The sequence below is a fragment of the Rana temporaria genome, chromosome 1, assembly GCF_905171775.1.
Source record: "Rana temporaria chromosome 1, aRanTem1.1, whole genome shotgun sequence".
NCBI lineage: Eukaryota > Metazoa > Chordata > Amphibia > Anura > Ranidae > Rana > Rana temporaria.
Genome location: NC_053489.1, coordinates 245881099 through 245953187, shown reverse-complemented (window position 1 = coordinate 245953187; position 72089 = coordinate 245881099). Strand labels below are relative to the sequence as shown.

The 72089-nt window shown below is 42.6% G+C and overlaps 2 protein-coding genes across 2 annotated transcripts; both read right to left on the bottom strand.

The window, feature by feature from the left end:
* Window positions 1–28779: 28779 nt before the first annotated feature.
* Window positions 28780–29703, bottom strand: LOC120946916 (olfactory receptor 6B1-like). The gene has a single exon (XM_040361782.1). It carries the CDS (start codon window positions 29701–29703, stop codon window positions 28780–28782), a length of 924 nt encoding a protein of 307 aa, XP_040217716.1.
* Window positions 29704–46918: 17215 nt separating this feature from the next.
* On the bottom strand, window positions 46919–47719 carry LOC120946838 (olfactory receptor 6C75-like). Its single transcript, XM_040361664.1, has one exon. The coding sequence runs from the start codon at window positions 47717–47719 to the stop codon at window positions 46919–46921; it is 801 nt and encodes a 266-aa protein (XP_040217598.1).
* Window positions 47720–72089: the final 24370 nt, after the last annotated feature.

Genomic DNA, 72089 nt, shown 5'->3' with positions numbered 1-72089 from the left:
GCTAAAGATCTAATGAAGCAAAAGGTCAACTTAGAGTAAATCTTAGTGCCGGTTCACACTGGGGCGACCTGTCAGGCGACTTAGCCTGACAAGTCGCGCTCCATGCATTGCAATGGAACCATTCTAATAGGAGCGACTTTGGGGCGACTTCGGAGCAGCTTGCATTGACTTCTACACAGAAGTAATTTTGAATTGAGTTTGCGTGGTATGGGGCAGCTTCAGAGTTAGACGACTTTGAAGCCGCCCCTGTGTGAACCGTCACTTACAGTCCAATCAGCTGATTAATTTGGTGCTGGAGGTTGGATTACTTGCAAAGTGCATTCCTGAGAACTGAGTGAGAAGGGTGTTGTATTGTATTTGAGCATAGTTGAAGAGTTGCCATTGTGTGTTTTAACCTCCCTAGTGGTTATCCCAAGTGTGGGTGAATTTTTATTACCAAAAGCGGTAACCCTGAGCCACACTCGGGTTTGCTTCCCAGGATCCAGGCAAAGTTAGTTACCTTGTGCCCAGGAACTGACGCTTGCGCTCGGCCTTGCACGTGGGCGCAGGGGGACAGGTGTGCTTTTTATAATAATTTACTTTTCTTTTTTTAAACTGTTCCTTTAATTTTTATTAATTTTTTATAATTTTTATTGTTATCTCAGGGAATGTAAATTGGTAGTGACTCTTTTTTCCAATGGCGCATTTATATCCAACGAAACCTAACTCATGAAATACTAGTAGCTTCCGGGTTCTTAGGCCATATAGATGATTGGAGCTGTTCTCCAATCAGCTCTATGGGTCAGCTGGTGGAACCACCGTGTGCATTCTCGAGTTCCCTGTTGTGACAGGAGAGCCGAGAAAACAATGGAAGATGGTGGGGGGCTTGTAAAAGCAGTCTAGAGGCTAATTAGCCACTAGGAGTGCTTTTACATGAAAGTCGACCGCTGGCTGAAAAGAATGAGACCAAGATGATACCTAAACCTGCAGGCATCATTATGGTATAACCACTCAAAGTCCAGTATGTTGCTGGTCCTTGTTGGGCATATATTGTAATCTTTTTTCCATGCAGCCTGTGGGCTGAACGAAAAAAAGAGATTGATCAGTGGGTATGCACACCATTAGAATACAGGAATTCATCCACCAACTTCTAATGGTGGGATACATGCACCATTTTTTTCAACTGTGGTGGTGAAATCACCTCCTACAGCACTGGAGTCGTTGATTTTTGTATCGTGGGAGCAACCACTGTTGTTGTCAAGATAAATAAATCAGTGCTGCAGCTGAATGGCGTACCTGCTAAGGTACGCCATTGTGCCTAAAAAATATATGCTGAAGCATGGGGGCAATCCACCCCTAAAGTTAAAGCGGGGGTTCACCCAAAAATCAACTTTCTGCCATTAGATCCAGCATACTGCTGATATCTGCAGTATGCTGTTTTTTTTGTACTTATCGTTTTATCAGCCATTGTTATCCGACTCCGAGCGGGGATTCCTTCCCTGTATAGGCGTTCCTAAGCCAAGCAGAGTTAATTGATGGGCTGCTAAAGCGCGTCACGCCTTCTGAAAATATCCCAAAGTGAAACTCGGGTGTTTACGGCGCCTGCGCAGTCAGCTCTACGCGGCTGGCGCAGGCGCCGTATAGCACTGTAAACACCCGAGTGTCACTAAGGGTATTTTTGGAAGGCGTGACGCGCTTTAGCAGCCCGTCATTTAAATCTGCTTGGCTTAGGAACGCCTATTCCCCGCAGAAATCCCCGCTCGGAGCCGGATAACAACGGCTGATAAAACGATAAGTACAAAAAAAAAAACAGCATACTGCAGATGTCAGCAGTATGCTGGATCTAATGGCAGAAAGTTGATTTTTGGGTGAACCTCTGCTTTAACAGCAAATCGCCCCTCCACCCCTGCCCCCATGCTTCAGCATATATGCTCTTTTTTTTTAACTGTGATGGTAAAATCACCTCTTACAGCGCTTGAGTCGCTGATTTATGTATCATGGGAGCAAACGCTGTTGCTGTCACGATGAATAAATCAGTGCTGCAGCTGAATGGCGTACCTGAAAACAAAAAAAATAGTTAACAATAAAACACAGTAAACAGTAAAGTATGAAACAATTACATACCTGAAAAGCAAACATGATAAAACATAGTAACAATAAAACATTTCAGTTAAGCATAGAATATAGTAAAAAAGAGCAGAACAATAGAGAGAGATTAGAGAGAGGGAGAACAATAAAATGACAACTATTTTTTTTTTTTTATAATTTTTTTACACTTTTATTTGCAACTGTAATGCCGTGTACACACGACCATTTTTAATGCTCTAGCAAAGCGTGGTGACGTACAACACATACGACGGCACTATAAAGGGGAAGTTCCATTCGGATGGCGCCACCCTTGGGGCTGCTTTTACTGATTTTGTGTTAGTAAAAGACGATTCACGCTTTTCAGTCTGTTACAGTCGTTAAAGCCCACACACGACAATTTTTTACAACGTTAAAAACGACGTGAAAATTTAGAGCATGTTCTAAATTTTTAATGGCCATTTTTTACGTTGTGAAAAATGCTCTGGAGCCCACACACGATCACTTTTAATGACATTAAAAAAAAACTTCATTTATTACACTCCGAAAAACAGTCGTGTGTACGCAGCATAAGGCTACTTTCACACTGAGAAACTTTGCAGACGCTATAGTGCTAAAAATAGCACCTGCAAAGCGCCCTGAAAGAGCCTTTCCTCTCACTCCAATGTGAGGACTTTCACACTGGAGCGGTGCGCTGGCAGGATGGTAAAAAAAGTCCTGCTAGCTGCATCTTTGAGGCGCTGTAGGAGCGGTAAATACACCACTCCTAAAGTGCCCCTGCCCATTGAAATCAATGGGCAGTGCTGCTAAACCGCCGGTAAAGCGCCGCTGCATCGGCGCTTTGCGGGCGGTTTTAAGCCTTTTTTCAGCTGCTGGCGGGGGTTAAAAGAGCCCTGCTAGTGGCCCAAATAGCTCTGCAAAAACAACGGTAAAGCACCGCTAAAAAGCGGCACCCACCGCCCCAGTGTGAAAGTAGCCCTGTAATGGTTGCGCAAGTTGTAACGGTTCCAGGTTTGGGTCTCTAAATATGCAATGGCATCTTTGGAGGCCATGTGAAAGTGTGTCCAGGTCTGTGGAGTTCTGTACCCTATGCTAATACTCCACTAGTGTATGGTAGCGTTCAAAACATTCACCAATGCAAAGACCAGGATGGTCAGGACAGGAGGAACAATAATAGCGTGTGTCACTCCTATATCCGTGCTTTCTACAGACACAACGGGCCAGATTCACGTAGGTCACCGCATCTTTGAGGCGGGGTAGCGTATCCTTTTTACGCTACGCCGCCTTAAGTCAGAGAGGCAAGTGCTGTATTCTCAAAGCACTTGCCTCCTAAGTTACGGCGGCGTAGCAAAAATGGGTCCGGCGTAAGCGCGCGTAATTCAAATGAGGATGAGGGGGGCGTGTTTTATTTAAATGAATGGTGACCCAAAGTGATTGACGTTTTTTACGAACGGCGCATGCGCCGTCCGTGTACATATCCCAGTGTGCATTGCGGCAAAGTACGCCGCAAGGACGTATTGGTTTCGACGTGAACGTAAAATTACGTCCAGCCCCATTCAGGGACGACTTACGCAAACGACGTAAAATTTCAAAATTTCGACGCGGGAATGACGGCCATACTTAACATTGGCTACGCCACCTAGGGGGCAGCTTTATCTTTACGCCTCTTATGGAAATGGCGTATCTTTACTGCGACGGGCAAGCGTACGTTCGTGAATCGGCATATCTACTCATTTGCATATTCTACGCCGAACTCAATAGAAGCGCCACCTAGCGGCCAGCGGAAATATTGCACCCTAAGATACGACAGCGCAGGCCGTCGTATCTTAGGTAGGTTTAAGTGTATCTCAGTTTGAGCATACACTTAAACATACGACGGGCTTAGATTCCGAGTTACGTCGGCGTATCTACTGATACGCCGGCGTAACTCTTTGTCAATCTGGCCCGTCATTTTCTTTGGGGGGATCGTTGGGTAGGAGTACCAGATAGGACAAATACGGAAAATGCCTCCCATGCAGCCGGCTTACTGCATTTGCATTGGGAAGGTGGGGCACAGCACCATCTGGAAACAGAAGGGCTGTGACTATCTCTTCCTGCAATTTAAGGAAGGATGCAGTGCATCCTGACGCTTTGTATAGCACATAAGCCTTCAGCAGAGCCAATTGGAATAAGTATACAGACACTTTTTTGTACCAGCATCTGGCCTTACGGGCAATTAGGTATGGTGCCAACAACTGGTTGTTGAGGTACACCCCTCCCATATTAAGGGTATATTTGCAACACCAGTCCCCGTAGGAATTTGGACCGTCGTGTCTGCATGAAGGGAGGACAGAATGAAAACATTCTTATTATCCCTCCACTTCACAGCGAGCAAATTATTACACTTTAACCACTTCCATACAGGGCACTTACGCACCTTCCCGCCCAAGCCAATTTTCAGCTTTCAGCACTGTCGCACTTTGAATGACAATTGCGTGGTCATGCTACACTGTACCCAAACAAAATTGGCGTCCTTTTTTCCCCACAAATAGAGCTTTCTTTTGGTGGTATTTGATCACCTCTGCGATTTTTTTTGCGCAACAACTAAAAAAAGACTGTAAATTTTGAAAAAAAATAAAGTTGTTATTTATTTCTGTTAATTTTTTGTAAATAAGTACGTTTTCTCTTTCAATTACGGGCACTGATGTGGCGGCACTGATGGGCACCGATGAGGTGGCACTGATGGGCACCAATAAGGTAGTACTGATGGGCACCGATGAGGTGGCACTGATAGGCGGCGCTGGTATGCGGCACTGATGGGCGCTGGTATGCGGCACTGATGGGCACTCATAGGCGGCACTGATGGGCACTCATAGGCGGCACTGATGGGCACTCATAGGCGACACTGAAGGGCACTCATAGGCGGCACTGGGCACTCATAGGCGGCACATATGGGCACTCATGGGCGGCACATAAGGGTGGAACTGATGGGTACTTATGGGTGCCACTGATGGGTACTTATGGGTGGCACAGATGGGCACTGATAGGTGGGCACTGGGCATGGATTGGCACTGTGGGGTGGCACTGATGGACACTGAGGGGTGGCACTGATGGATCCATGTTGCCAATCAGTGCCCATTTGTGGGCACTGATTGGCATCTTTTTTTTTCTGTCTTTTTTTTATTTATATTTTTTTTACTATTTTTTTTTTTTTGCCCATTTTTTTTTTTTAATTCCCTGGTGGTCCAGTGTGGCGATCCGAGGGGGGGCTGCGCTGATAAACAATCAGCGCGAACCCCCCTGTCAGGAGAGCCGCCGATCGGCTCTCGTCTACTCGCGTCTGTCAGACGCGAGTGAGGAAGAGCCATCAACGGCTCTTCCTGTTTACATCAGGATCAGCCGTGATTGGACACGTCTGATCACGTGGTAAAGTGTCTCCGTGAGCGACACTTTACCTAGATCGGTGTTGCGGAGTGTCAGACTGACACCCCGCAACAACGATCGCCGCGATGCACGCCCCCAGGGGCGCGCAGCGGCTCAATATCCTGAGGACGTCATATGACATCCAGTCAGGATTAGGCAACCACTTTGCCGCCGTCAATCTGTCATTGGCGGGCGGCAAGTGGTTAAGCAGGCTCTCTCCCGCAACCTAAGACAGGAATCTACAAGCTGCTGGGGTAAGCCCTGGCGATTAGATCGCACGGTGCCACATGCGCCAATTCCATGATCAAACAAGTGACTAAAAAGTGGCACGCTCGTGTAATAATTGTCCACATACAAGTGGTACCTCTTTCCAAATAAGGGTGACACCAAGTCCCACACAATCTTACCAGCTCTCCCTAAGTAGTCCGGGCAGTTCTCCGGCTCTATGTAACTATCTCTTCCCCCGCAAGCCTTAAAATTATATATATAGCCTGTTGCCCTGTCACAGAGCTTATGCATCTTGATCCCATATCTGGCACGCTTGCTGGGAAGATACTGTTTGAAAGACAAGCAACCAGAAAACATAATCAGGAACTCATCAACACAGACAACTTGATCGGGAGTAAACAAGGCTACAAACTGTTGGTTGAAGTGGTTTACGAGGGGCTGAATTTTGTAGGGCCGATCGTATTCATGGTCACCCCAAGGACGACAGAGTTCATTATCATTGAAGTGCATGAACCGCAAGATCTGCTCGTATCGTGCCCTGGCCATGGAGGCAGAGAACACGGGCATATGGTGAAATGGGTCAATGGACCAATATGACCGCAACTCACTCTTTTTAGTTATAACTGTTTCCACCTGAAATCCGGGTTGGCCAGTGAATGGGGGAAGTACGAGTGCTGCAGAAGTGGTGGGCTCCAAATTAAGATTGGCAAATGCAGCAGGAAGGGCACTATGGGCTCGACAGGCCTGTCTTTGTATTCTTGGTGGCTCTACTCATGCTAGCCACCTCACCAGCTTGAACTGCACTTATGGGACTCGCCACGTCACCAAGTGTTACTGCAGTGCTGGATATACAACCAGGGAGTACTAGGCCGCTGGTGCTTGCCAGTTCATCAGAAGGATGAGCGGCACTAGTACTCTGCTCCATACGTGAGCCATGCAGTTCTTGCACCTCAACAACAGCAGAAGAACAGGGTCGGGTACGCCTGACCTTGGCAGGGACCACCACTCTGTCGTCAGAGCTATCTGTCAGGTTGCCGCTGCTGTCTACTGGATCATATTCTGAGTCTGAATCTGACAGATGGGTGACTTCCTCTTCACTATCTGTCATGCTCAGAAACGTGTAGGCCTCTTCACTAGTGTACTTTCAACTTGACATTTTGGTCTCTAAATTTACTGGTACACTAGTGAGACTCACAGGAAAAAGAGCTCCTGACTGTCAGTGACTGATTCAAACGCTACCAAAAAAACTGTAATGCTACGTACACACGATCGGTTCATCCGATGAAAACGGACCGATGGATTTTTTCATCAGATATCCGATGAAGCTGATTTTCACCAGTCTTGCCTACACACCATCAGTTAAAAATCTGATTGTGTCCAACGCGGTGACGTAAAACACAACGACGTGCAGAGAAAAATAAAGTTCAATGCTTCCGAGCATGCGTCGACTTGATTCTGAGCATGCGTGGATATTTGACCGATGGATTTCCCCACAGACAATCGTTTTTTTCTATCGTTTTTTTAACCATCAGAAAATTTTAAAACAGGTTCTATTTTTTTTCACCGATGGGAAAAAAACGATGGGGCCCACACACGATCGGTTCGTCCGATGAAAATGGTCCATCGGACCGTTTTCATCAGACGAACCGATCGTGTGTACAGGGCATTAGTGTTTGCAGGGATCACGCCTGACTCTGCAAATGCTGCAGTTATGTGTTTTGTGTTTTTGTAAGTGACAGTGATCGACTGATACGGAAGTTGGATGGGCTGGGCTGAGCTGAGCAAAGGGGCTAAACGCAGGTGCTAGAAGGAATCTGGGCTGATCCCACTAACGCTGCATTTTTGGGAACCCTAAACTGCTGGGGATGCTAGTATAGATCTGATCAGATCAGATATTGATCCGTTCAGACACTATGGGCCAAATCCTCAAAGATCCTGCCTAACTTATCTTTTCCCATTTAAGTTACACTGCCTTAAAATTTCTACCTAAGTGCCCGATCCACAAAGCACTTACCTAGAAATTTTCGGCCGTGTAACTTAAATGTCTCCGGCGCAAGGCGGTCCTCTTCTGCAGGGGGCGATGACAATTTAAATGAGGCGCGCTCCCGATGGGCAGCGCGCACAATTACGTTACGCCAGGCTTTGTGGATTGCGACGGGACAATAAAGTTGGGTCGGGTAAAAAAAAAGTTACGCGCCGAAAAAAAAAAACAATTTTTAAAAAAAATAGCGGCGATCGAAAAAAAGGTCTGTTTTTACAAGGTGTAACTAGTTTACACTTTGTAAAAGCATCCCTAATTTTACGTATGCAAACGTAAACTTACGCAGAAAAAACAAAGCTGAAAAGTTTTGTGGATCTCCGTAAGTCCTCATTTGCATACGCAAAGCGGCATTTCGACACGAAATGCCCCCAGCGGCGGATGCGGTACTGCATCCTAAGATCCGACAGTGTAAGTCTCTTACAGATGTCGGATCTTCTGCCTATCTTTGGAAAACTGCTTCTGAGGATCAGTTCCAAAGATAGGCACAGGGATACGCAGGCTGAACAGCAGTTCCGCCTGCGTATCCCTTTTGAGGATTTGGCCCTATACTACTAAGGGAGGTGTATGGTGCATGCGTGGATGTTAGTGCTACTGGCACTAATCTGACGCTGCCTGGGGCGACGCAGAACTGATATTGAGCGATCAGGGGGTTAAGCCTTTATTGGGTAATATACAGTGTGTGTCCTGACGCTATAATAAATAAACAAACTAACCAGTGTCACCCATAACACTAATACAGTGATCACTGGTGACAGGGGGTGAAAGGGTTAACTAGGGGGCAATCAGGGGGTTTGAACTTTTATTAGGTAGTATATGGGGGTACCTGACACTATAAAAACCTGACGGTGAAACTGATCAACTAACTGGCTAACTAGTGTCACCTGTGACACAAATACAGAGATCAGATAAAAGATCTATTAGTGACACTGGCGACAGGGGGTTAAAGGGTTAACTGGGGGGATCAAGGGGTTAAACCTTTATTAGGGGGTTAGGGGGTGCCCTAGACCTAACGGGGCCTACCACTAACTGCCCTAACAATTATTACAGTCACAAATGACACCAATGCAGTGATCAGTGAAAAATATGAAAGCTGCTATTGGTGAGACTGTGACAGGGAGTGAAGGGGTTCACTGGGGGTGATTGGGGGGGGGGGTAGACCAGGGGGTGAAATGTGTACCTATGTGTACTGGTGTTAGTGTAGTGTTCTGCAACTCACATTTAGACGTCTCTTTCACTGGAATCTAATAGACTCCACGAGGAGAGATGACATCACTTCCCCTGTCTGTGCTTACACTTACAGACAGGGAAAGCATATTCATTCGTTAGGACCAATCAGCAGGTCCAGGCCATAAATTATTGGCCTGGACTTGAAGTCTGATCGGTTCTCTAATGAATCCGACTGCCGCAGGCACGGGGGGTGCGATCGCGCCCCCGGGGAGGAAGGACGTACAGGTACGCCCATTTGTCTGCCCGTGCCATTCTGCCAATGTATATTGGTGTGCCGCAGTTGGCAAGTGGTTAAGGGGTGTCCAACCTGTGGCCCAAGATGACCATAAATGCAGCCCAACGCTAAATTTGAAATATGCTTAAAATTTTTGATTTTTTTATTTATTTTTTGTTTACACTTTGCATACACATGTGGCTGAAGAAAGATTTGACAGTATAGATTTTATACAGGTATAGATTTTATTTCATAACTACAATGGACCAGCTTGGTCCAATGTAAGCATGCATATACCATACCTTTGGGGTCGTAGTTGAAGTAGAGAACGTCTGTAGTAGAATCCAGTACTCTACTCTGTGTAGAGTCCTCTGCAAGTCTTTATACTGGACTTTTATAAGTTTTATCTTCCCAAAGAAATATCTCCCACTCTTCACAATCATGCCTTATTCATGTCAACAGTTTTCAGCAGCACCTATATTTGTGAGCAACTATAAAAAAAAAAAAAAAAAAAATTAGAACCAAAATAAACTCATGAGCGCCTTGAGAATCCATTGAGAATTGCAATTGCTTCTACATCCATTGAACCAGATATTGATACGTTTGTTTGTCCAACACAGTCAAATATTGCATTCGTTTTATGTTGCCCTCTTTTACTTTTATAATAAAAAAAATGATTTATATATATATATATATATATATATATATATATATATATATATATATATATATATATATATATATATATAAATACGTTTTATTACTCGGATAGATACATTTTCTATATCAATGATTGTTAACTTGTGATCTGGCTGACTTTTTCTGCTCCTCCTCTATTCTTATGCCGCGTACACACCATCACTTTATGTGATGAAAAAAAACGACATTTTCTGTGAAGTAAAAAATGACGTTTTTGAAACTTCAATTTTCAAAGACGAAGTTGCCTACACACCATCGTTTTTCTCACAATGTTCTAGCAAAGCGAGGTTACGTTCACCACGTTTTTCCATTGAAGCTCGCTTCATAAGTAGCTTCTGGGCATGCGCGGGTGAAAAAACGTCGTTTTAAACGACGTTTTTGCTACACACAGTCAATTTCTGTGAAGTAAAAGTTGACGTTTTGAAAAACGACACATAAAATTGAAGCATGCTTCAATTTTTTTTTGTCGTTTTTTAGAAGACATAAACAACGTTTTCCCCCACACACGGTCAATTAAAGTGACGTTTATAAAAACTTCATTTTTTTTCATCACATAAAGTGATGGTGTGTACGGGGCATTATTGTTAGTGGGCTAGATTCAGGTAGCTGTTACGGCAGCGTATCTCCAGATACGCCGCCGTAATTTCAAATCTGCGCCGTCGTATCTGTACGCCGATTCTCAAAGGCAGATACGTTAAAAAAATAGGCTTCCTCCGCCGACGTAACTTGAATACGGCGGCGTATAATTGTCTGCAATATTACGCTGGCCGCTAGGGGTGCTTCCGTTGTTTTCGGCGTAGAATATGTAAATGACCTAGATACGCCGATTCACAAACATACGTACGCCCGGTGCAATTTATTTACGTCGTTTACGTTAGGCTTTTTCGACGTAAGGTTGCTCCTGCTATTAGGAGGCGCAGCCAATGTTAAGTATGGACGTCGTTCCCACTTCGAAATTTGAATTTTTACGTTGTTTGCGTAAGTCGTTCGCGAATAGGGCTGGACGTAATTTACGTTCACGTCAAAAGCAATGACGATTTGCAACGGAATTTCGAGCATGCGCACTGGGATTCTTTCACGAATGGCGCATGCGCCGTTTGTAAAAAACGTAAAATACGCGGGGTCACCATAATTTAAATAAAACACGCCCCTCTCATTATCATTTTAATTCGGCGCGCTTACGCCGGCCCCATTTACGCTACGCTGCGTAAGTTAAGAGGCAAGTGCTTTGTGAATACAGCACTTGCCTCTCAAACTTACGGCGGCGCAGCGTAAATACGATACGCTGCACCGCCGTAAGAATGGGCGCAGCTACATGAATCTAGCCCAGTGTATTTTATGTGTGACCCAAGACAATTCCTCTTCTTCCAATGTGGCCCAGGAAGGTGTAAAGATTGGACACCCCTGCTTTACAAGCAACGGTCAAATGAAATGCGGAGAGTACCTCCGTTGGTGTTAGCCATATAGCACTATGGGGGAGATTTACTAAGACTGGTGCACTCAGAATCTGGTGCAGTTGTGCATGGTTGCAAAGCAGCTTCCAACTTCAGCTTGTTCAGGTAAGCTTTGGCAATAAAACCTGGAAGCTGATTGGTATTTCTCTGCAGAGCTTCACCAGATTTTGCACGCTCCAGTTTTAGTAAAAAAAAAAACTATTGCCCGGATTCACATACGGCGGCGCATATTTATGCCGCCATAGCGTATCTCCTTTACGCTACGCCGACGCAGCGCAGAGAGGCAAGCACTGGATTCACAAAGCCAGTGCTGCCAAAACTGTGCTGGGTTTCCTAGGCCGGCGTAGGTGGAAGTGGGCGTGAGCCATGCAAATGAGGCGTGACCCCATGCAAATTATGGGCCGAGTGCCAGACAGATACGTATAACCCAGTGCGCATGCTCACAATCACGTTGGAACTACTCCCTTAGATATGCCGGATCACTGCCTACGGCGTGAACGTAACCTATGCCTAGTCATATTCACGTCCTACGTAAACTACGTAAAATACGTCAGCTTGTGTTCCCTTTGCATTGGTGCTGCTGAGTTACACCTCCTTTATGGGGCATAACTTTGCGCCGGACGTATGACTTTACACGCACTGCGTCGGACGGACGTACGTTCGTAAATCGGCGTATCTCCCTCATTTGCATATGTGAATAGAAAATCAATGGGAGTGCCAAATACGACCAGCGTAAATATGCGCCCACTCTATGCCGGCGTAGGCAAGTTACGTCGGTCGGATGAAGCCTATTTTCAGGCGTATCTTAGTTTCTGAGTCAGGCGCACAGATACATATTTGCACTTACGCGGCGTATCTCAAGATACGTCGGCGCAAGTGCTTTGTGAATCCGGGCCTATGTCTACAGGTCACTTGTGAGGCTGATAGCCTTGAATCATAGACCCATCAAGAGTGATTGCTCTCTGGCTTTTCAGTGCTTCACTACTAACTAAGCAATTTACAGCATTTACTTTAACCCTTCATGATCAAGGTAAAACAAATCTTAATGCTCAAACCCAGATTTGCAATTTTCACATGTGTTAGGAAAGCCATGCATATCATTGCGTCTACTCAGGCCTCGTACACACCACTGGATCTATCCGCTGGAATTGATCCGCGGATCAGTTCCAGCGGATAAATCCGGTCGTCTGTACGGCCTAGTGGATATTTATCCGCAGAGATTTCTCGGCCGGATCGATTTCAAGCGAATATAAATTTCTTAGCATGCTAAGAAATTTATCCGCTTGAATCGATTCCAGCGGATTGATCCGGTGGTCTGTACAGACTCACCGGATCAATCCGTCCGCTCCCCTCCCTCGCATGCGTCATAATGATTCGACGCATGCGTGGAAGTACTTACCTTCCAGCGTCGCGCACGTCGCCGCATCATCATCGCGGCGACGGCGCGACACATCACCATGGATGAATTCCGCGCAGATTTTGATCCGATGGTGAGTACAAGCCATCGGATCCAAATCTGGAGGATGTGTACGGGGCCTCAGTGTGTCTAGATTTTTTTTTTTTATTTCTTCAGGACAAATTGGGCTTTCATTTTTTAGTAAATGGTAATGGATATTGCCTGATTTTGAATCACATCAATGAAAAACTAGCCCAAATAGTAAAAAAATAATATATATATATATATATATATATATATATATATATATATATATATGGATTTTAGCTGCACGATTCATGTTATTACCATAAACTATTACCAAGGAACAACCTAAAATAAATTCTCCCTTTCCATACGATTGCAGCGATACCAGATATGTGTATTTTATTTGTTGTTTGCATAGTAGGGTCCAGAAACAATAGTTTCCAGTTCACTTTGTTATCCCTGGGCTGGGCTGTACAATGACAGGCTATCTCAGTGATCATGTGATTGTGAACCGGCCCTTTGGGTTCCCGACCATTCATACGAAACCCAAAGCTGTCAGTTATAGCTCGAGCTGTGTGATGAGAGTGTACTATGCAGCACGCTCCCAGCAAAAACAGAGTAGCACATACATGCAGCCCCATGGAAGAAGACACGCTTCTTCCATATGTCATTACTAACTTATAATTAAATTATAAATTATTTAATTATGTTAGCAAATAAATAGTATGGCAAAGAAAGTAGTGTAATGAAATTTAAAATGTGGTTAATTAGACTTTCTACTAAAAGATATACCTTATATTATTTTTCTCTATGTTTTTGTAATAAAGGAAAACACGTTGTGCTTACTAGTATACATAAACTGTGTTAGTTTATTATAAGAATGCATATTTTGATATAAATTATTATGATCAGCTTTATGTATATCTATTAATTCTATTAATTCTATCAATAGGCTTTAATGTTTAATTTATTTTCCTGCAGTATCTTTTGCAATTGTATGTTCACAAAAGGGGCATCTCCTTTTCTTCAATATATGCAGGTTGTACTTCTTGCTTAACAGGGCTTCATACTGATTGTGTACCTCTGTCAATGGAAATATATTTAGTCTACATAGACAAACATAATTAATTGTCTATGTTGTGTATCCTGGTTTCTCAAAAACTGTTCAGCAAATATGTTTTAAGCACAGTCTAAAAACAGATACCGTAGATACTACAATGATAATATACAAATCCATATGTATGTAATATCCTGAAAAAAAATAAAAGACAAGTGAGCAAAATGAGAAAACCACAAAATTACAATCATATAATACAATAATAACTCTAAAAAATTCTCAGAGGAAATGCAATACAGAATCCCTTTTTTATTTGTTATAAAATTAATACACATTATAAAACAGTAGAAAAACAAATAATACAATTAACAAAAGTATTTTTTTTTTAAATATGATGAATATAGTAAAAAAATGTACATCTTATTAGCATCCAGTTTATAACCTCAAGTTCATACCTTTAGAACTGCCTACCCTACAAGGCTCACAGATGATACAATGAATCCTCCAGTTTAAGTGTGGAAGATGTAAAATCCTGTTACAAGCAAGCAGTAAAAATAGGAAGACATTATTATTGGTACATTGGGCACAGATATAAGATGTTCTCACCACTAATGCTTCTTCCTTGCTGATTCTTTTGAATTCTCATGGGCCACTCTAAGAATAAAGTTTAGACTAAAAATGTTACTTGTGGGATTTCTTTTACTTATCCTGTTAAATTCATATAATATCAAGGGGTTTGTGTAAAAGCTAAAATAAAAAAAGAAACAAAATTACTTGTATGAGGAAATGTAAACAATACAACTTATTATATTCTTCTACCTGTATAACTTAACTTAAAATGTAATATATACTTATAATATGATAAATATTAGAACGTGAAAATATTGTGGACATTTGATTACAAACTTAAGAATGACCTTCATAATTAATGCCCAAATTAGTGCTAAAAGCTGAAGGTGTTTAAATTTGGGGTTAGTTCCCAAACATATCAAAAGCTCTGATGTTGAATCTGAACCTCACTAAAGTACCCAAATGACTGATCTTTTTACTGTGCTTGAGATACCCAAAGATACTGCCAATGGCTAAGGTGTAGTTCGTAGCACGAGCTGCACCTGGATGACATCCTGCCTTGCTGATGTTGTATGTCTCCCTGACTTTCTGCCTTCACTATATTTGGCACCCATGCATGGTCACAGACCTAAGCAACATTATCCCCTCTCCTCTTTGTTGGAGCCAACTTGTCAATACACAGATACAAACACGAAACACTCCTCTTTCGCACGTCAAAAACAGAAAAGGGGAGCACATTAGCAGAAAACAGTCCACAGTTAGTATATAAGCTATCAGTATCAGGGGGCCTGTGAAAATTCAAATTTGACCAGGTGCTACCGCTGATTGAAGAGCTAGAAGGATCTCTGTATGTGGATAAATGAGAAGAGTGCCTTCTAAGTTCAGCATAAAAGTACTGGCTTTATTAAACAACAAAGTGGCAGCCCATAACAGTATGTAGGAAAAGCGCTTATCTAAGTAACATCACTGTGGTGAGTCAGTCTGATTCCTCTGGACCTGCTGTGGTGGATTTGGAGCAAAGCCCTTGGCTGTGCTGGTGGCTCCCAGCACTTTCTGGTAGGTCTGGGTCCCCTGGGAAGGCATAAGTGGCGTCAGCACCAAAAGAGGAAATGATGGGCGTGGCACGCTTTCGGGGGATGCATACTCCTTTATCAGGCCATGACAATGGCCTTCTTGAAGATGGTATGTAAGGGCAAGTGCAGGCCGGTGGACTAGAAAGCCAAGCAAGCCTAGTGTAGTGCATAAACAACTACTAATACACATGGACACTGGCCTAAAAGTACAAGACAGCCTTTCTCTAATGCAAAAAACTAAGATGAGCTTATATAATAACTTTTGGGGAAAAACGATTTAAAAAAACAATGGGGCAGATTCAGGTAGATCGGCGCATTCCTCCGTCCGGCGTAGCGTATCTATGACTTTTTTTGGTATCCTGAAAGAATTTCCGCCGTAAGTTACGGCGGCGTAGCGTAACTTAGGCGGCGTAAGGGCGCGCAATTCAAATGTATGTGATGGGGGCGTGTTTTATGTAAATACGTCTTGACCCGACGTAAATGACGTTTTATTTCAACTGCACATGCGCCGTCCTTGGAGGGTATCCCAGCGCGAATGCTCGAAATTAAACCGAAACAGGCCAATGCTTTAGACGGTGACGTCATTCTACGCAAAGCCCTATTTGCGAATGACTTGCGCAAACGACGTAACATTTTCAAAATTCGACGAGGGAACGACGGCCATACTTAACATAGGATACGCCTCATATAGCAGGGGTAACTATACGCCAGAAAAAGCCGAACGCAAACGACGTAAAAAAAATGCGCCGGCCGGACGTACGTTCGTGAATCGCCGTATCTAGCTAATTTGCATACTCGACACGGAATTCGACGAAAACGCCACCTAGCGGCCAGCGTAAATATGCACCTACGATCCGACGGCGTACTAAGACGTACGCCTGTCGGATCGATCCCTCATTCAGTCGTATCTTGTTTTGTGGATACAAAACAAAGATACGACGCGGGAACTTTGAAATTTCGTTTGTGGATCTGGCCCAATGAGTTTTTAAGAATTGTGTTCAGACACCTTTCTATCAGAACCAGCATTAACTTTCTAATCAATTTGAGATACAGTAGCACTTTTATTTTTACTGGACTACAGGGGTCAACCTTCGCCCCCTACGTGCATCAAAAAGCCTTGGCCGCTTAGAACCCTGTCGCCAGTTCCCTGGTTTTCCTTCTTTGGACCACTTTTGGTAGGTCCTGATTATTGCAGACTAGGAAAATCCCACAAGCACTTTTTTTTGAGATTCTGGCCCTTGTCAAAGTTGCTCAAATCCCTTCTCCCTTCTGCTTTAAACACATCGGGCCGGATTCAGAAAAGAGATACGACGGCGTATCTCCTGATATGCCGTCGTATCTCTGAGTGTGGTCGGTCATATCAATGCGCCTGATTCAGAGATATCTTACACCGTCGTATCTTAGGCTGCATAATCACGCTGGCCGCTAGGTGGCGCTTTCGTATAGTTAAGCAAGGAATATGCAAATGAGCTAGATACTCAAATTCAGAAACGTACGTCCCGCCGGCGCATTTTTTTACATCGTTTATGTTCGGCTTTTTTCGGCGTATAGTTACCCCTGCTATATGAGGCGTAGCTAATGTTAAGTATAGCCGTCGTTCCCGCGCCAAGTTTTGAAATTTTTACGTCGCTTGCGTAAGTCGTTCGCGAATAGGGCTGGACGTCATTTACGTTCACGTCGATTCCAATGCGTCCTTGCGGCGTACTTTAGCACAATGCACACTGGGATATTTTACGGACGGCGCATGCACCGCTTAAAAAAAACGTAAAAAACGCGGGGTCAAGACAAATTTAAATACTACACGCCCCCAACATCCCCATTTGAATTACGCGGCCTTACGCCGCAACACATACGTTACGCCACCGTAAATAAGGGCGCAAGTTCTTTCTGGATACAGAACTTGCGCCCAAAGTTACAGCGGCGTAACGTATCGGAGATACGTTACGCCGGAGGAAAGATACGCTCAGGTATCTGAATCCGGCTCATCAACTTTAAGCACAACGGGGCATATTCTTATAGATCTGAGGCGGCGGAACGTATGTCCTTTACGTTACGCCGCCGCAAGTTTAAGTGGCAAGTGCCTGATTCCCAAACCACTTACCTGTAAACTTGCGGCGGCGTCGCGTAAAGTCCACCCGCGCAAGCCCTCCTAATTCAAATGATCCTGGTAGGGGGCGTGGATTATTTAAATTAGGCACGCTCCCGCGCCGATCGTAATGCGCATGCTCCGTCGGGTAAATTACCCGACGTGCATTGCGCTAAATGACGTCTCACGGACGTCATTTGTTTTGACTGTAACGTAAATGGCGTCCAGCGCCATTCACGGACGACTTACGCAAACGACGTTAAATTTTCAAATTTCGACGCGGGATCGACGGCCATACTTAACATTGAGTACGCCACCTAGGGGGCATCTTTATCTTTACGCCGCGTATCGCTTACGGAAACGACGTTAAAACACTACGGCGGGCAAGCGTAGGTTAGAGAATCGGCATGACTAGTCATTTGCATATTCTACGCTGACCGCAGCGTAAATATTGCAGCCTAAGATACAACGGCGCAGGCCGTCGTATCTTAGGCATGTTTAAGTGTATCTCATTTTGAGAATACACTTAAACATAGGATCGGACTTACGTGGGCGTATCTGCTGATACGCCTGCGTAAATTATTTGAGAATATGGCCCAACATGTTCACTTGCTGCTTACTTTATCCCACCTATTTCCAGGTGCCATTGTAATTAACCAATGTTGTTCACTTTACCTGTCAGTGGTCATAATGTTAGGGCTGATCTGTGTGTCTTTAGGTGCATGCATACAAATAGTTTGTGGCATAATCACTATTTAAGGTATGTTTTCATAGCAGGTGTGCAGATGTGCCCTGATATTTTACCAAAGCTCTCCAATGGGGCTCCTAAAAAACTGTAAAAAAAAAAAACAATTGTAAACATTGAAAAAAAATTAATTGTAAAAAGTAATAAAAAATAAACTACTAACACCAATCTCTGCTCTACTGACACTGCCCATTACCCTACTGCTATATTATGTATATATATATACGCAAACATGTGTGTTTGAGCTTTGGGGTGCACACCCTAGTGTAATAGGCTGAGCACACCTATGTATGTTTTTATAAATTCACATTATAGTGAAAGCACATAAAAATATGTATTAGATTATAACTTTTTTTCTGCTTGAGATCTCTTTAAATGTCAATAGTAGTGCTTACATAAATCTAATAAATTAAATTATACTAAAGACCAGCCTTTATTGGCTTTTGTTTGCTTCAAGCAGGTTGCTTCCCCATACAAGTCTATAAAAACGCAAACCTGCTTGAAAAATTTCAACTGCAGTTCAGAAGGAGGTCAACTGCAAATAAAATGTGCCTTCAGTGAATTCTAAATGACCTCAGAGGCATCTCAAACTGATTTCAGACTGATGACATTGACACAAGACCCTTATAGGCCAATCCCTACTTGGTAATTCCCCTGTTAATGCATGATATATCTTTAGTGTCCAAAATATTAGATCATCTTAATCCATTCATGCCTAATGCCGCATACACACTATCGGTTTTCTCAGATGTCAGATGTGAGCTTTTGGACGGGAATTCCGACCGTGTGTATGCTCCATCAGACTTTTTCTGTCTGAATTTCCGCCAGCAAAAGTTTGAGATCAGGTTCTCTATTTTCCCAAAGGAAAAAAATTTCTAGCGGAAAAATCGTTCATCTGTATGGAATTCCGACGTGTACACATTATTTTGGATTTATGGATTCTAAAAAAAAGTCTGGTTTCTCATTGTGAAAAAAGCGGCCCTGTAAAATTGGCAAAATTTTGCATGGATTTGGTATAATTTTTTGGATGGAGGCAGTTTACAAAGGATTCTGCTGTCCTCTTCCTCCTGGTGCTTTGCCTACAGTGCACTGTCTATTACCATAGAGCATGTGCTCAAAAATGCTCCAAAAGATTTTGTAAACATCCCAAATCAGGAGTCACTGAGGTGGTGAAAAGAACCCCAGCTTCTCACACAGGTACTCAATGATGATCCGCTGCTGCTGGAGATTGGTGTCATTGTTGCACATGACCTTGTCTGACACAAGATAATGTGGGATCACCTTTTGGCCTACCCCTGAAGAGCTGCCAGAATTTCTAGTCCAGTGTAGCTCCTGTTCCTCAGGAAGAGACACCTACCTGGTCAAAGATTTTGCCGGAGATGGCAAAGAGGTGTTGAGAGATTTGCAGTGAAATTCAATCCTACACATGTGTTGCTATTGATGTTTTAGTGATTTTAAAGCTTAGATACGTGGATTGTTAGATTTTAGTTACATATGTTGTTTTTGGAGACTAGGCCTCCCCCATTGATATGCAAATGAAATGGTTTGTTAAGCTCAGCACAGGAAGTTCTGTAGGCAGGAAATAGGGGGGAGGGTAAAAGACTTGGAAAACCATGTTATGGGAGACAAAAAAACAGTGGTGCTGGAAGACAAAGGAGACTTCGGAGGAGAAACAGTCTGGAGGATCCTGGGAGAAGACTCCATCACAAGGAAGACCCAAGTTAGGTAGATGTAGATGTTTGGTATAATTATTGCATACAGTGTACATATTATTTGTTAGGAAGGATAGATAGCTTGTACATTGTAGGTATATTTTATAATATCTGTCAGTTGTGAATTGTTTTCCTAAAAATGTAATAGTTTGTATGTGCAGCATTTTTGTTTAGTAAAGGCACTTTAATACACTACAGAGGTCTAAGCTTCCATGGGTTTTACTGCAAGAACCCCAATAGAGTAAAAAAACGTGGCACTACTCATTGTGGCCCCAGGCTGACCTTTGTTTCTCATGATGTGTTAAAAGTTAAGCCTCTGAAACCCATTGTGAGATTTCCTTCCCTATAGATTGAGGCCACAGATGTTGCAGTGGATGCAGAATCTTGTAGAGAGGAAGCGGCGAAAAGTGAGGAATACGGAGGTGTACAGTCCTTTTGATGCCGATCTGTGTCATTGAGGTGCTGCTCCCACAAATACAATAAAAAATGGCCCACACTGCAGAGCTCTTTCAATTTGCAGCCTATTCCAGTGCTTGTATTGTAAGCCCATTTCTACCAAACACCTGAAGTCTGTATTTAGAATGTTTTGGGAACAACTGAGGACACAGGAATAGAAAGGGAAATGTGGGATTTGTTGAGTTTTTGTGCACACGTTTGACATTTTATTAACTTTTAAACCAATGCAGCATGTTACTTTGAAAGCTAAAGCTCACAAACTATACTATCAAACTGTTGCACCACTGCCCAATTTTTATGAAATTGGGTGCTTTTTTTTAACTTTCACTTTCTATTTAAGCCTTTTTGCACATACCTGACAGGAAACTCAAATGGTGAGGATGGTCTCTCGCGTATCTTCTGCCCAAGGCCACCTGAAGGTGAGACAGATGGTGCTATAGGGACAAGAGGAACACAAATGCTGAAAGATGTGGTTGGCAAAACCTCAGACTGGAGATACTAATAAGGAAGATCAAGCAGAATGTGCAGGCAGGTATTTCAGGGGAAAAGTATGCAGGAGAACCAGCAGAAGTTAAAAGCATAAAGCAGAATGAGGAGCAGTAGGGAATACACTGAGAAAGCCGAGGTCAGCAACAGGCGAGAGATGCAGTACAAAATCAGAAGCCAAATCAAGGTTAGTAACAAAACCAAGGCCTGAAATTGGTTACACAGATCAGAATGTTGAGAACAAACTGAAAATCAGTCAGTACTGATCATCCCTTAAATAGGCTATTTGAAATCAACCCTGACCATAGGCATGCACACATCTATGCATACACTGGGAAGCATTGACACTCCATGCACTCACCTAGCCAGAGTGATAAGTAGAGACCAGGGATGAGCTTTGTATTCTGTTTGTAATTTTGAACTGGTACTTTTTTAAAGTGTAGCTCCAGCCCAAAAATCTATTTTTTAAGATACGCAACTCGAATTTGGCGCAAACGGCCCAAAACGTTCGTAATTCGACGAACGATCGAACATACGATGTTCGAGTCCAACGTGAGTTCGACTCGAACATCGTATGTTCGATCGTTCGTCGAATTACGAACGTTTTGGGCCGTTTGCGCCAAATTCGAGTTGCGTGTCTTAAAAAATAGATTTTTGGGCTGGAGCTACACTTTAAAAAAGTACCAGTTCAAAATTACAAACAGATTCTACTTAACAACAAACCTACAGTCCCTGTCTTGTTTGCACCGCCTGTATACTGCTGTTCAAAGTATATAGGGCCAAAGGGGCTGGTAATGACCTGGGGGGAGGGGGGAGGGACCCATGCTATTTTTCTCAATGATTTTCATCCATATTGCAGGGACCAGACATTACATTAAAGCCGCAACCAGTTTTAAATGACTTATAGTAACACCCAGCAGGTACGATATTTAAAGGAATTTTTCAATTTTTTTTGCACTTTAACCATCATTAAAATCACTGCTCCAGAAAAAACGACCGTTTTTAAACCTTTTTTTTCCATTGATACATGTTCCCTGGGGCAAGACCCGGGTTCTCAAACCCTCTTTACGACAATAACTTGCATATTAGCTTTTAAAATGAGCACTTTTGAATTTGAACGTTCGAGTCCCTTAGACTTTAATGGGGTTCTAAACGTTCAGTTGAACGTTCGGTCCGTTCGACGGTTCTGGTGCGAACCGAACGGGGGGGGGGGTGTCCGGCTCATCCCTAGTAGAGACACATGCACATGCAGGTGTCTGAGCCAGCTGGCTAACAAGTATTCCCTGATAATACCACTAATAGCTGCAAGGCATTATTTAAAACAGATTTCCTTATGGCCATTACAGTGGGGTATGCCTGTGTAAAATGCACATGAAATTCCCTCTTATAGTAGCTATTAGAAGCCTATGTGACAGTTGCCAATGTAAAAGCACAATTGGGGGATGGATGGAAATGTAGTCACTCTTTTAACAGTATGTGCCTAAATAGGGACCTTCATGGTAGGATATTATTTTAGTGAAATGTAAACGTTTGTTTGAAATGTAGTCTTTGGGTTGCCAATTGCTTTAAAAAGTATGTGAGGCTTTCATCTATTTTCAGTATATTTGGTATGTTGTATACAGTTTTCTTAAAATATTTTTTTCTGAACTTGTCTCAAAGTAACTTCACTACAGGTTCCACACTGACTACACTTAGCTGCTGCCTTGTGGCAGCATTGGCAGCCTACTGTGCACAATTCTTCAGCTGGCTGTTGGATTGCCTTCCTAGTCCTCAGGATAAGAAGCCTGACAGCCAACTGAGGAAGTGAACATGATAGGTTGACAATGCTACAAGGCAGCAACCAAGTGTAGTCAGCCTGAAGTGATGTTACTTTGCAACATAATAACAACAAATTATTTGCTTAATAAAACTATATAGTGAGTCATGATGCCAGGCACACTGAAAAATATATTTGGGGTTTGTATTTTATATAGTATTATTATTGTGTGTGTTTTTATCATTGTTTCACTGTGTGAACATTATTTTATTATGTAAACAATTTTATAATGTATAACATGAAAAGTTATTTGGCTGATTGACTAAAGATGTTTAAAATTTTCAAGAAACAATACTTAAAAGGGATAACCCGAAAACCCTGCATCGGTTCAAACCGGAAAATGCGAAAAGGCAAACAGTTTGAGCGATGCAAACCCTTATTAGAGTCTATGGGACACAAACATGAAAAATCAAATCAGCTAATTTTAAAGGCTTATATGCAAGTTTTCCCTAAAAAAAATTTGGGGATCCAGGTACTGCCCCAGGGGACATGTATCAATGCAACAAAAGTTTTTAAAACTACAGTTTTTTCAGGAGCAGTGATTTTAATAATACTTAAAAATGAAATTATTCCTTTAAATATCGTGCCTGGGGGTCTCCTTTGTCTTTCTCAAAAGTGGCGCATCTGTGATATGTGTTGAACGGTGGTGCAGCAAATATACATTTCTAAAGGAAGACAGTTGTCGGGGTCTGCGGGTGGGAGGCTTATTGGAATCTGTAAGCCCCCCCCCAGATCCCTACCCCCTATGTGAATCGTTATCAGTATATTGTACCCCTACCCATTTACCAAAACAAGTGTCAAAAAGTAAAAACAACAATAGACAGTTTTTGACAATCCCTTTATTAAAAAAGAAAAAAAAAAGTGTCACACGATGTCCATTCATCTTCAATAACGCCGTCTGATGGACCCGGGAATATAAAAAAAGAGAAACTTCTCTTTTCATGGGAAGCCTCCCGGAGACTACTGTCTTTTCCCTTTGACAGCTCTTATAGAGGCAAGGGTGGGGCCACCCACTGATGTAACCCGATGACCACGCCCCATCTGACGTCACATGATGTCACATGATGTCAGAAGGGGTGGGGTCACTCAGTTACGTCACTGGGTAGCCCCGCCCTTGCCTATATAACAGATGTCACAGCCAAGAGACAGAAGGTCTCCCATCGAGGCAGAGCTTTTTTCTTTCTTCTTTTTATCGGGTCCGTCAGGCGGCGTGATTGAAGATGGATGGAAATCGCAGGACACTTTTTTGTTTTTTCTTTTTTAATAAAGGAATTGTCAAAAACTGTCTATTGTGGTTTTTAATTTTTAAAACTTTTTGTTGGTGAATGGGCAGGGGTACAATGTACCCAATACCCATTAAAATAGGTGGGACAGGATCTGGAGCCCCCTTGTTAAAGGGGGCTTCTAAATTCTGATAAGCCCCCTGCCAGCAGACCCCAACAACCAATGGCAGGGGCTGTCAGGAAGAGGCCCTTGTCCCCATCAACAAAACACAAGGTTTTTCACCTTAATGCATAGAATGCATTAACCACTTCAGCCCCGGACCATTTTGCTGGTCAATGACCGGGCCACTTTTTGCGATTCGGCACTGCGTCGTTTTAACTGACAATTGCGCGGTCGTGCGATGTGGCTTCCAAACAAAATTGGCGTCCTTTTTTTCCCCACAAATAGAGCTTTCTTTTGGTGGTATTTGATCACCTCTGCGGTTTTTATTTTTTGCGCTATAAACAAAAATATAGCGACAATTTTGAAAAAAAAAAAATATTTTTTACTTTTTTGCTGTAATAAATATCCCCCAAAAATATATATAAAAAAAGTTTTCCTCAGTTTAGGCCGATACGTATTCCTCTACATATTTTTCGTAAAAAAATCGCAATAAGCGTTTATTGATTGGTTTGCGCAAAAGTTATAGCGTCTACAAATTAGGGGATAGTTTTATGGCATTTTTATTAATATTTTTTTTTTTTACTAGTAATGGCGCCAATCTGCAAATTTTTATTGGTACTGCGACCTTATGGCGGACACTTCGAACACTTTTGACACATTTTTGGGACCATTGGTATTTTTATAGCGATCAGTGCTATAAAAATGCATTGATTACTGTAAAAATGTCACTGGCAGGGAAGGGGTTAACACTAGGGGGTGAGGAAGGGGTTAATTATGTTCCCTAGGTGTGTTCTAACTGAAGGGGGTGGGACTGACTAGGGGAAATGACAGATCGCTGTTCATACATTGTATGAACATGCGATCAGTCATTTCTCCCCCAGAAAGCTGTGTGTTTACACCAGGGTCACCAGGGCCGAGCAGGGGGCGTGCGCACGCGTGCCCTTAGTGGCTGAAATGCAAAATCACGTAATATTACATGATTTTGCGTAGCCGAGCCGACCTGCCACCGTAAAACTACGGTGGGTGGTCGGCAAGCGGTTAAGGTGAAAAACCACAAGGGTTTACAAGCCATTTAATATTACTTGACTTCAGTTATTCAATTATGCGAACAGCTTCTGCAAATTATTGGGTATTTAATGTGAACAGAATTTTTTTTTCCGCATGATTGGTTAATTGAAGTAAATGTGCACACATTAACCACTTGCCGCCCGCCAATGACAGATTGACGTCGGCAAAGTGTTTGTAGAATCCTGACTGTTCGTCATATGATGTCCTCAGGATTATGAGCCGATGCGCGCCCCCGGGGGCGCGCATCGCGGCAATCGTTGTTGCAGGGTGGCAGTCTGACACCCCGCAACACTGATCAAGGTAAAGAGTCTCTCACAGAGACTCTTTACCACGTGATCAGCCGTGTCCAATCACGGCTGATCACGATTTAAATAGGAAAAGCCGGTAATCGGCTTTTCCTCACTCGTGTCTGTCAGACGCGAGTAGAGGAGAGCAGATCGGCTGCTCCTGTGACAGGGGGGGTTTGTGCTGATCGATTATCAGCATAGCCCCCCCGAGGATGCCCACTGGACCACCAGGGATGCCCACTGGACCACCAGGGATGGCCACTAGACCACCAGGGATTACAAAAAATAAAGTATGCCACCCTAGACCACCAGGGATGAGGAGGACACAAAAAATGGATGCCAATCAGTGCCCACAATGGGCATCACTGATTGGCAGGCATTGTTTGGCACTGATTGGCATCCATTAGTACAACACATACGATAGTGCCCATCTATGCCCATCCGTGCCACCTATCAGTGCCCATCCATGCCGCCTATCAGTGCCATCCGTGCCGCCTATCCGTGCCCATCCGTGCCGCCTATCCGTGCCCATCCGTGCCGCCTATCTGTGCCCAGCTGTGCCGCCTATCTGTGCCCATCTGTGCCACCTATCCGTGCCCATCCGTGCCACCTATCCAAGCCCATCCATGCCGCCTATCCGTGCCGCCTATCAGTGCCCATCCGTGCCGCCCATCAGTGCCGCATATTAGTGCCCATCAATGCCACCACATCAGTGCCACCTCATCGGTGCCCATCAGTGCCGCCTTATCAGTGCCTGTCAGTGCAGTACCATCAGTGCCCATCAGTGAAGGAGAAAACGTACTTATTTACAATGTTTTAAAAGAGAAACAAAAAAAACATATTTTTTTCAAAATTTTCGGTCATTTTTTATTTTTATTACAGAAAATAAATATCCCAGAGGTGATCAAATACCACCAAAAGAAAGCTCTATTTGTGGGTACAAAATGATAAAAATGTATTTTGGGTACAGTGTAGCATGACCGCGCAATTGTCATTCAAAGTACAACAGCGCTGAAAGCTAAAAATTGGTCTGGGCGGGAAGGTGTATATGTGCCCTGTATGGAAGTGGTTAAAGGGTCACTAAAGGAAAAAATTTTTTTTGCTGAAATGACTGTTTACAGGGCATAGAGACATAAAAATTAACTGATTCCTTTTAAAAAATGATTAAAAATAGATTAAATTCAATCATATAATGTGCCTCTAGTTTCACTTTCGTTTTTAAACTGGTTTCATGTTTCTGTGAAGTAAAGAGACCCACAGAACAAAAACAAACAAATACAGGGCAGTGTTTTGTTTTTAAAATGAATCTGATTGGTTCTGAGGAGTTTTAGACACACAGCTTGGACCACAGTGAAAAGCTGCCATGAGATTTTTCATAAGGAGCCAGACAAGCAGGAAGTGTGGAGATCACAGCAGAATTACAGCTACTTAAAAGCAAAAACAAACAATGAGGACATGAAACCAGGACTGCAGTAAGGTAAAGGAAGCTATTTAGCTAAAAAAAAAAATTCCTTTAGTGTTCCTTTAAGTTATCAGCCCTAAGATCTTGTCATATGACGATATTGGCATTCCCACATGTATTACAATATGTTCTATATATATATAAACAAAAGATTGAGACTTATCTAGGTATATATATATATATATATATATATATATATATATATATATATATATATATATATATATTCTGTAGTTTTATTAATTATTAAAAAATTATTTCTGATTAAACATTTTTTGTTTTTTTTTGTTTTTTGTTTAACGTCATCGCGTTCGCTGTCCGCGGGAAATTTGGTCTGATAGTGTGTACAGCCATCAGACCAAAATCCGCCAGCGGACATGTCCGATGAAAACGGTCCGCGGATCGTTTTCATCGGACATGTCCCGTCGTGTGTACGAGGCCTAAGGGGGGGATCATGTGTGGATATACGTAAAAGTATGTTTCCAGATGTGCTCCCCTCTCTCTTATTCCCTATTTTCACTTTTTGGGGAGGTGAGTTTTTTTTTCTTCTCTCATATAATATGAAGGGATATAAGGGTGGATGAGGAGATGAAGGATCCCCCTTTTCCCTTCCCTAAAGGTAAGGACACTGAGATAGAAATGGGATACACATTGAGAGGGGTAAACAATACACAAAACTCCCCCTTTTTTTTTGTTAGGGGGGGGGATTGGGGTTGTGCGGGTTGCTCAGATCTCTGTGTATCCAAGAGGTGTCTATCTCTCTTTTTGAGGATAAAGGAGAATGTGCCATGGTATGGAGAGACCTACTTTATTTGCATGATTCAGAGGATGGACCTAACTATGTACCCAGACATGTATTTTTGTATTAGCATTCATGTTTTATGTAGGAATGTATTTATGTGAACTTTATAATGGTTTTTGATTTTAAAAAATATTTCTGAAAAGTTTGTAAAAGTTTTCTATGTGAAAAAGAATAAAAATAATTTAAACACACTGGTGGGACACGATAGTCGTACGACTGTCGATCTGACTTTGCCCTGCAACTTTGGTCTGACATCGATTCGACTTCCATTTGACTTTAATGAAAAGGATACAATTTTTATCCGACTTTGAGATTGTCTGACTTTTCTTTGACCAATCAAAACATTCCCGGTGTGACAAATTCCTTTTCCTGCTGCTGTAATCCATGTCGGATGTCACAAGTCGGATAGTTAAGTTATGGTGATTCCGACTTGGAAATTACTTCAATGATGTTTAATGGTCTGAAATAGGACCAAAGTCGGACTAAAGTAGTGCAGGAACCTTTTCCAAAGTTGGACTAGTTACGACCTCTCATGGGGAATCATTGATTTATACACGTAATGCAACGTGTGCTCTCAAAGTCGGAGCATATGTCGTACCAGTGCAAACTGGGCCTTAAAAGGCTAACAAAGCATGACCAATTGGCAGCCCCTGATATATACAGACAGTTGTAAAAATCTCTGATTTATTCAAACTGTCTGTAAATTCATTAATGGTTGGCAACCCAGAAACAGTGGGGTTGATTTACTAGAACTGGTGAGTGCACAATCCGGTGCAGCTCTGCATAGAAAACAATCAGCTTTTTTTTTGTTGTCAAAGCCTACTTGAACAAACTGAAGTTAGTTGCTGGTTGGCTATTTTATTAAATCAACCCACTGATGTCTGTTCTTGATAAATCTAATAACAAAACATGTTTACGTGTCCTAGTGAGAGTACATTGACACAGTACATATATGTCAATCATTTAAAATAATACTTTATTTTGGCACTGTGACAATAGCAGTGGTAGTCATTTCTAATTTTCAGAACCACTTTTTTTTTGTAATAGTTTTGATTGCTTCTTTAACTTCCTTGTTACGTAGGCTGTAGATAAAAGGGTTGACAAGAGGGGTGACGACAGCATAAAACAATGCTAAAACTTTATTCAGAGACCCTTCACTTGCTGTAGGTTTAATATACATAGCAAATACTGTTGAATAAAATGTTGTGACTACTAATAGGTGTGAAGCACAGGTAGAAACAGTTTTCTGTTTCCCAGTGGAGGTTGGAATCTTTAGAATGGTTTTCAAGATATATCCATAAGACAGCATAGTTATAAAAACTGAGCTGAGAATGACTGAAGATGCACAAATTATAACAGTAAGTTCTTTGAAATAAGGATCTGAACAGGATAACTTTAGCAGTGGAGCTGCTTCACAAAAGAAATGATTAATTACATTGGCATTACAAAAATCAAGTTGTGATATTTTAATGATTGGAACTGAAGTTGTCAAAAATCCTAGAAACCAAGAAAAGGCAGCTAACAAAAAACACATCTTATGGCTCATGATGATTGTATAACGCAAAGGGAAACATACTGCCAAAAATCGATCAAAGGACATTAGTGCAAGAAGTATGTTTTCTGTGGCACCAAGGAACGTGAAGAAGAAGAGCTGGGTGATGCAAGCAGAGAAGGAAATACTTTTTCTTTTTCTAGCTATGTCTAATATAATTTTAGGTGCTGTTACAGTGATATAACTCAATTCTAAGAATGCTAAATTACCGAGAAGGAAATACATGGGCTTATGGAGCTTTGGACTTAGTCGAATTACTATAAGAAGGAAAATATTTACAGTAATGGTAACTGTGTACATTAATGTGAAAAACAAGAGCAAGACATTCTGATATCCCTGAATGCTGGAGAAACCCAGAATAATAAATTCCTTGACAACAGTTAGGTTATTCATGTTCTTTTCCTTTCAATGGAAAATGAGCAAGAGAAAAAATACAAATATAATTCTGTAGAACAAATGCCGTTTATAGCATTTAAAAGGCAATACAAAACATAAAAAATAATCAGGTCTGTTTAATAAGTACAAAGGGCCAGATTCACAAAAGGGATACGACGGCGTATCTGCTGATACGCCGTCGTATCCCTGTTTCTATCTATGCGACTGATTCATAGAATCAGTTACGCATAGATATCCCTAAGATCCGACAGGTGTAATAGTTTTACACTGTCGGATCTTAGGATGCAGTACCGCGGCCGCCGCTGGGGGGATTTCGCGTCGTAAACCAGCGTCGGGTATGCAAATTAGCAGTTAGGGCGATCCATGAAATTTTTTCCCGTCGTTACGTCGCTGCAAGTGTTAGTTTGCCGTCGCAAAGATAGGGCTGCTTTTACAAAGTGTAAACTTAGTACACCATGTAAAAGTATACCTGTCTTTCCCGGGTCACTTTCAATTTTTTTTTTATATTTATTTTTTCCCGGCGCAAGTCTTTTTTACCTGTCGTGAGTCACAAAACGTCGGCGCGTCGTAACTTCACGCAAAGCACGTCGGGAAATTTGCGACAGGAGCATGCGCAGTACGTCCGGCGCGGGAGCGCGCCTAATTTAATTGGGACTCGCCCCATTCGATTGGGCACGGACGGGTTTAGGATACACCGCCGCAAATTTCCAGGTAAGTGCTTTGTGGATCGGGCACTAACTTGGAAAAATTGCGGCGGTGTAACTTAAACCAGTTACGTTACGCTGCGCCCGGGCTATGTGAATCTGGCCCAAAGTGTCAAGAATCAAAAATTTAATTAAAGTCATAATAAAGGTTGGATTAAAAAAAAAAATAGCAAACAGGTTATACTTACCTGCTCTGTGCAACAGTTTTTACATCATCCTGCCCTGGCCAATCAAAACGGCCAAAGACTATGGGCCAGATTCTCGTAGTTTTCCCGCGGCCGTAGCGTAGCGTAAGCTGGCTTACGTAAGCGTAAGCCAGCTCAAGCACTTGCTCTGTAGTTTGCGGCAGCGTAGTGTAAAAGGCCCGGCGTATCCCCGCGTAATTCAAAGGGGGCGGCTTATATTTAAATTAAGCACGCCCCCGTGCCGATCGAACTGCGAATGCACCGGGCTAAAAATAGCCCAGTGCGCATGCTCCAGTTCTCGACGGAAAACGTCAATGACGCCGACGTGTGCGTCATTGACGTAAAGTCATATTCAAGAACGACTTACGAAAACAACGTACCCGACGCCATACTTAACATGGCATACGTCGGACTGGCATAAGGTTACCCCTCATATAGCAGGGGTAACCTTACGCTTACGCAAACGACGTAAGCAACGGTTACGCGACGCGATTTCGTTTGGTAATCGGCATATCAGGCTCATTTGCATAAACAAATGAGACCTGAACATAAACGCCACCTAGCGGCCGGCAGCGAATTACATTTAAGATCCGACAGTGTAAGTGACTTACACCTGTCGGATCTACAGCGTATCTATGCAAAAATGATTCTAGGAATCAGATGCATAGATACGCGGGTCAAAAAAGAGAGATACGACGGAGTTTCCTTAGATACTCCGTCGTAACTCTTCTGAGAATATGGCCCTATCACCTGAAAGAAGCTGAATATAATAATCCTGCACCAGCAAGTGGTGTTGTGGCCATCGGACTGTTGAAGCATAGGTGAATATATTTGTTTTTAGTTCCACTTTAAGCACTGCACTTTAAATTAAGTACTTTTAGTTCCATGTTAAGTGCTTTCAGTTCCACTTAAAGTTTTACTTTAAGTTCTTTTAGTTCAACTTTAACTCCAAACTCCTTTTTTCATTATGGGTCCTTTTACATTTGTGCACCAATAAATTAAGATGTAAAGAAAAATTCAGGGTGACTACTCTCTTGCCATATTTGATGACCATGTTGCCTAGCTGATGAAGGTTCATAACACAGTTCAAATTGTATTACTCTCTTCCTTTTTACCAAGTTCTTCATCACATTTCAAACAAGCAAAAATGCAGAGAGCTTGCTGTTATTTTAGATCCTCTTGCTCTGCAATAATATTTTGAGGAAAATGTTGAAAATGTTGATCTGCAACTATCAAAGTTGTTTTCTCGGAAACAGCATGTTTAGAGACCAGTGGAGACGGAGGTCAACATAAACTCGGCAATGATTGAGGGTGGAGCAGGAGGTCTGAGGTCTGAGGGATACTGTGACTGTAAGTCAAGATTTTTCATCTCTTCTCCTTTCTGTCTACTAAAGGCAAACAGGCTGTTCACTTTGCAAGGGAAGTTGCACTATGCACAGGAATTTGTCCTAGTGGTTAATTAAATTGGTGAAGCTTTTCTTTGCAAAGAATACCCAATCACGTGCAAGGAAAATAAAGAACCTATTTTTTACTTGAACATATTTGGAAATGGAAGTCAGCAGAGTTCACATCATTAACTAAGCTCTGGGGTAAACTTCCCTTGGAAAGTGAACAGCCTGTTTGCCTTTGTCCACATGTCAAGACCCGTATGTCCTAACTGGGTAGGTGCTTCCCTATAGCACATGTAAAAATTAAACACACATACAATGCCTTGAAAATGTATTCATAACCCTTGAGATTTTCCATATTTTGTCATATTTCAACCAAAAACGTAAATGTATTTTTTTCTGGTGATAGACCAACACACAGTGACACATAATTGTGAAGTGGAAGGAAAATGATAAATGATTTTCCATTTTATTTACAAATAAATATGTGAAAATTGTGAGGTGCATTTGTATTCAGCCCCCCCCCCCCCGTCAAAACTTTGTAGAACCACCTTTCGCTGCAATTACAGCTACAAGTCTTTTTGGGTATATCTCTACTAGCTTTGCACATCTAGAGAGTGACATGTTTGCCCATTATTTTTGCAAAATAGCTTAAGCTTTGTCAGATTGGATAGAGAGCATCTGTGAATAGCAATTTTCAAGTCTTGGCACAGATTCTCAATTGAATTTAGGTCTGGACTTTGACTGGGCCATCCTAACACATGAATATGCTTTGATCTAAAGTTCTAAACCTTCCATTGTAGCTCTGGTTGTATGTTTAGGGTCATTGTCCTGCTGGAAGGTGAACAAGTCTCAAGTCTTTATTTGCATATCTGCACTTTATTTATAGTTTCCACTCTTTCGTATTATTTGATACATTTTTTACAGCGCTGCACTTTTTATTGTATATTTATTTCTGTGCCTAATATCTGGGTTACAGTGCTTAGCTGCTATCTCGTTGCTGTTTTTACCAAGCGCGGATATTACTCCCACCCAATGTTATAGGGAGTATTACGTTTTTTTTACATAAAGTACATACCAGAATGATACTAATTTAACCACTTAAGGACCGCCTAACGCCGATATACGTCAGCAGAATGGCACGGCTGGGCACCTGTACGTGATTGTATAATGCCCAGCTGCGGGTCGCAGGCGCGCGCCTGTGGCGCACACCCGCGACCCGGTCCGAAGCTCCGTGACCTCGGCCGCATGACTCGCGTACCCGATCGCCGCTGGAGTTCCGCGATCGGTCCCTAGAGCTGAAGAACGGGGAGAGCTGTATGTAAACACAGCTTCCCCGGTCTTCACTGTGGCTGCGGCATCGATCGTGTGATCCCTTTTATAGGGATTCACAATCGATGACGTCACACCTACAGCCACACCCACCTACAGTTGTAAACACACATGAGGTCACACATAGCCCTCTAGTGGTTAACTCCCGAACTGCAATTGTCATTTTCACAGAAAACAATGCATTTTAAATGCATTTGTTGCTGTGAAAATGACAATGATCCCAAAAATGTGTCAAAATTGTCCGAAGTGTCCACCATAATGTCGCAGTCACGAAAAAAAAATCACTGATCGCCGCTATTAGTAGTAAAATTTTTTTTTATAAAAATGCAATAAAACTACCCCCTATTTTGTAAACGCTATACATTTTGCGCAAACCAATCAATAAACGCTTATTGCGTTTTTTTTAGCAAAAATAGGTAGAAGAATACGTATCGGCCTAAACTGAGAAAAAAAATATTTTTTATATATTTTTGGGGGATATTTACTATAGCAACAAGTAAAAAATATTGCATTTTTTTTAAAATTGTTGCTTTATTTTTGTTTATAGCGCAAAAAATAAAAACCGCAGAGGTGATCAAATACCACCAAAAGAAAGCTCTATTTGTGGGAAAAAAAAGACCGCCAATTTTTTTTGGGAGCCACGTCGCACGACCGCGCAATTGTCAGTTAAAGCGACGCAGTGCCGAATCGCAAAAAGAGGCCTGGTCCTTTAGCTGCATTTTGGTCCGGGTCTTAAGTGGTTAATGTGCAAGCTGATGCTTTTATGGGTGTTGGAGCTGGTAGAATGCAACTTCAGGGGTTTAAAGTATTTTGTTCAGTATTCAATGCCTAGAAAAGTAAACCTCTATAGGGCTCCACATATGTCGGCACCAGAATCATACAGCTTATCTATAAATCACAATACACAGAGAGGGAAGTGCTAATTTCATGTAACAGGGGCCTTGTTAGCCCCCCCATATAAATATATGAATATCAATGTGGCCAGATTTAATTATGAAAGAAATGGAAAAGAGTACTAGACATTCACCCAGAAAGAAGCTCTAGGGCACAAACATAAAGAACCATGAAGGATCATATATAAATGCTCAAAGCAAGCGAAAAGGACAAAATAAGGGGGACAGCATCCAGCCAGTGAGCTGGATCCTATAAGAGGTCCTTTGTGGCCTCATCTATTTCATTGTGTTCTATCAGCTTCACCACCCATAAAAGCATTGGCTTACACATTCAATTATTCTCATTCTGGTATGTGCTTTATATTAAAATTCCTACCCCTAAAACTCACTATAACGATACACCTAGAGAATTTTAGTGACCCTATTGTACCTGCTCCCATGTTCGCCCAGCGAGCCTCCATGATGGTTGCCGGTCATCCCTGCTTGGCCTTGCAGTAAGTGCCCTCCATGCTACCTCCTAATGCCCCGTACACACCATCACTTTATGTGATGAAAAAAAACGACACTTTCTGTGAAGTAAAAAATGACGTTTTTGAAACTTCAATTTTCAAAGACGAAGTTGCCTACACACCATCGTTTTTCTCACAATGTTCTTGCAAAGTGAGGTTACGTTTACCACGTTTTTCCATTGAAGCTTGCTTTACAAGTAGCTTCTGGGCATGCGTGGATGAAAAAACGTCTTAGAAAACGACGTTTTTTGCTACACACGGTCAATTTCTGTGAAGTAAAAAGTGCACTTTTGAAAAACGACACATAAAATTGAAGCATGGTTGAATTTTTTTTGGTCGTTTTTTACAAGACATAAAATTACGTTTTCCCCCACACACGGTCAATTAAAGTGACGTTTTTGAAAACGTCATTTTTTTCCATCACATAAAGTGATGGTGTGTACGCGGCATAAGAAATTTGTTTTGTATATTTAGCCTGCTGCCCCTGAAGTAGACCTCCAGGTAAAAAGGACCACAATCTTTGGGGTGTAGGAACCGTCAAGTGGGATTACAAATATAATACTTTTTTACATTTGTCTGTTTCTATGGTTGTTTTATTATTTTGTCACTTATATGTACACAATAAAAATCTTTTGATTTCAACCCTCCTGTAATGTCCTATGACGATGCTGATAAAATCCTGCTGCCCCATCTCCCTTGGTTGTTTCAATAAACAATATTCTAAATAACATACCTATTACAAGCCCGCTCTGACGCATTCTTATACTATGTCTGATACATTGTTAACTGAAACAACAAGAAGCAAAAAGTAACATATAAAGCGTAACTTTCTTCATAGCATGAAAACCTTTCTATGTGCTACACATAAATGAATAAGTGGTATATCTTTTTCTGTACACAAATCAGAAAACGTATTACCGTGGTAAATCAATTACAGATCACTAAAGTCCCATTCCTACTGTATATGCTTGGAGATAAAAAAATATGATTACTATATAGAAACTGAATACCAACCTCTCCACTTGCCTTCAAAATTAGACAAAATCTAAATATGTTTTAGCAATGCATTGGTTTATTTTTGGTTTATTTTTGTATAAGTTAGCTCCAAAAAGAACAAGAACATCCAATAATAGGCACTATTCTTGCCACCCATCTTTAGATAACTCTTTTCTTGGTTTAATGCCTTTTTAAAGCCTCCAATTATATCCTTTATAGACTAAACCCCTGGAGCAACCTGTCCCAAAGTGCCTGTGCCTTGCGCCTTGTCAAGCAAAGTGCCTGTGCTTGACAATTATCCCATCTCATACAAATCCTCTGGAGAAGGGGTGATTATCTATCTATTTTAACTTAAGCTGGCCATACATGACTCATTTTCTTTTGTTGAACCAATGGGTTGAATAAATAATAGAATAAAAAATTAGCCGATTCCCCCATCCACACTTCCCACTGCACTATTGTATTCCGTCAGAGGGGAGCCCCATTGAACTGACCAAATTTCTCATCCATATACAGTATGGCCGGCTTTATACTTTTTTTACATGGACAATAAAATAACTTAATCTAACAAAAATTTGAAAGCGAGCCCATCAGATAAATGTGGAGATTTAACCCTTTCACTGCTAGGCCCTTCACTTTTAACCTCAGGTAGCAAGATTATTTTTGCAATTTTGTTTTTTTATTTTATTCTTTACAGCTTTTCGAGTATTCAACCCCTCCCCCAATTCATATATTTTCTGAAAACAAATGACGGATTAAATAAAAAATAGCACATAGCTGTAAAGCCAGCCACTAGATTTTCAGCTTTAGAACCCCATTAACTACTTACCCCCCGGACCATATTGCTGGTCAAAGACCAGAGCACTTTTTGCGATTCGGGACTGCGACGCTTTAACTGACAATTGCGCGGTCGTGCGACGTGGCTCCCAAACAAAATTGGCGTCCTTTTTTTCCCACAAATAGAGCTTTCTTTTGGTGGTATTTGATCACCTCTGCGGTTTTTATTTTTTGCGCCATAAACAAAAATAGAGCGACAATTTTGAAAAAAAATAATATTTTTTACATTTTGCTGTAATAAATATCCCCCAAAAATATATAAAAAAAAAATTTTTTTCCTTAGTTTAGGCCGATACGTATTCTTCTACATATTTTTCGTAAAAAAAATCGCAATAAGCGTTTATTGATTGGTTTGCGCAAAAGTTATAGCGTTTACAAAATAGGGGGTATTTTTATGGCATTTTTATTAATATATTTTTTTTACTAGTAATGGCGGCAATCAGCGATTTTTTTTCGTTACTGCGACATTATGGCGGACACTTCGGACACTTTTGACAAATTTTTGGGACCATTGGCATTTTTATAGCGATCAGTGCTATAAAAATGCATTAGATTACTATAAAAATGCCACTGGCAGTGAAGGGGTTAACACTAGGGGGCGGGGAAGGGGTTAAGTATGCCTGGGTGTGTTCTTACTGTGGGGGGGGGTGGCCTCACTAGGGGAAACACTGATCTTCTGTTCATACAGTGTATGAACAGAAAATCAGCATTTCCCCCGCTGACAGGACCGAGAGCTGTGTGTTTACACACACAGCTCCCGGTCCCCGCTCTGTAACGAGCGATCGCGTGTGCCCGGCGGCGATCGCGCCCGCCGGGCACACGCACGGGAGTCGGGGGCGAGCGGGGGGCGCGCGCGCGCGCCTCCGGCGGCGCGCGCGCACCCCCTAGTGGCGGCTATACGATAGGACGTATAGCTACGGGCTTTCGCCCAGGAGAGCCGACCTGCCGCCGTATAATGACGGTGGCTGGTCGGCTAGTGGTTAATGTCTATGGGACTCGAACGTTTGAAATCTAAAGTGCTGATTTTAAAGGCTTATATGCAAGTTATTGTCCTAAAAAGTGTTTGGGGACCCGGGTCCTGCCCCAGGGTACATGTATCAATGCAAAAAAAGTTTTAAAAACTGCAGTTTTTTCGGGAGCAGTGATTTTAATAATGCTTAAAGTGAAACAATAAAAGTGAACTGTTCCTTAAAATTTTGTACCTGGGGGGGTGTAGTATGCCTGTGAAGTAGTGCTTGTTTCCTGTGCTTAGAACTGTCCCTGCACAAAGTGTAATTTCTGAAGGAAAAACCACTCGCGGCTATAATGAATTGTCGGCGTGACCCTGTGACCCCGTCCCCCTCTTACGCAAGGGAAAACCCAGGCTTTCCCATTGATGTGACGGGTGACCCCGCCCCCCTCTGATGTAATGCAGGTTTGCCGTTACAGCAGAGGGGGCGGGGTCACCCGCACGTCACTGGGAAAGCCTGGGTTTTCCCTTGCGTCAGAGGGGGACGGGGTCATCGTGACGGGGGGCCCCGCCCTAACCTACATGAGAACTGTCATTGTGCTCCCGCCGCATCATTCCCAGGGTGTCTCCGGTGGAGACTGGTGACATCTCATCACTTGATCCTGGACCTGAATGAAGAGGAGATCTTCTCATTGCTGGACCCGGAGAGGAGATCATCCATCGCAGGATAACAACAGCGTTGGAGCAGAGACCATCAGTGTATTACCACCGCTGGAATCTTTTTTTTATGTTTATGTTTTTATTTTTAATAAAGGACTTTCCCAACGGTGTCTGTGTTTTTTTTACAATTTGTTACACTTTCTTTGTAAAATGGTAGGGGTACAATGTACCCCATTTCCAATTCACATAGGGGGGCCGGGATGTGGGGGTCCCCTTTGTTAAAGGGGTCTTTCAGATTCCGATAAGCCCCCCGCCCACAGACCCCCACAACCACCAGGCAAGAGTTGTGGGGATGAGGCACTTGTCTCCATCAACATGGGGACATGGTGCTTTGAGGCGTCACAGACCCCCAAAGCATCCTCCCAATGTTGGGGGCATGTGGACTGGTACGGTTCAATTAGAGGGTGCTCTCTCGTCCCCCCCCCTCTTTTCCTGTGGCCTGCCAGGTTGCATGCGCGGATAAAGGGCCTGGTATGGATTTTTGGGGGAACTCCACGCCATTTTTTTTAATTTGGGGTGGAGTTCCCCTTAATATCCATACCAGACCTGAAGGGCCTGGTAATTGAATTTGGGGGGACCCCCACGCATTTTTTTTCTCAATGACTTTCAATGCTTTTTCTCTGTATTGCCGGGAGCCGACAATTCATTATAGCCGTGAGTGGTTTTAAATAACTTTTTTTCCTTCAGAAATGACACTTTGTGCAGGGACAGTTCTAAGCATGGGAAACAAGCGCTGCTTTACAGGCATACTATACACCCCCCAGGTACGAAATGTAAATATTTCACTTTATATTGTTTCACTTTAAGCATTATTAAAATCACTGCTCCCGAAAAAACGGCCGTTGTTAAAACTTTTTTTTGCATTGATACATGTCCCCTGGGGCAGGACCCAGGTCCCCAAACACTTTTTATGACAATAACTTGCATATAAGCCTTTAAAATTAGCACTTTAGATTTCTCCCATAGACTTTTACAGGGCGTTCCGCAGCTTTTCAAATTTGCCACGAACACCCCAAACTGTTCGCTGTTCGGTGAACGGGCGAACAGGCAATGTTTGAGTCGAACACGAGTTTGACTCAAACTCGAAGCTCATCCCTACCTGTGACCCCCAGGCACAGAAATGTGGTCCTTCTTTATTGTGAACGGCACTTTGCAACCATGTGAATGAGGCCTTAATTCTGTTTTTTATTATCCTTTAATAATTTTTTTACAGTGCTGATGAGGTATTTTCATACCACAGGCTTTGAGGGTCATACCTTGGTGACCTAGGGTCTGTTTGCATCAGACCGAGAAGATGAGCTCACAGTGCCTCTCCTCACTTCTTGTCAGAAGCACTGAACTTACTGGAGAGCTTGGAGCCTTGGACCAATGGTAAAGCACCATTAGAACAAGCTGTCCAATAAACATGCTGAAGTGAAGGCTGTCCTCTCACTGCAGTGTCATAAAAGGGGGCATGTGTTTAAAAGACACATACTCCCTTCCGGCCCAGCCCTCTTAAGTAGAAGGAAAAAGCATGGGTTTCTGAGTATAAGGTTTACCCATAATCCCATGTTTTTCTCGCACAGTTAAGAGGGAGAATGAGAATCTGCAGCCTGCTAAAAAGGTACTGTTTTAATCAAGCTAAATCATATATTATTATGCTATATATTATAACATAATAATGTATTATTTATCTAATTACTGTGAAATTACTGGTTTGAAGTTTTATCTTCAAACTTCAGTAATTTGTCCATTAAGCCACCTGCATGAGTACAGTTTTTAAAAATATAGTAAATGACCTTAAAAACAATATATAATAATTATTTGTATATTACTTACTTATGGTAATTAACCACTTGCAACCCAAGCCAATTATGACACTTCTCTCCTACATTTTTCAAAAAAATTACTCAGAACCCCCAAACATTATATATATATATATATATATATATATATATATATATATATATATATATATATATATATATATATATATATATATATACTGTATATATATATTAGCCTGATTTTTTGTATACTATGAAAGATAATTAGATACCTAACATGTCATGGTTTAAAATTGCACACACTCAGGGAATGCGTCAAACTTCATTACTTAAAAATCTCCATAGGCAATGCTTTTAAAAATTTTACAGGTTACATGTTTAGAGTTACAGAGGAGGTCTAGTGCTGGGATTATTTCTCTCGCTCTAACAATTGCGACCTGTATGTATCTGGTTCTGATACTAGCCAGTGCCTCACCAGCCAATGACCTCACTGCACGTCCCTGACATACCTTTGTACCATTCTTAAAATGTTCAAAATTTAGGCTTTAACCACCTCAGCCCCAGAAGATTTTACCCCCTTCCTGCCGAGAGCACGTTTTACAATTTATCACTGAGTCACTTTAATGTACAATTATGCGGTCCATCTATGCTGTACCCAAACAAAATTAAAGTTTTTTTTTCCACAAATAGAGCTTTCTTTTGGTGGCATTTGATTACCTCTGCAGTTTTAATTTTTTGCGCTATAAACAAAAAAATGCGTTTAAAAATATATATATTCATCAGTTTAGGCCAATATATATTCCTCTACATATTTGTGGTAAAAAATTGCAATAAGCCTATATTGTTTGGTTTGCGCAAAAGTTATAGTGTCTACAAACTATGGGAAAGATTCATGCCCTTTTTTTATTACCCAGAAAAAGAAGAGTATTTTGATGGACTTTCTTGGTACTGATGGCAAACAATTAGTTGAATAAAAATTATTTATTATACATAAAATTATACAAATATAAAAACACATGAGCCAAACCCCACAATAGGTACAGCAGTTGTTGCTAACTGGTTACCCCATGAGGTGTCTGTTGTAGCGGATAGTAGCCAAATAAACCTCTACCATTTTAACGGGAAAACAGAACTAGCAGAACAGAAATTACAATAAATACATAAAAGTACAACATTTATGTATTTATTGAAATTTCTGTTCTGCTAGTTATTGTATTGTATTATCCACCACACAGATATTCCTCCTGAATAAGCGGTTTTCCAGCGAAACCGGTAGAGGTTTATGTAAGATAGCCAAACTGTATGACAAAGACCTACAAATTGTTCTCCCTTCATAGAAACTGTAAATTGACTGTTGCTTTCCATCAGAACTTTTACTTGAGGAACGAAAATATATCATATTTATGCATTTTGTATTTTATTTGAGGATCTGTATGTGTGTTTGTTTGCTGTGCTTTACTCTGCAGTTTCAGGAGCATAATGCAAATAGAACAGCCTACCTTATGACTTAAGTCAATCTAAAGTTCTGTATACTAATATTTATAGATGTAGTTGATCTATTGAGAAAATATTTTTTTTCTTCTGTTTTCTTTTGGGATCAAAATATACTGTATGTGTTCATGCTGAACTATTATTTATTACAACTAGTCCTAATGTATTACAAGTAATAAAAGTAATAATCAAATATTAATATCATGATTAATTTTGAGCTACTAATTTAAGATGTAAGAATTTTTATATAACTCTCCTATTTTACATACACCTGTTTTTCTAAAGTCACAGCTCTCCAAAATGGGTTGTGGATATTACAAAAGAAATTTTTACTTTCATTTTTTGATGGCCTCAAAACCATTCTAATACTAAATTTGATAATGGATTATTTTTCTGTAAATATTATATTAATATTTCCTGTACTTGGTTTGCTTCATAACATGGAATATTTTCACTGTGTGCATTAGAAAACTATTATTTTCTACCTATTGTACTTAAAAATATATATTAACTGAGACATGTAGTAAAATAATTAAACACTACTGCATGCTTTTTTTTTCACATGAAACATGTATGTAAACTTAAAAGGGAAACTAAGACTATGGTGGTTTGGTGCTAACTTTATAAACAGTGGGTAAAAAAAGTATTGAACTCATCACTATTTTGCTTGGTAAATATATTTCACCACATGTCGGTAACAACCCAGACAATCCACATACAAAGAGACCAAAACAAATACGTTGATAAATTAAGTTATGTGTAATAAAATGGAATGACACAGGGAAAAGGGGAGGTCCAACAAGGCATGGAAAGCCAAGACACCAGCTGAAATATATCAGTAATTAGAAAGCAATCCTGCCCCCTGTCAGTGCAAATTAATATCAGCTGCTTCATTCTCAACTGATGGCCTATAAAAAGGTGTCTCATTACCAAGGTGTCACAAGAAACCTCTCATGATGGGTAAAGGCAAAGAGCTCTCTCAAAATCTTTGCAACCTTATTGAGGTAATGCACTCAACCGCTATGGCCTGCCAGGCAAGAATCCAAGAAAAAGTTTGTTGAAGCTAGTTTAAAGTTTGCTGCACAACATTTAGAAAAGCCTGTAAAATACTGGGAGAATATAGTCTGGTCAGATGAGACCAAACCTGAACTCTTTGGATGTCATAATACACACCATGTTTGGAGGTCAAATGGCACTGCACATCGCCCCAAAAACATCATACCAACAGTGAAGTTTGGAGGTGGGGACATCATGGCGTGGGGCTGTATTTCAGCATATGTTACTGGCAAGCTTCATGTCATTGAAGGAAGGATAAATCGAAAAATGTACTAAGATATTCTTGATAGAAATCTGCTTCCATATACCAGGATGATGAAGATATAACAAGGGTGAACATTTCAGCAAGACAGTGATCCCATACACAAAGCTAAGGAAACTCTCTATTGATTTCATAGAAAGAAAATAAAGTCAGACAATCACCTGACTTGAATGCAATAGAAAGTCTTTGGAAAGAACTAAAGATTAGAGTTCATAGAAGAGGCCCACTGAACCTTCAAGATTTGAAGACTGTTTGGAAGAATGGGCCAAAATCACACCTGAGTAATGCATGTGACTAGTTTCTCCATACAGGAGGTGTCTTGAAACTGTCTTTACCAACAAAGGATTTTGTACAAACCATTAAATAAATTTCAGTTAGCACGTTCAATTCTTTTTTCCTGTGTCATTCCATTTTTTTACACATTTAATTCCTGAACTGATTTGTTTTGTATGTATGGGTTGCATGGGTTGTTGCTGACATATGCTGAAAATTTCATGTCAATAGCACAGTAGTGTATTTAGGTTTTGTGCTGCCCTAGGCCTGACTAAACTCGTGCACCCCCTAATTTAAATATGGCCCACCCCTTTCTTTCAAGGCCACACCCCTTGTTTTTTTTAAGACCCGCCCTGAAATTTTCGAGTGGGGACACTAGTTCTGAGGGCCTGGGGGGGGGCAATGAATTCCCTTAATTTACATAGATTTCCTCTCACTTCCTGTTTGGGTATGTGGCAGGAAGTGAAGGGAAATCTCTGCAACAGGACAGAGATGGTAAAAAATAAACTGACAGGGGCTATAACCCTTCCTTACTCTATCCAAAATGAAAAAAAAAAGTGTTGCCTATAGTTCTACTTTAAGCACAAATTTCTGATAATTTTATGGAGAGGACTAAGAAGATATAACCATGCCAATGGTGCAGCAGAAACATATAGCACAGTGAGGAAGGTTTGTGGTCCAGGATGAGAGAACAGTCAAAATTAGAAGCAGCGCTCCTTGCACAGTTGCAGAATGCCAGCCGCCTGCATACAGGTAGCAGTCCGGCCGCTTTATGGGGGCACTAGACTAATTTGCCTCTCAAACCAGTCCACCCCATAATACTGGCTCTACACTTAGGCCTCGTACACACGATCAGTCCATCCGATGAGAACGGTGCGAAGGACCGTTGTCATTGGTTAACCGATGAAGCTGACTGATGGTTCGTCGCGCCTACACACCATCGGTTAATTAACCAATCGTGTCAGAACGCGGTGACGTACAAAACACAACGACGTGTTGAAAAAAACGAAGTTTAATGCTTCCAAGCATGCGTCGACTTGATTCTGAGCATGCGTGGGTTTTTAACCGATGCTTTTGCATACTAATGATCGGTTTTGACCTATCGGTTAGGCGTCCATCGGTTCAATTTTAAAGCAAGTTCCTATTTTTTTGACCGAAGGTTAACTAACTGATGGGGCCCACACACGATCGGTTTGGACCGATGAAAACGGTCCATCAGACCATTCTCATCAGATGGACCGATCGTGTGTACGCGTCTTTACAGTGTAGGGCAAGGCGGCGGGGACTCTTTCCGTGCTGCCCCCCTACAAAGTGCTGCCCTAGGCCTGGGCCTTGTTGGCCTAGGCCAGGATACAGCATTGCAATAGCACCTTTAGAAATATATTTACCTAGAAAAAGGATGACATCTTCAATACTTATTTTTTCAATACTGTATTTGATGTTTTGGATGTTGTGAATGGAATCAAATCCTCTCTTGTGCAATACAAAAAAATGTAATGTCCAAAACACAAAATAATATATATCACTGTCCTTCAAACTCCCAAAATGTTCAAAACATAGTGCAAACTCCTTAAAATGGTAGAACAACAACCTTCAGTGAAATCGTCTATATGTGTGCTTCCAACTGCTCCAGCTTCACTGTACACACTGGGGTTGATTTACTAATACTGAAGATTATAAAATCTGGTGCAGCTGTGCATGGTAACCAATCAACTTATAAGTTCTGCTTGTTCAATAAAGATTTGACCAAAAAAAAAAAATGGAAGCTGATTTTAGTACATCAACTGTACAGTGCCTCTATTGCTCAAAATCTGCTTGCCTTCTAAGATAGACCTCCTTGTTATGTTTTATGGACATTTTAGTTTTTTGTATTACATGAGAGAAGATTTAATTCTGTTAACGTTATTGTTATTTGTTATATTTTTGGTTTCTCTCTCTTTCACGTTTGCCTCTCACATTAAGTCAAGTCTTCAATTCCAATTATTTCCACCCATTTTTATTGTGCATTTAAAATATGCATCTGAGGCCTCGTACACGACCGAGGAACTCGTCATAATTGAAACATCGTTTTCCTTGACGAGTTCCTTGTTAGGCTTGTCGAGAAACTTGACAAGCTTGCTTTGTGTACACACTGTCAAGACCAAATCTCCTCGTTCTCAAACGCGGTGACGTACAACACATACAACGGCAGGGGAAGTTCGATTCCACTGGCACAACCCTTGGGGCTGCTTTTGCTAATCTCTTGTTACTGCGTGTTAAGTAAAAGTTTGGTAAGAGACGATTTGCACTTTTCAGACTGTTGCAGCGTGACAAATGTGCTATCTCCATTACAAACGCTACTTTTACCGAAGGTGCGCTCCCGCCTCATACTTTATTCTGAGAATGCGCGGGTTTCTTAGCATACATGCGAACGTGTTTGTCATCGAAAACCAGCCCGACGAGGAACACGACGAGGAAATTGAGGCTCCCATCGAGGATGTTCTTTTTTTTTCTCGTCGAGTTCCTCGACAGTTTTCTCGTTGAAAAACATACACACGACCGTTTTCCTCAGCAAAAAAGCTCTGCCACCAAGTTTCTTGATGGATTCTGTCGAGGAAAACAGTTGTGTGTATGAGGCCTTAGAGGCCTAAGAGAGAACACGGCAGAATCTTCTGTGACTGAGTTTGTATGGCCTCATCTGAAAGATCAGGTTAGGAAAAGGGAAAGATGAACAATTCTCAAAATGTTGTTTACATTTTTTTTTTGCCGCGTTAAAAAAAAATAAAGAAAATGTATAAAAACCACTACACATTCCCTTTTATCTTTCCTGTTGTAAGAAACATACTAAAAACTATTTTTGAAACACCATCTTTTTCATGGCTACTAATATTTGTTCATCTCGTCTGTTATCAGCAGATGTTGGCGGAAGCCTGAACCACCATCTTTGGCCACTTGGACTTGTGAAATTAATAGTATTGAGTATATGGAAAGCATGATTGCCAGAGACGAGGACACATCTGAATCTCACAGATTTGGACTCATTTTTATTATTCTTCCAATTTTGCCTCTTTTATAGCTACTACTGTTTGAGTGTGCTTGCATGATCCCGTTAGGTGCACGTGCCTTCTTATAAACGTTCAGTGACCTTTTTTCCTTTTCCCCCTCTTTTCTCTCTCTTTCTCTCCATTTGATACTCTTTGTTTCCTTGTGTTATCCCATTTTTGGGCTCACCAGTCAATGATAGCATCCTAGACATAGAGGTGTTTTTCCAAATGGACATCCATGTATGTAGACATTGTCTCCTCTATATTATACTGTAAATGGGAGCCTATTGTTTTCTGTTCATTTTGATTTTTATTACCATACTTAGTATGTATTTGGTTAGCTTTTGCTACAGTGTATGATGATTTTTGTTCTCCCTCTCACTTTGGTATAATTTGACCAATTTGTTATGGTTTCTACTGATCTCACTGTAAAGCACTTCTATGTGTGGCTATGTCTGTTTTCCTGTTATGGATATGTTTGTACCTTCTATTCCATTGTGGACATTTGTCTTTTGTACTTTAATATCTGCAAAACTTAATAATATCCTTGCACATGATTGGGTTATCCTTTGCAAAGTGAAACAACATAAAATTCACCAAGTTCTGGAGAAAATTACCTTTCAAGGTACAACTTCCCTTGTAAAGTGAACAGTTTATTTAACTTTAGTAAATCAACTTTTGCTGTCTTTTTCTGTGACTTCCGTTGTTTTTTAAAAGGTTTTCTATTTTAATTAGAAATTAAATAAAGCAATTTGATGAAAAAGGAAACCCATTCTTCATTTCATTATTGCACTTTTTTATTTAAATAATTTTTATATTTTATATGTATTATATTTTTAGATGCATACATTTCCTTAATGCTTTTTTAATTTCATTGTTCCTAAGGCTGTAAATTAATGGATTCAATATTGGATTAAGCACGGAATAGAAGACTGAAATTATCTTATCTAGCTCCAAGTTGCTTTCAGATTTTGGCCGAATGTACATAAATGTGATTGTGGAATAGTACATAAATACAACAATTAAGTGGGTAGCGCAAGTCGAAAAAGTTTTCTTTTTGCTGTTTAGTGATTGAAGACTTAAGATATTCCATAAAATGTTTAAATAGGACATTCCAATGATGGGGAATGTACCAAAGATGACAACAGAGGCTAAGATGGTGAAAGAGACTTGAAGCCAGTAAATGTCTGAACAGGATAGCTGTATCACTGGGAACATTTCACAGAAAAAATGATTGATGATATTAGAGCAATATTTCAATTGAGAAATCACAAAAACTGGAAGAAAAACAATGAGGAAACCACCTATCCAGCAGCTGAAGGCCAGATAAAAACATACATCTCTTGTCATTATAACAGTGTATTTTAAAGGATTGCATATAGCAACATAGCGATCATAAGACATAACCGCAAGAAGAATAGACTCAGTAACTCCAATGCAAAGGAAAAAATACATTTGGGTTATACAACCGTAGAAGGAAATAGTATTCTTATGAGAAAGAATTAGTATCATGACATTAGGTAAAATTATTATTCCGAATAAAATATCAACACATGAAAGATTGCTAATAAAGAAATACATGGGTTTCTGCAGATGATGATCAATTCTTGTTATGATAATGATAAGCATATTCTGCAATGTATTAAGCATGAAAAAAAACAGAATGATCAAAAAAGAGAACAGGGGTTCAGACATAAAAATAGGGAAACCCACTATAATGAAGCCACTGGTCTTATTTGTCCAATACATTAAAATATATTTAATAGCTTTGCATTAGACAATTTGCCATCCAGAGACTGAAAAATATTCATAAAGCTTTAGAAAAATATATACAGTATATTAATGCAAATATAGTCCACTTAGATGTTATTAGAGATCATTCAGCAAAATATGTAACAGTATATATAGTTTTATTTTCCCCTTTGAGATTATTTGAGCTCTAGAGACTCTAAATAATAATACTGCCATACCAACATGGATTATGTGTGTTTGCTTACATACAGTACACTTACATATGCTTTGTTGGTATTAGACTATACATAAAGTATTCCATCTGTAAAAACAAGAACACATTTACTGACCAATGAAACACTAAACTTAAAATAATTATTGCAGAATGAGATGATAAATTTGACTGGGCCGTTGACTACAAAAATGAGTTAACCCAAAGGTGATGATTTTAGACTGTTTTGTAGCACTATTATGTGCAGTTTTTCTGATAAAAAATGTTTATAGCCTTTTAGGGAGGATTCATGGCATATATAATAAAAAAAAAAAAATTAAAATTTGAATTTTTGACATATTTCAAAACTTTAGAATGCTTTAAAAAAGATATGTATTGCAAATTATCATTCTTAATGTTTTACACTCGGACTGTGATTCTAAAACTAAGGGGGGGGGTTGGGCTCTCATAGCACTGCAGGGGGAAAACTAACATAGGTGGAAACGTATCTGGCTGGTGGTCTCAACCCATGTAACATGGTCATTTAAAAAAGGATCACTATGGAAACACATTCAGCATCCAATAACAATCTGATAATGTAGCGGTCACGTGAAATAGTGCCATCTAATAGAGTAGGGCGGTGAAGTAGGGCAACAGAATAAACCAAAGATGTCTGCAGCTGCCAACTTGAGCTATATCAACACCAGTGCACTTGTCATGATAATGAGCATCTGAGAACTATTTATCAACGAATAAGTGGAGCCTCTTGGGCAAGCAATTATATATATGGACAGCTGACGATTTTGCTTTTCATGTACACTAAATACACACAGGAGCGACAATAAATCTGTTCCTAATTGGGGTTTGCGGCCCATCTGCACCCTGCAAATGAGCTCTTTCTGCTCGCTGCTGCATTTGGGAAACATTAGGATATCATATTATGTTGGCCAAAAGCAAGGTAAAGGCTTGTAGAACCCCGGCCACAAGACCTGTGAAAGGTTGGCACTTGGACTACATCTCCATTATATTGCTGTCTTCCTCCTCTTCTCCCCACACTGAACAGTCTGCTGTACAGATGGGATCAGAGGCTCTGGGGTTCTCGCCAGATCTTGGCAGTTCTCTACTTCTTCCAGCTGCAAATACAGAGGCAGCAGAGATTACTAAACTCATCCTGGATGCTATCAATGGCTGCAAGGCTGATTTAATGCCCCATATCAACCACTCTGAGTGCATCTTGAGCCACCATGATCTTGACAAGTTTAGGAGCTGGCTGTATACAACAGGAGACCAAATCTCTGATGCAGAAGACACTACTACCTTATATAGCTCAACTAGCAGATATTCAGGACCTAGTAAGATCATTAAATAAATAGGTGGATGATGCAGAGAACAGACATCGTTGTAATACCGTTAGACTGGTGGAGCTTTCAGAAGGTGCTGAGGGCTTCCGTCCAACCAAATTTGTGGAGCAATTATTTAGACGGTTTCTGGCCATGGATGACCTGCGGAAGCATGCAAGCACCCAGAGCTAAAATATGAAAATGCCAAAGTAATGCGGTTTCCTGATTTTTCTGAGTTTCTGAGTTTCTTTACTGAGGTCTGCAAGAGGTTAAAGAGGAAGTAAACTTCCCCTGCAGACATTTACCTATAGTTAAGTCTATAATAAGGCCTACCTATAGGTAGTGTAAATATCTCCTAAACGTGTACCGTATAGGAGATATTTATATTAGATGCAGCCAGTGACATAAATGGCGCATGTGCTCTGATGGAACAGCCATGGGTGTCCTTCCTTCCGAGCCCTGTGCCATGAATGGCGGCTCCGGTGAATCACAGTGCCAGAGCCCGTGAACCCTGAAGAAACTCCGGGGAAAATATCAGCTGTCTTTGCGTTGTGCGGGCGCTGCTGCAACAGCTACATTGTAAGGCAAGTATTTAATAATGAGCTAGTATGCATCACATACATTATGTCTTTGTCTTACAGATTTTTTTATGTATTTATTTATTTTCAGAGTTTACAACCGCTTTAAGAGATAAAGGCCTCCAGCATGCTCCAACCCAGCAGGCTCAGGGTTCAATACCAAGGCTCCATGAAGATGTTTGAATCCCTGCAGAAGGCTCCTGGTTGGTTGGACTCCCTACTATCATGCATGTCACTTCTATGGTCACCTTGCTGCCACGCAGCTAATATTTTTGCTCTTGGTTGCTTTGCTGTTTGCCTACCAGAATGTTACCAATGACTCCTGGTTCTGGGTGAAGTGTGGGTGACTTACCATACTGTCTTTGCATCATTGGAGTTGATTTACCAAAGGGAAATCCACTCTGCACTACAAATGCACTGCAAGTGCAGTCTCTGTAGATCTGAGGGGAAGATCTGAAATGAGGGGAAGCTCTGCTGATTTTATCATCCAATCATGTGCAAGCTTATATTCAGTTTTTTTTTTCCGTGCAAGTCCCCCTCAGATCTACAGTGACTGCATTTCCAAGTGCACTTGTAGTGCAAAGTGGATTTGCCTTTAGTAAATCGACCCCATTGTCTCTCATACAAGTCAAAATGTCTCAACATAGTTGCTCTCCCTAAATGCTTATGTAGGTTTTGGATACTAAGCTGCATATTAGAGAGATGTTCACATAGCAACCTCAAGGCCTTACAAGAACCATGAGGACAGGGAGGCCTCACATTGCCGGCTGTTTGGATTTGATTTGATTTGTAAAAATCCATTGCAGATTCAGCACATTTGGTGTTACCCTCTTAATAAATAAAGACTATGTTAACTGCAAAATGATGGGGGTAGTCTACCCCCTTCTGTGAATGTGGATCATTCTATGTGGGAAAGACAAAACATGAGTTATGGAAATGCATACATGACCATGTTTATGCTATAGAAACAGGGGATAAACATGTTGAGTCCAATTGGCCGATATGCTGCAATACAACACCATTATAATCCAAGATCTATTTCCTTTACAACTTTAGTCCATTCAAACCCTAGGGGTGGAAACTTTACTCAAAAACGTTTACAACATGAAATTAGATAGATCTGTAGATTGAAATGAACTTATCCCCCAGATCTAAATGTGCCCATTGGTTGGAAACTATTTTTATAGAATATATGTGGGTGTTTTTAACTCCTTTTTTCTATATTCGTTTTCTGATTATGCTGGCTATAATGCATATTATATGGCTATTTGTGTACCAGATAATCTTTGAGTTTATATTTGTGACATAAGGAAGTTTCAAAGCAAAAAAAGGTGGGTGGGTACCCTAAAGCAGGCCATACATGGTGTGAATTTCTTTCCTGTAACCATGGGTGTTGACAGTGTTAACAGGGGAATCCCTCCAACTGAGCCATTGCATTCTCAGGGCATGCTTCAGGGTAGAAAGATATTTTGGGTGTTGTCAGCATACAAATGGTATTCAAAACCATTAGAGGCTATCACCTGTCCTAGGGAGGAGGTGTAGATAGAATATAAGAGGTCTGGGGGACCCTGACTGGAAGAGGAAAGGAGAAGATGGAGTTGTAAGTGAAACTGAAGGTGTAGTAAGATCGATAAAAGTAAAAACAGCAGGAGTCATAAAGGTCAGGGGAATATCGTTTTTTGAGGGGGAGGGGGTGGTCAACTGTATCAATGGCAGCAGAGAGGTCTAATAGTAAGAGAACATAAGAGTTACTGTTTATTTTAGCAATTAGTAAGTCATTAGTGATTTTTAGGAGAACAGTTTTTGTGGAGTGCTGCAGGGACATCCAGAATGAAAGGGGTCAAGAAGGTTTTTATCTGTGTGGTGGTAGCTCAGGCAGTTGTAGACTAGGCATTCTAGGAGTTTTGAGGTAAACAGGACCAAGAAGATGGGTCCTAGGTTATTAGGATTGGTGGAGTTTAGTGTGGACTTCTTAACCACTTAAGACCCGGACCAAAATGCAGCTAAAGGACCAGGCCCCTTTTTGCGATTCGGCATTGCGTCACTTTAGCTGACAATTGCGCGGTCATGCGACATGGCTCCCAAACAAAATTGGCGTCCTTTTTTTCCCACAAATAGAGATTTCTTTTGGTGATATTTGATCACCTCTGCGGTTTTTATTTTTTGCGCTCTGAACAAAAATAGAGCGACGATTTTGAAAAAAATTCAATATTTTTTACTTGTTGCTTTAATAAATATCCCCCAAAAATATATAAAAAAATGTTTTTTTCCTTAGTTTACGCAGATACGTATTCTTCTACCTATTTTTGGTAAAAAATCGCAATAATAAGCGTTTATCAATTGGTTTGCGCAAAATTTATAGCGTTTGCAAAATAGGGGATAGTTTTATTGAATTTTTATTAACTATGTTTTTTTTACTACTAATGGCGGCGATCATCGATTTTTTTCGTGACTGCGACATTATGGCGGACACTTTGGACAATTTTGACACATGTTTGAGACCATTGTCATTTTCACAGCAAAAAATGCATTTAAAATGCATTGTTTACTGTGAAAATGACAGTTACAGTTTGGGAGTTAACCACAAGGGGGCGCTGATGGGGTTATGTGTGACCTCATATGTGTTTCTAACTTTAGGGGGGTGTGGCTGTAGGTGTGACATCATCGATTGTGATTCCCTATATAAGGGAACACACGATTTACACTCAGCTCTCCCCGTTCTTCAGCTCCGGGGACCGATCGCGGTACGACAGCGGCGATCGGGTCCGCGAGTCCCGCGGCCGTGGTCACGGAGCTTCGGATCGGGTCCTGGGTGCGTGCCGCGAGTGCGCGCCCGTGACCCACGGCTGGGCATTATACAAATCACGTACAGGTACGTGATTGTGCCCAGCCGTGACATTCTGCCAAAGTATATCGGCGTTAGGCAGTCCTTAAGTGGGTAAGTGCATATTTTAGAATGTTGGGAAAGATGCCAGTGTAAAGGGAGAGTGTAAAAATATGTGTTAGAGAGTGAAAGATAGACAAGAGGGTGACCGTAGTAATTGCAAAACTTTATCAAGTTGATTGGACAGGGGTGTGGATCTTAGAACCAAATTTAAGATTACTATCTTGGTGCTAGGTCACAGTACAAGAATATGTGTGTACATTTTTTAGGTAGAATTTTTATTGTTAGGTACATAATAAAAAATACATGGTGAAACTATACATTTGTATCAGTTCAGTATTCACCTAGTAATCATACAGAATGCTTGTACAATTGGTTACAAGTAAATGAAGAAAACATAAAGCGGACCTTTAACCTAACAATTATTTTAGTGTTCATTGTAGGTCAATTATACAGTAAGGGGTAGATTCAGGTAGAATGGCGCTTCTTTGTGCGGGCGTAACGTATCCTATTTACATTACATCTCCGCAACTTTTACAGGCAAGTGCCGTATTCTTAAAAGAAAGTTGCGGCGGCGTATCGTAATTAGCCCGGCGTAAGCCCGCCTAATTCAAATTCTGAAGAGGTGGGCGTGTGTTATGTTAATCAGGCTTGACCTGACGTGATTGACGTTTTTCCCGAACGGCGCATGCACCGTCCGTGGAATTTCCCAGTGTGCATTGCTCCAAAGTACGCCGCAAGGACGTCATTGAATTCGACGTGAACGTAAATGACGTCCAGCCCCATTCACGGACGACTTACGCAAACAACGTAACATTTTCAAAATTCAACGCTGGAATGACGGCCATACTTAACATAGGATACGCCTCATATAGCAGGGGTAACTATACGCCGGGAAAAGCCTAATGTAAACGGCGTAAATGTACTGCGTTGGCCAGGCGTACGTTCGTAAATTCGCGTATCTAGTTGATTTACATATTCTAGGCGTAAATCAGCGTACATGCCCCCTAGAGGCCAGCGTAAATATGCAGTTAAGATCCAACAGCGTAAGAAACTTACGTCGGTCGGATCTTAGTCAAATCTAGGCGTATCTGATTCTATGAATCAGGCACATAGATACGACCGGCCGGACTCAGAGATACGACGGCGTATCAGGAGATACGCTGTCGTATCTTCTATCTGAATCTACCCCTAAGTGTGTGTGCAGGGTCTACTGTGCCTGTGCACATGGTGTAACTCTTGTGCGGAGCTTGCTCATTTGTTGCCCAGTACCAGACGGAGACTGTGATCAAGTGAAGAATCAAACATTAAGACAGTTCCCCAACTTAGAGATGAGCCTTCACTGTGTATAGTAATAAAGTGCAGAATTCCTGAACACGTTGTAACTTGTATGTTGCACTAGGAGGGATATGCTGAGTCTGCGCCCACTCCACCAGTGCAGCGTACCTTTGTCACCTGACTCCCAGTAACAGAATGGAGCCCCTCTGAACACCTAGCACAGACCTCATGCGTGCTCTCATTTAACGCTGTCCTTTCCATGCCACGTGACCAGGCAAGATCTCTGTAATGCTAGTTTGTTCCCAGTTGCTATGAGAGACAGGCTGTTAGGGAGGGAGCCAGAACACCTCCCTCATTGCTACCAGAGGGCATGTCACTTTACCAGGTACCACACCTAACAACTGGATGCTTGTAGCTTGTTCCTTTACCTGCTTACCCATAGCAACTGCACTCTTCTCCTTTGTCTTGCCGAGTTAACCTTTTGTAGTAGTGTTACTTTACACCCCATAGTGCAATTATAGACCCAGGTTCTTTGGAATACACCAGAACTAGCATGCACCCCTTTGAATAACTTCAGACCAGGCTTATAACAATTAATATAACTTTTACTATAGGAAGGCATAATGGCAACACAACATAAACTACGTCCTGTTCCTAAAACTGATTAAGCTAGCGTAGTGGCCTAGTCATATCTCCATGACGTGAAAGTCCATAAATGCATTGTTCATGACTTGGGTGCTGTCCGTGGCTTCTGGTACCTTCAGCGCCATCCTAGCGCTCACCGGTGTCTCTACTCCTACTACCGGCTCTCTCGGTCCTAGCGGTCCCCCTGTTTTAAATCACAGGTGGGCTGTGGGCTCAATATTTTTTTGTTTAATTAGTGTTTATTTAAAAAGGAAACAAGATGAGACATACATAATATGCTAAACAGAGAGATCTACATGAGACTGAAAAGTCAAATCTCACCAGCTATTGACATATCAGCAATGCTTGGGAGTTACATAGAGCTGAAATGTTGCTATTCTCTCTGAAATATCTTTTACCCACCATTAAAAACACAAAGAGGTAAAAATAAAAGAACAGAAATAGAAAGAAAAGAGAGGAAGAGAGGGAGGTGAGGGGAGAAGGGAAGGGAGGGGAGGGGGAGTCCGCCTCGGTCTAGCCTCATCAGTACCAAATACGACAATAAATCCCACCTTAATTTGGTCGAGTCATAATTTCTGCGTAAGCGGTTGTATATTTGAAGGCAAACCAGCAGGACCAGATTTTCTTTGCCAAATCAAATTTATTTAACTCAAATTTTATTTAAAGTGATTGTAAAGGTTCAATTTTTTTTTTAAATAACAAACATATCATACTTACAGTACCTCCACTGTGCAGCTCGTTTTGCACAGAGTGGCCCCTGAATGTCGTCTTCTGGGGTCCCCCGGCGGCTCTTTCGGCTCTTCCCCACCTCAGATACCCCCTCTGGGAAGCTCTCTCTCAAGGGGTTTACCTTGCGGGCGTGCTCCCGAGTCCTGTATTCGGCGTCCATAGCCGCCGAGTACAGGACTCGGCCCGCCCCCCAGCGCCTGCATCATTGAATTTGATTGACAGCAGCGCGAAACAATAGCTGCCATCAATCTATCCAATGAACAGCCGAGAAGCCCGGGCAAATGAAGAGTGTTTGAGACGCAGGACTTTCCAGAGCTCAGGTAAGTAAAAAGGGGGGCTGGGGGGGACGGTATTTGTCGGATGTTTTTTAACCTTAATGCAGTAAAGGAGTTGTAAAGGAAAATGTTTTTTCACCTTAATGCAATTAGCCCCCCTTATACTTACCTGACAACTCGAAAGTCCCGCGCGCGGTCCCGATATCCTCTTCGCCGCTCAGCCTGACTGCTGATTGGCTAGAGCGGATGGATTGAGAGCAGCGCAGTCATTGGCTGGCGCTGCTGTCAATCACAGCCAGTGACGCGCCGCGCCGAGGGGCAGGGCCGAGTGATACAGTGAGCGGCAATTACTGACCACCATGCAAGCTCTCTCGCATGACTGTGGTGAGTAATTGCGGGGAGGACCAGAGACAGCCGCCGAGGGACCCCAGAAGACGTGGATCCGGGCCACACTGTGCAAAACGAACTGTACAGTGGAGGTAAGTATAACATGTTTGTTATTTTAAAGAAAAAAAAATTCCTTTAGTAACCCTTTAAGGTGAAAAAGAATGAACCTTTACAACCAACCCCTTTAATTTCATAATTTTCCCTCCATAAACCTCACTGGGATTCACCAGATTTTAAACTATATTCACCAAATCTTTGTCAATGGAACCTGGACAGAGATTCTCCTAGCACTACTTTCAAATGGTTGCAGAAAAACGACTTTTGTAAGTTAGTAGTTAGGGCACTGGCACATAACAATAACTGTTATTGGCCCCTCTAAGCCAGCTGACTCAAGTTTAATGGCCATGCAGTGCATTACTGTTATAAATAATTTTCCCTGACCTAATTAACTATAAATTCATCAGAACAGTAAACCTCAAACACACAGGTTTTGTCTCAACCTCAGCTCAAATCTAAACCTCACCCCTGGTGTTAGGATCAGTGTGCACATACAGTGGATATAAAAATCCTACACACCCCTGTTAAAATGTCAGGTTTCTGTAAAAAAATTAGACAAAGATAAATCATTTCAGAACTCTTTCCACCTGTGACCTATAAACTGCACAACTCAGTTGAAAAACAAACTGAAATATTTTAGGGAGGGGAAGTAAAAAAATAAAATAAAATAATGTGGTTGCATAAGTGTGCACACCCTTTTATAACTGGGGTTATAAATGTGTTCAGAATTAAGCAATAACATTCAAGTTCATGTTTTTTTTTTCTCAAAAAAGGATGTTTATTGAATAGTATAAACATGCATGGTTACAAATATTACATCAGTATCATTTCTCAGTCTCTTTAGTACATCCATGCATAAGCGTAAAATAATAAAATAACAAGAAAAACAAGCCACACATAAACTTCCGGAATGCTACATTCTCCGCCCACTAAACCAGCTCATTTTACATCCAAAGCAGTGTATGAGTATCAGCAAGCTCCCACACTCCTGGACCCACTCCATTGTACATGGGGGTGCTGTGCCCTGCCCTCTCCCTCCTTTGCAGAGTGCCTCAGATCCAGTCTTAAGTCCTCGCCCCTGACCTCTTACAGTAGTAACCTGTCCAACACCAGCTCGAGTGGAGCTAAACCCGGGGAATTTAGCCAGGGGGCCCACAACTTTTCAAACCTGCCCCACCTTTTCCTGTGTTGATATATGTATTTCTCTGCCTGTAGAGTGGATCCCATCTGGGCTATCCACTCTCCCAACCCTGGAGGCTCCGCGTCCTTCCAGTGCCTTAGGATTAGTTTGCGGGCCTGGAAAAGGGCCCTGCCAACTGCCTTTTTATGGTTATCCTCCAGTGGGATGTCTTCTATGATACCCAGTATACATACTTTAGGGGTTTGTGGTATTTGAATCATGAATACCCCGTTTAGTGTTGTGAGAACCCCCGTCCAGTATAGATGCAGCTTGGGACACCGCCACATCAAATGGATGAGGTCACCATGGTCCCTAGCACATCTAGGACAGTTGTCATCCTCAGTCAGCCCCATCTTATGCAATCTGGCCGGGGTAAAATGTACCCACAGAACAATGTACAGTTGTGACAAACGGTGTGCTACGTTGAGCGAGGCCCCCTGTATGGCTAGTAATGCTTCTTCCCACTGTTCCTCCTCAAAAACACCCACATCCCTTTCCCAGGAGTCCACCACCCTAGAGGGAAGGGCCGGCAGTACTGCTGTCAGTAGCATGGCATATGAGCTTGAAATGAAGCCCCTGAAGCTAGCTATCCCAGTCATAAAGTGGAAGATCGGGGCAGGGGACAATATCCAAGGGTTATTTCCAGCCTGGGCCCTGATGGCATGCCTCAACTGCAAGTAGGAAAAATACATTGTCTGAGGAAGATCAAACTTCTCTCGGAGCTCGAGAAAGAAAGCAGACGGCCCCCAGAGAAGATATGCACCAAGTGTGTAACCCCATACCTCCTCCACTGCTCACCACAGGTCAGAGACAGAAGTTCCTCGTAGTATCGGTTGTTCCAAATTGGGCTGTGACCTGTAAACCCCTCTATGTTCTGTAATTGGCGGGTTTTATTCCAGACTTTCTGCATTAATGCATATGTAGGGAAAAGTTTATTGGACTTAGCGCATTGCAACGACTCAAGACCAGTTACCATATTATCCATGTCCGTCATGTGATTTACTATGTCGACCACCGGGTCCCCCCGTCCCTTACTCATAGCCCGGGCTATATGTTGTAGTTGTGATGCCAGGTAGTACACCCAGGGGTTTGGGAGAGCAAGCCCCCCCACCTCCTTTGGTTTTTGTAGTTGTTCTAGCTTAATCCTGGGGGGTTAATTAAGCCAGAGAAACGCCCTGAACAGGGAGTTAATAATTCTAAAAATCCTGAGGGGGACAACCATGGGGGTGTTGTGCAAAATATACAACAACTGAGGCATAAATACCATCTTCGTGAGGTTCACTCTACCAACTAGGGACATTTTCAATTTTGACCATATCTTAATTTTGTCTCTAACCCTGCCTATCAAGGGAGTGAGATTTAGGGTGACATAATCGAGCGGTTGGGGGGTGACCCAAACGCCCAAGTATTTTAATTTAGTCGCCACTGGGATGTCAAGCAACGTGCGATCCTGCGGACTCGATGCGTCCAAAAGCATAATTGCGAACTTAGTCCAATTTATCAATAGGCCCGAAAAGGACCTGAAAGTCTGAATTACCGACATTGCCTCCCGGAGAGAGCCCGACGTATCGCCCAGTAGTAGCATGGTATCGTCCGCGTAGAGCATAATTTTTTCATGTATCAATCCGTACTGAAATCCCTTAATTAGGGGGTCAGAGCGCACCAGTGCCGCCAACAGTTCTATGGCAACCGCGAACAGCAAGGGTGACAGAGGGCACCCCTGCCGAGTCCCCCTGTATAGTGGGAAGGGAGAAGACACTCTGCCCTCCTCCCTAATAACCGCCAGAGGGGAGTCATAGAGGAGCCGCACCCAGGATTGGAACACAGGCCCGAACCCGAATCTAGATAATGTCGCCCACAGGTACTGCCATTCAATGCTGTCGAATGCCTTGTGGGCATCTAGAAACAGCAATGCTCTATCCCCCCCATTATCCGCAGTCGATTGTATGTTAACAAATAATTTCCTCAGATTAATAGCTGTAGATCGTTCCGGTATGAACCCTGATTGATCTGTGTGTATTATCGCAGAGATCACCTTATTCAGCCTTGTTGCCAAGACCTTTGCTAGTATTTTTATATCACTTTGTAAAAGTGAGATTGGCCTATAGGAACCAGGGTCCAATGGATCCTTTCCCGGTTTAAGCAGGAGCACTATGCTTGCTTGTCTCATGGAATCTGGAAGTCGTCGTGCCTCTCTGGCCGCATTCAAAGTTTGAAGCAGCCTCGGGAGCACAACGCTCCCATACTGCTTGTATACTTCAACTGGTATGCCATCATCCCCCGGTGCCTTAGTATTGGGAAAAGAATTGGTAGCCTCCGTCATCTCCTCAATGGTGATGGGAGTCTCAAGGGACTCCGCCTGGGACTCCGTTAAACACGGTAGCTCTATCCCCTGCAGAAAGTCCCGAGTCTCCTCTCCAGTATGTGTTTGCTTTGATTCATATAGACTAGCATAGAATCTGGTCAGTTCCCTCATTACCAGGTCGAGGGTGTTCACCAACCTACCTCCCTCTGTTCTAAGAGCTCCGATAGATGGGGACGTCTGTTGTGATTGAACTATTTTGGCTAAGAGTTTGCCCGTTTGCTCCCCCTCCTCATAGAACGCCATTTTTGAAAAAAAACTTTTTTGTCAGCTCTGGAAGCGTCTAGTCTAGCCAATGCGTCCTGAGCCGCTATCCACCATCAGTGCTACCTTGCCTCTTTGTTCGGTCGCGTTGTGTTTTACCATCAGTGCTACCTGGTCCCTTTGTTCGGTCGTGTTGTGTTTTATGGCGTTCACCTCAGCAATAAAAACTCCTCTCAAGAAGGCCTTAAAAGCATCCCAGGCAGTGTCTGTTCCAGGATGATCTGCATGTCTCTGCCAGTAAGCCACTATGTCCTTTTCAATTTTCTCATGAGAAGGGAAGAGGTTGAGCCAAAAGGCATTAAGCTTCCACGGTGCTCTGGGAAGAGTAGAAGGAGGTCTGACCCTCAGAGAAAGTAAAACGGGGGAATGATCCGAGACGCACCGGGGAAGGTAATGTATATCCTCAACATATTGTGTGGCAGAGGCTGAGCACAAGCACAGGTCTATCCTAGACAAGGACATATGTGTCTTGGAGAAGCAAGAGAATTGCCTCTCGAGGGGATTTTTTAGTCTCCAGGGGTCTACCCAGCCTACCTCCTCCATAAACTTAGCCATGGCTGTCCTAGTCGTCCCCGGGGGTCCCCCCGGGGGGGGGGTGACTATCCAAGTACGGATTCATAATCCTGTTAAAATCCCCCACTACCATTAGTGGGGTTCCAGGATTTTATAGCTGAAAAGCAAGGAGGGACCTCAGTATCTGCGGACTGAATGGGGGAGGAACATATACTGCAGCCAGAATGAATGACAGTTGGTATACCCTACACAGCAGAAACACATATCTTCCCTCCTGATCAATCTTAGATTCTATACAGTGAAAATCTAGGGATTTATGTATCAATACACTCACACCCCTTGAATATGAGGTGTGAGTGGAATGATAAGTCCAACCTGCCCAAGCAAATCCCAGCCATGACCTAGTGTCCGGAGTTAAATGTGTCTCCTGCAAAACGCAAATAGCTGGAAAGTGCTTCCTAAGGGAGGTGGAAACCATAGTCCGTTTAAGTGGTTCTCCCAAGCCCCTCACATTCCATGAGATTACAGCAATTCCAGACATCCTTCCTTCATTATAGCATCAATATATGACATATCAATCCTCCACCCGCCATTAAGATCACTGGGCCAAATCCTCAGCCAGGCGGCGTAACTTAACTTTCAGCAGTTAAGTTACACTGACTTAAAGTTTCTACCTAAGTGCCTGATCCTCAAAGCACTTACCTAGAAATTTCAGGCCGTGTAACTTAAGTGCCGCCGTCGTAAGGCGGTCCTCCTCTCCAGGGGGCGTTTATAATTTAAATGAGGCGCGCTCCCGCGCCGGCCGTACTGCGCATGCGTGTGACGTAATTTTCCCGACGTGCAGCGAGCGAACGTAATTGACGCCGCGCGGCTTTGTGGATTGCGACGGGACACTAAAGTTGCGACGGGTGAAAAAAAATATACGCGCCGGGAAAACAAATAATTATTAAAAAAAATGATAACGTCGCTCAGCATGCATTCCTGAGGGAGAACTCCATGCCAATTTTCAAAGAAAAAACCGGCATGGGTTCACCCCCCAGGAGCATACCAGGCCCTTAGGTCTGTTATGGGTTGTAAGGAGACCCCCCCTCCGCCGAAAAATCGACGTAGGGGGTCCCCCTACAATCCATACCAGACCCGTATCCAAAGCACGCTACCCGGCCGGTCAGGAAGGGAGTGGGGACGAGCGAGCGCCCCCCCCCCTCCTGAGCCATGCCAGGCCGCATGCCCTCAACATGGGGGGGTTGGGTGCTCTGGGGCAGGGGGGCGCACTGCGGGCCCCCCCACCCCAGAGCACCCTGTCCCCATGTTGATGAGGACAGGACCTCTTCCCGACAACCCTTGCCGTTGGTTGTCGGGGTCTGCGGGCGGGGGCTTATCGGAATCTGGGAGTCCCCTCAAATAAGGGGGCCCCCAGATACCGGCCCCCCACCCTAAGTGAATGGATATGGGGTACATCGTACCCCTATCCATTCACCTAGAGGCAAAAAGTAAAAGTTAGTAAACACACAACACAAGGCTTTTTAAAATAATTTATTATTCTGCTCCGGACGCCCCCCCTGTCTTCTTTATTAGCTCTATTACCAGGGGGGGCTTCTTCTTCCGCTCTCCGGGGGGGGGGCTTCTCCGCTCTCCGGGGGTCTTCTTCTATCTTCTCCCCTCTTCCGCTGTTGACTCGGCGAACCCCGGTTCTTCTGCAGATGTCCGGTGCCTTCTTCTTCAGCGCTGGCTGCCTGCTATCTTTGTGTGTTAGCTCAATTTCTAACAGGCAGCCGGCGCGGTCTTCTGTGACGTCAGGGTCTTCTTCTCCCCTCTTCCGATGTTGCCTCGTCGCCTCTTTTCACTGTAATGATGGAAGCGCGCCTTGCATCCCATTTATATAGGCATCACCGTCCCATCATGCTCCGGTAGGTACCCACGTGGTGGGTGCACGTGGGTAGGCACCCACCACGTGGGTACCTGCCGGAGCATGATGGGACGGTGATGCCTATATAAATGGGATGCAAGGCGCGCTTCCATCATTGCAGTGACAAGATGCGACGAGGCAACATCGGAAGAGGGGAGAAGAACAGAAGAGAAGACCCTGACGTCACAGAAGACCGCGCCAGCTGCCTGTTTGAAATTGAGCTAACACACAAAGATAGCAGGCAGCCAGCGCTGAAGAAGAAGGCACCGGACATCTGCAGAAGAACCGGGGTTCGCCGAGTCAACAGCGGAAGAGGGGAGAAGATAGAAGAAGACCCCCGGAGAGCGGAGAAGCCCCCCCCGGAGAGCGGAAGAAGAAACCCCCCCGGAGAGTGGAAGAAGACCCCCGGAGAGTGGAAGAAGACCCCCGGAGAGTGGAAGAAAAAGCCCCTCCTGGTAATAGAGCTAATAAAGAAGACAGGGGGGGCATCCGGAGCAGAATAATAAATTATTTTAAAAAACCTTGTGTTGTGTGTTTACTAAATTTTACTTTTTGCCTACAGGTGAATGGGTAGGGGTACGATGTACCCCATATCCATTCACTTAGGGTGGGGGGCCGGTATCTGGGGACCCCCTTATTAAAGGGGACTCCCAGATTCCGATAAGCCCCCGCCCGCAGACCCCGACAACCAACGGCAAGGGTTGTCGGGAAGAGGTCCTGTCCTCATCAACATGGGGACAGGGTGCTCTGGGGTGGGGGGGCCCGCAGTGCGCCCCCCTGCCCCAGAGCACCCAACCCCCCCATGTTGAGGGCATGCGGCCTGGCACGGCTCAGGAGGGGGGGGGCGCTCGCTCATCCCCACTCCCTTCCTGACCGGCCGGGTAGCGTGCTTTGGATACAGGTCTGGTATGGATTGTAGGGGGACCCCCTACGTCGATTTTTCGGCGGAGGGGGGGTCTCCTTACAACCCATAACAGACCTAAGGGCCTGGTATGCTCCTGGGGGGGAACCCATGCCGGTTTGGATTTTACAAATTGCCGTGGAGTTCTCCCTCGGGAATGCATACCAAATGCCGTCGCTTGAATGGGCCTTTACAAGGTGTGACTAACTTTACACTTTGTAAAAGCAGCCCTAGATTTACACCAGGCAAACTAACACTTACGGCGAAAAAACTAAGCACAAAAGCTTTGAGGATCGCCCTAAGTGCTAATTTGCATACCAGAAGAGGCATTTCGACTCGAAATGCCCCCAGTGGCGGATGCGGTACTGCATCCTAAGATCCGGCAGTGTAAGTCCCTTACAGATGTCGGATCTTCTGCCTAACTTAGGAAAACTGCTTCTGAGGATCAGTTCCAAAGTTAGAACCAGAGATACGACGGCTTACGCCGGAGTATCTCTTTTGTGGATATGGCCCACTGTGTCTCCCCCTCTCGCCTAGTGGCGTCACGTCACACAGTGCTTTCCAGGAAGAGCAGGTAAGCTCCCGGGAGCTCAAAGAGAGCGGCTTCCAAGAAAAAGGGGAGCAGAGTCAGTAGCACCAGAAAGAAAAACAAACTCATCAACTTTGCGGTCAGAAGCCGCTGGGCATAACCTTTGCCCTCAATATGCCACAGACGCAACAGGCAGTCCGTGGCCCCAACATTGAGCCTCAAGGGGCACTCCTCACGTGATCCAAATCGCATGTGGAACAGGCAAAATCAGGAAATAAAATACGAAATAACCAGTTCGCTCCGTTCCTGAGCAGAAAAGAATTCTGCATATATTGTTCTCCCGGTCCTTAGACCATGCGGGTAATAACAGAGATAAACCCACAGTCTAATGGTAAGTAAATGAAAAAATGAACTGGCTTACCATCAAACTCTGCAGTCCATAAACTCAAAGCACATCAGTCCGCATCCGCAACTGGGTCCTCTGCTTGTCGAATCTGGTGCTCATTCCGGTCCAACCATGATGAGGCCTCCGCAGCCGATTCAAAGAATTGGGCCCTGCCTCCTGCAATGATCCGGAGCTTAGCAGGGTAGAGCATCGCGTAGTTAGCTCGCAGGCGTTGCAACCTTCTCTTCACCTCTCCAAATTTGGCCCTGCGCCTCTGTACTTCCGCAGAGAAGTCGGGATAGAATGACACCCTCACTCCATTAAATTGGACATTACGGCGTTCTCTGGCCAACCTCAGAATGATTTCCTTGTCCTTAAAGTTAAGCAGTTTGGCTAGCATGGTGCGTGGCGGGTTACCAGGAGGGAGAGGCCTAGGTTGTACTCTGTGCGCCCTCTCTACTGAGTAAAAGGGCGTGAAGGCGTCCTTGCCAAACACCTCTTGCAGCCAGGTCTCTACAAATGTAGTGGGATCACGGCCTTCCGTCTTCTCTGGCAGGCCCACTATGCGGATATTGCTCCTCCTCAAGCTGTTCTCAATATCTTCATTACGGCTCTCATTAGCTGTCGCGATTCTAGCCATGACCTGCAGTTCCCTAACAAGAGGGGTCATCCTGTCTTCCACCTCGCTTACACGACTTTCCACCGCAGTAGTGCGCTCTCTGATTTTCTGAAAGTCTTGTCGGATCAGTCCCACCTCCTCCTTCAGCCCCCCAAAGTGTTGCTGCAGTGTCTGTACCGTGGCTGTGCACTTATTTACTGCCTGCAGTATCTGGGCCAGTGTGGGTCGTTCAGCGCTCTCGTCCTCCTCCTCCTCTCCTGCAATCTCTGCAAGCGTTACTTGTGCTGAGGCCTGTGAGGTCCGGGCAGAGCAAGGCCCCGGCGCCATTGTATTAAATATGTCAGGTGTGGCGTCCAGCTCCTCGTCCGAGGGGCGATCAGCTAGGCCGTTCAATTTTTGTGCATAGTACACCATGTCCTTAGGGGCCTCTTTTCCCATAGATTTAGGTGTCTTGGGGGGGATCTTACCGGGGTCCCGCTTGTCTCCGCGTGTCTCCCAGGCCGCCGCGGCGCCATTTTGTAAATCAGGGAGCCCATCTCCTTTGAGCTGTTTACGGGTCATCATACCGGTAATCGGGCAGGAGAGCAGGTCGCTGCTTGCACCGAGTGCTGATGTACTGCTGGGTGGTGTCCGTTGCCGAAAACGATCGGTATTTCGCCCGGGAGAAGGATCGCTGCAGTGTGCTGTTTGGGAACTCTGTGAGACACGTCCGCTCACATGCCGCTCTTGGCCACACCCCCCCAAGTTCATGTTTAATTGGAGTCAGTACACATCTGCCATCATTTAGAGTGCCTCTGATTAACCCCCAAAAAAGTTCAGCTCTTCTAGTAGGTCTTTCCCGACTTTTTCTTATTCGCATCCGAAAAGCAAAAGTCATGGTTAGCAGAGAGCTTCTAAGGCCCCATACACACGACCGAGTTTCTCGGCAGAATTCAGCCAGAAACTTGGTCGGAGCTGGATTCTGCCGAGAAACTCGGTCGTGTGTACAGTTTTCACAGAGGAAGCCGGCGAGGAACTCGTCGGGCCGAAAAGAGAACATGTTCTTTATTTCCTCGTTGTTCAATGAGGAAAGTCGGCCCGCCGAGATCTCGGCGGCTTCCACACTGAACTCGACGAGGAACTCGATGTGTTTGGCACGTCGAGTTCCTCGGACGTGTGTACGGGGCCTCAAGCATCAGTGGGATCTCATTGTTAAAAGGTATCGGTCAGCAGAAGGGTACAAAATAATTTCCAATGCATTAGACATACCATAGGACACAGTGAAGACAGTCATCATCAAGTATAGAAAATATGGCACAACAGTGACATTACCAAGAACTGAACAACCCTCCAAAATTGATGAAAAGATGATGAAAGACAAGAAGAAAACTGGTAAGGCTGCAAAGAGGTCTACAGCAACATTAAAGGAGCTGCAGCAATATCTGGCTTATATTGACTGTGTGGTACATGTGACAACAATCTCCCGTATTCTTCATATGTCTGGGCTATGGGGTAAGTGGCAAGATGGAAACCTTTCCTTACGAAGAAAAACATCCAAGCCTGTATAAATTTTGCAAAAACACATCTGAAGCCTCCCAAAAGCATGTGGGAAAATGTGTTATGGTCTGATGAAACTTTTCTGGCTATAATTCCAAAAGATAGGTTTGGTGCAAAAACAACACTGCACATCACCAAAAGAACACCATACCCACTGTGAAGCATGGTTGTGGCAGCATCCTGCTTTGGTTTCAGCATTATAACAACCCAAAGCATACATCCAAATCAACAAAGGAATGGCTTCACCAGAAGAAGATTAACGTTTTGGAATGGCCCAGCCAGAGCCCAGACCTGAATCGCATTAAAAATCAGATTTGGAATGTTTTTGCAAAGAACATTGGGCATAAGTCAAGATTTGCCATGCTAATAGACTCATACCCAAAAAGACAGTGCTGTAATGAAAGTAGGGATGAGCCGAACACCCCCGGGTTCGGTTCGCATCAGAACCTTCGAACGGACCGAACGTTCGCTCAAACTTTAGAACCCCATTAAAGTCTATGGGACTTGAATGTTCAAAATCAAAAGTGTTTATTTTTTAAGGCTAATATGCAAGTTGAATATATGAATAGTGCTACCGCGCCACCACTTAAGTGTAGAATAACCGTAAATGACAAATAAATTTAAATATGCTGCTAAATCTATATGGGTAAGTAAGTAAATAAATATAAAAACGGGGGGGAACTAATGTGCAAAACCAACCTCAACAAGGGCACAACAATTTATGCAAATATGCAAATGAGCTCAAACCAATCCAAAGTGCATAGTGCAATAAATGAATAATATCCATAAAAGTGAAAAAAACATCAAAAAGTGGAAGAAATATAAATAATAAAATTCCAATCCATGCATAAAAGTGAAAAAAAATTCAATCCATAAATGACTGCAGTGAAAAGTGTCCCATATAATTCACCAAGTAATTAAAAAAAAAAAAAAAATTATCAAGAAATGTCAATATAAAAAAATATATATATAAAAAAAATGTTTTATATATATATTTTTTTATATTGACATTTCTTGATAATTTTTTTTACTTGGTGAATTATATGGGACACTTTTCACTGCAGTCATTTATGGATTGAATTTTTTTTCACTTTTATGCATGGATTGGAATTTTATTATTTATATTTCTTCCACTTTTTGATGTTTTTTTTCACTTTTATGGATATTATTCATTTATTGCACTATGCACTTTGGATTGGTTTGAGCTCATTTGCATATTTGCACTATATATGTTATATGTTTATGAAGATAGCTACTACTTGTTAATTTTATCTGAACGATTCCAGATCACTCGCTATTAATATTGTGCGGGTCACTGGCACATTTGTCTTTTTTATCATCATTTATCCACTCTTATTACTCTCCACATTACTCAGTTAATGTTGGGTGGGTATATGAATTTATTCAGAGTGGAACACATTTTACACAGGAACCAGTGGAGTACATTTTCCTGACAACTTATTCACATTATGGAAATCGTTATTGGTATTTAGTTTTAATTAGATCCTGTTGCAAGCGCCATCACACCCCCCTTGTCATTAAGTAAATAAATACCTGTAGTGATATTGATAAAAGAGTGATCAGCGCATACAGTCCAATAAATAAATAATATAGATAATAAAACCACTAATGTATAACAAAATAAGTGATAAGTGACAATAATGTGCAATAAATGCTAATAGTCTCAAAGTGCAAACATAAGTGAACAGAAAATGGCAAAAAATAAGTGATGAGGGTCCTTGTGCAATCCAAATCTTAAAGGAACTTCACAATCTTCTGTATAAATCTTCTAGGTGCTGTGCTCACAGAGCGCTTACCTTAACCACTTGAGACCCACGCTATTGACAAAAGACGTCAACAGCGCGGCTCTCAAGTGCCAACTGGACGTCTTTGGACGTCATTTAAAAGCATTACCCGCGCGCCACTGGGGGGCGCGCAGCGGGTAAACACTGTCCCGGGGGATCGCTCGGGAGCCGATGCGTGTACCTGGCAGCCGTGATGTCCGCCGGGTACACGCGATCGTCGGTAAGACAGCAGGGACGTGGAGCTCTGTGTGTAAACACAGAGCTCCACGTGCTGTTAGAGGAGAGGAGACCGATCTGTGTCTCTTGTACATAGGGACACAGCATCGGTCACCTCCCCCAGTCACCCCCCTCTCCCCACACAGTTAGAACACACCTAGGATACACATTTAACCCCTTCCTCACCCCCTTGTGTTAACCCCTTCACTGCCAGTCACATTTATACAGTAATTAGTGCATTTTTATAGCACTGATCGCTGTATAAATGTGAATGGCGCCAAATTTGTGTCAAAAGTGTCCGATGTGTCCGCAATAACGTCGCAGTCCCAATAAAAATCGCAGATCGCCGCCATTACTAGTAAAAAAAAAAAAAAAAATTCTGTCCCCTATTTTGTAGGCGCTATAACTTTTGCGCAAACCAGTCGCTTATTGCGATTCTTTTTTTTTTACAAAAATACATCGAAAAATACGTATCGGCCTTAACTGAGAATTTTTTTTTTTTTTTTTTTTATTTGGATATTTATTATAGCAACAAGTAAAAAATATATATATTTTTTTTAAATTGTCGCTCTTTTTTTGTTTATAGCGCAAAAAATAAAAACCGCAGAGGTGATCAAATACCACCAAAATAAAGCTCTATTTGTGGGGAAAAAAGGACGTCAATTTTGTTTGGGAGCCACGTCGCAGGACCGCGCAAATGTCAGTTAAAACGACGCAGTGCCGTAAGCTGAAATTTTGCCTGGGAACGAAGAGGGTTTATGTGCCCTGTAAGCAAGTGGTTAAGGCAGGTATATGCAGACTTGTATGAGTGTGGCTAGGTCCAGGGATGGTTCCTCCACATAGATTCCCAGTTACTGTCTGTCTCCACGGGTACAGATAGCCCCACAAGTTCTCTTCTCGATTTGAGCCCCAGTAAAATCAAAAGTGACACTCCATCGTGAAGTACAGCAAGGGATTTTTAATAAATAAAGCTGTAGAAACTTACATCAAAGTAAAAACAAAGCAGCAGTGACTGCGGTGTTCAGGCTCTTCCTATTTCCTGGTCCATCAGATCCTTACCGGTTACGCCCCATCACGTGGCTTCATCAGAGGTCCTCTAATGAAGCCACGTGATGGGGCGTAACCCGTAAGGATCTGATGTACCAGGAAATAGGAAGAGCCTGAACACCGCTGTCACTGCTGGCTCAAATCGAGGAGAGAACTTGTGGGGCTATCTGTACCCGTGGAGACAGACAGTAGCTGGGAGTCTATGTGGAGGAACCATCCCTGGACCTACCCACACTCATACAAGTCTGCATATACCTGCCTTAAGGTAAGCGCTCTGTGAGATTTATACAGAAGATTGTGAAGTTCCTTTAAGATTTGGATTGCACAAGGACCCTCATCACTTATTTTTTGCCATTTTCTGTTCACTTATGTTTGTACTTTGGGACTATTAGCATAATATTCAAGTTATTGTCCTAAAAAGGGTTTGGGGACCCGGGGCCTGCCCCAGGGAACATGTATCAATGCAAAAAAAAGTATTAAAATCCAAAGTTTTTTCAGGAGCAGTGATTTTAACCACTTAAGACCCGGACCATTATGCAGGTAAAGGACCTGGCCAGTTTTTGCGATTCGGCACTGTGTCAATTTAACTGACAATTGCGCGGTCGTGCGATGTGGCTTTCAAACAAAATTGGCGTCCTTTTTTTCCCACAAATAGAGCTTTATTTTGGTGGTATTTGATCACCTCTCTGGTTTTTATTTTTTGCGCCATAAACAAAAATAGAGCGACAATTTTGAAAAAAATTCAATATTTTTTACTTTTTGCTATAATAAATATCCCCAAAAAATATATAAAATGTATTTCTTCTTTAGTTTAGGTCGATACGTATTCTTCTGCACAATAAGCGTTTATTGATTGGTTTGCGCAAAAGTTATAGCGTTTAAAAAATAACTGCGACATTATGATGGACACATCGGACACTTTTGACACATTTTTGCGACCATTGTCATTTTCACAGCGAAAAGTGCTATAAAAATGCACTGATTACTGTGAAAATGACAATGGCAGTGAAGGGGCGCTAAGGGGTTAAGTGTGCCCTGAGGGAGTGATTCTTACTGTAGGGGGCATGGCTGGATGTGTGATGTCACTGATCACGTTCCCTATAACAACAGACGATCGGTGACACTGCCACAGAGAAGAACAGGGAAGGTGTGTTTACACTCACCTCTCCCCGCTCTTCAGCTCCTGTGACCCAATCGCGGGTTAATGGCAGCGATTGGGTCCACGGGTCCTGTGGGCATGCCCACTGAGCTTTGGACCGGGTCGCGAGCGCGCCCCACAGCTGGGCACTTAAAGGGCAACGTACCTGTACGTGCCAGTGCCCAGCCATGCCATTCTGCCGATGTATATCGGCGTTAGGCGGTCCTTAAGTGGCTAATGATGCTTAAAGTGAAAAAAGTGAAATATTCCTTTAAATATCGTACCTGCTGGGTGTCTATAGTATGCCTGTGAAGTGGCACGTGTTTCCCGTGTTTAGAACTGTCACTGCACAAAATGACATTTCTATAGGAAAAAAATTATTTAAAACTGCATGCGGCTTTAATGTAATGTCTAGTCCCGGCAATATGGATCAAAATCATTGAGAAAAATGGCATGGGTTCCCCCCCCAGGCCATTACCAACCCCTTTGGGTCTTGTATGTATATTTAGGGGAACACCGCACACAAATTAAAAAAGGGAAAGGCGTGGGGCCCCCAGGCCCTATATACTCTCAACAGCAGCTTACAGGCGGTGCAAACAAGACAGGAACTGTAGATGTGTTGTCAAGTAGAATCTGTTTGTAATTTTGAACTGGTACATTTTTAAAGTGTAGCTCCAGCCAATATATCTATTTTTAAGTTTTTTGGAAAACATAGGGAAGGGTTATCACCCCTGTAACATTTGTTTTGCTGCCTGTGCACCTGTTCAAAAGATTTCACCTCACTTTCTGTCCCAATGACAAATGTTTTTTTGAAAATTTTGATTTTTTACTGAAACAAGGATTGGTGATAAAGTATCAGTGGAGAGGAGACACCTCTTACGGGAGAGAATTTCCCTTCCTAGGGGTAGATTTCCTCTCACTTCCTGTTGTCTCCCTCCGTTTGCAAGTAGGAGTCATTTGTAAGTTGGATGTTTGAAAGTTGGGGCCTGCCGTATATACTCTGCAGAAATTGGGCCTTGGGTGTTGGTGTTGCCACAACACTGTAAGCCCTCACAGTTAGTCTTGGTGGGCGCTGGAATGCCCTGCTGTGAACTATTATATAAAAAATTATAATTACATGCCATTTTTGAACAGTGGTAGAAAAATTGGGCCTTTGGGGGTGCTGGTGCTGGTCCTCAAAGTTACTCTTGATGGGTGCAGGAATGGGCCCTGCTGTTAAATATTAGGTCAAGAATTGTAATTACATGAAAAATTGGGCCTTTGTTGGTGGTGGTGGTGGTGCTGGTGCCACAACACTGTAAGTCTTCACAGTTACTCTTGGTGGGCACTGGAATGGGCCCTGCTGTGAAATATTAGATCAAGAATTGTAATACATGCACCTGTTGAACAGGGGCAGAAAAATTGGGCCTTTGGTGGTGGTGCTGGTGTCACTGTAAGCCCTCGAAGTTACTCTTGGTGGGCACAGGAATGGGCCCTGCTGTGA

Bases quoted from the DNA above. Each gene is read 5' to 3' on its own strand.
- LOC120946916 (XM_040361782.1), bottom strand. From the start codon at position 29,703: ATGAATAACCTAACTGTTGTCAAGGAATTTATTATTCTGGGTTTCTCC.
- LOC120946838 (XM_040361664.1), bottom strand. From the start codon at position 47,719: ATGCTTATCATTATCATAACAAGAATTGATCATCATCTGCAGAAACCC.